This window comes from Chiloscyllium plagiosum, unplaced genomic scaffold, assembly GCF_037043375.1.
Source record: "Chiloscyllium plagiosum isolate Xiang-an unplaced genomic scaffold, Cpla_swu_hap1 HiC_scaffold_30, whole genome shotgun sequence".
Lineage (NCBI taxonomy): Eukaryota > Metazoa > Chordata > Chondrichthyes > Orectolobiformes > Hemiscylliidae > Chiloscyllium > Chiloscyllium plagiosum.
In genome coordinates this window covers 57,128,713-57,200,801 of record NW_028270168.1, presented here as the reverse complement: position 1 = coordinate 57,200,801, position 72,089 = coordinate 57,128,713, and the positions used below count along the sequence as shown (strand labels likewise).

Below are 72,089 nucleotides of genomic sequence, written 5' to 3'. Positions count from 1 at the left end.
TCGCACAAACTTTCTACATCATTGTTAAGATCGCTATTCAAAAGTCATGGGTTCGATTCCCACCAGACCCAGGCGCTATTTCAGATTTGGAATGAGCCAATGCTGTTCCAGCTAACTCAGCCACATTAGTGAGATTTAAACAGTCCTTGGAGAAGCACATGGGTCATATTGGGATAGTGCAGTGGTATGGGCTCAGATTAGTTCACAGGTCGGCGCAACATCGAGGGCTTAAGGCCCTTTTCTCTGCTGTACTGTTCTATGTTCTATGAGTGTAGGATCTCCCACTTCTCCCAATTTCTAACCTTCGCAGGATGAAATTCTTGCCGGAAGCTAAATTTTTGCCTTATGCACCGATGTATATTCATCTGTCATCTCTGCTGCTCTTCTCACTTCTTAAACTTTCTGTTCATCCACCGTGGGTGGCACGGTGGCACAGTGGTTAGCACTGCTGCCTCACAGCGCCAGAGACCCGGGTTCAATTCCCGCCTCAGGTGACTGACTCTGTGGAGTTTGCACGTTCTCCCTGTGTCTGTGTGGGTTTCCTCTGGGTGCTCCGGTTTCCTCCCACAGTCCAAAGATGTGCAGGTTAGGTGAATTGGCCATGCTAAATTGCCCGTAGTGTTAGGTAAGGGGTAAATGTAGGGGTATGGGTGGGTTGCGCTTCGGCGGGGCGGTGTGGACTTGTTGGGCCGAAGGGCCTGTTTCCACATGTAAGTAATCTAATCTAATCTAATTAATACTTAGCATCTCTGGAAGTGGTTTTTTTTTAAACTCCTCTAGCAGAATAATCTCTCTAAGAGTCTCGTCGGTCTTATCTATTTTTACGGTCCTTAGCCAACTATCAAAATGACTATGTTTAATTGGAGTCATAGAGTCATAGAGATGTACAGCATGGAAACAGACCCTTCATTCCAACCCGTCCATGCCGACCAGATATCCCAACCCAATCGAGTCCCACCTGCCAGCACCCGACCCATATCCCTCCAAACCCTTCCTATTCATATACCCATCCAAATGCCTCTTAAATGTTGCAATTGTACCAGCCTCCACCACATCCTCTGGCAGCTCATTCCATACACGTACTACCCTCTGTGTGAAAAAGTTGCCCCTTAGGTCTCTTTTATATCTTTCCCCTCTCACCCTAAACCTATGCCCTCTAGTTCTGGACTCCCCGACCCCAGGGAAAAGACTTTGCCTATTTACCCTATCCATGCCCCTCATAATTTTGTAAACCTCTATAAGGTCACCCCTCAGCCTCCGACGCTCCAGGGAAAACAGCCCCAGCCTGTTCAGCCTTTCCCTGTAGCTCAGATCCTCCAACACTGGCAACATCCTTGTAAATCTTTTCTGAATCCTTTCAAGTTTCACAACATCTTTTCGATAGGAAGGAAACCAGAATTGCACGCAGCATTCCAACAGTGGCCTAACCAATGTACTGTACAGCCCAACATGACCTCCCAACTCCTGTACTCAATACTCTGACCAATAAAGGAAAGCAGACCAAATGCCTTCTTCACTATCCTATCTACCTGCGACTCCACTTTCAAGGAGCTATGAACATGCACTCCAAGGTCTCTTTGTTCAGCAACACTTCCTAGGACCTTACCATTAAGTGTATCAGTCCTGCTAAGATTTGCTTTCCCAAAATGCAGCACCTCGCATTTATCTGAATTAAACTCCATCTGCCACTTCTCAGCCCATTGGCCCATCTGGTCAAGATCCTGTTGTAATCTGAGGTACCCCTCTTCGCTGTCCACCACACCTCCAATTTTGGTGTCATCTGCAAACTTACTAACTGTACCTCTTATTCTCGCATCCAAATCATTTATGTAAATGACAAAAAGTAGGGGACCCAGCACCGATCCTTGTGGCACTCCACTGGTCACAGGCATCCAGTCTGAAAAACAACTCTCCACCACCACCCTCTGTCTTCTACCTTTGAGCCAGTTCTGTATCCAAGTGGCTAGTTCTCCCTGTATTCCATGAGATTTAACCTTGCTAATCAGTTACCCATGGGGAACCTTGTCAAACACCTTACTGAAGTCCATATAGATCACATCTACCACTCTGCCCTCATCAATCCTCTTTATTACTTCTTCAAAAAACTCAATCAAATTTGTGAGACAAGACTTCCCACGCACAAAGCCATGTTGACTATCCCGAATCAGTCCTTGCCTTTCCAAATACATGTATAGCCTATCCCTCATGATTCCCTCCAACAACTTGTCCATCACCGAGGACAGGCTCACTGGTCTATAGTTCCCTGGCTTGTCCTTACCACCCTTCTTACACAGTGGCACCACGTTTGCCAACCTCCAGTCTTCTGGCACCTCACTTGTGACTATCGATGATACAAATATCTCAGCAAGAGGCCCAGCAATCACTTCTCTAGCTTCCCACAGAGTTCTAGGGTATACCTGATCAGGTCCTGGGGAGTTATCCACTTTTAACCATTTCAAGACATCCAGCACTTCCTCATCTGTAACCTGGACATTTTGCAAGATGTCACTATGTATTTCCCTATATCTTCCATATCCTTTTCCACAGTAAATACTGATGCAAAATATTCATTTAGTATCTCCCCCATTTTCTGTGGCTCCACACAAAGACCACCTTGCTGATCTTTTAGGGGCCCTATTCTCTCCCTAGTTACCCTTTTGTCCTTAATATATTTGTAAAAGCCCTTTGGATTCTCCTTAATTCTATTTGCCAAAGCTATCTCATGTCCCCGCTTTGCCCTCCTGATTTCTCTCTTAAGTATACTCCTACTTCCTTTATACTCTTCTAAGGATTCACTCGATCTCTCCTGTCTGTATCTGACATATGCTACCTTCTTTTTCTTAACCAAACCCTCAATTTCTTTAGTCATCCAGCATTCCCTATACCTACCAGCCTTTCCTTTCACCCTCGGAACTCGGATTTCTCCAGTTTCCTCATTTACCCTCCCCCCAGCCTGTCTCAGTCAAATCCATCAAATTCAGCACCGCCTTCCTAACCTGCAATCTTCTTCCCGACCTCTCCGCCCCCACCCCAGTCTGACCTATCACCCTCACCTTGACCTCTTTCCACCTATCACATTTCCGACGCCCCTCCCCCAAGTCCCTCCTCCCTATCTTTTATTTTAGCCTGCTGGACCAACTTTCCTCATTCCTGAAGAAGGGCTAATGCCCGAAACGTTGATTCTCCTGTTCCCTAGATGCTGCCTGACCTGCTGCGCTTTTCCAGCAACACATTTCCATTTCCTTTCACCCTGACAGGAATATACTTTTTCTGGATTCTTGTTATCTCATTTCTGAAGGCTTCCCATTTTCCAGCCGTCCCTTTACCTGCGAACATCTGCCTCCAATCAACTTTCAAAAGTTCATGCCTAATACCGTCAAAATTGGCCTTTCTCCAATTTAGAATTTCAACTTTTAGATCTGGTCTATCCTTTTCCATCACTATTTTAAATCTAATAGAACAATGGTCGCTGGCCCCAAAGTGCTTCCTCAGTCACTTGCCCTGCCTTATTTCCCAAGAGTAGGTCCAGTTTTGCATCTTCTCTAGTAGGTACATCTACATACTGAATCAGAAAATCTGAGGTAACCTTCTTTGCTGTTCACTACACCTCCAATTTGTCTTGTACACACTTAACAAATTCCTCTCCATCTCAACCTTTAATACTATGGCAGTCCCAGTCTGTTTGGAAAGTTAAAATCCCCTACCATAACCACCCTATTTTTCTTACAGACAGCTGAGAACTCCTTACAAGTTTGTTTCTCAATTTCCGTCTTATTATTAGGGGGTCTATAATACAATCCCAATAAGGTGATCATTCTTTTCTTATTTCTCAGTTCCACCCAAATAACTTCCCTGGATGTATTTCTGGAGTTATCTTCCCTCAGCACAGCTACAATGCTAATTCTTTTGGACTCGATGTAAGTCTGATTGGTTCCTTCTTTATGTTTCTGAACTGCTTTCTACATGCTGCAAGTACCAATTCATAAGCAGTCAAAATAGCCTGTTTGACCTCTGTAAAGTATTCTGCCTGGAGGACAGTGTTGAGTGGGGTCCTGCAGGGCTCTGTTCTTGGGACTCTACTCTTTGCAGTTTTTATAAATGACTTGGATGAAGAGATTGAGGGGTAGGTCAGTAAATTTGCCGATGACACAAAGGTTGGAGGTGTCTTGATAGTATCGAGGGCTATTGCAGGCTGCAGCGTGACATAGACAGGATGCAGAGCTGGGCTGAGAAATGGCAGATGGAGTTCAATCTGGATAAATGCGAAGTGACGCATTTTGGAAGGTCAAACTTGAATGCAGAATATAGGATTAAAGACAGGATTCTTGGCAGTGTGGAAGAACAGAGGGATCTGCTATGTAGCCTGGTTCCACACTATAGCGATTCTATCTCCTATCTCCAAAGAGTATAGATAAGAAAGTTGTAATGAAATTAGCACAAACCCTACATAATGATCAAATGACTGAGACAAAACAGGAGGAAATAGATGACAAAGCAGACATCTTTAGTTCAGAGAATTTAAATGAGTTACAGGAGAAAGATGAGAAACTAAGCTAAATGTATCAAAAAGCATACGCAGAAGTAGAAGCTAGATGTATCCCTGCTTGCTACTATCTTGAAAAAATATGTCTTAGTGAGGAATTGGAGACCATCACATATTCAGGGAGATCAGAAATTGGCAGAAGCTCATCAAGTCGTATTGCCAGTGGGTTATAGAAAGGAGATGTTGCAGGTAGCTCATTAATTACCAGTGGGATGTCATTTAGGGATAAGAAAACCTCAATCTAAAATACAAAAACATTTTTACTGGCCTAGACTGCACAAGGATGTAGTTGAATTTTGCCAGATGTGCTGTTAGATACAAAGGACAAAGAACAAAGAAAATTTACAGCCCAGGAACAGGCCCTTCGGCCCTCCAAGCCTGAGCTGATCTAAATCCACTGTCTAAACCTGTCGTCCAATTTGTGGTATCATTTATGTATATTACAAACAACAGTGGCCCCAATACTGACGCCTGTGGAGCACCACTGGTCACCTTTCTCCATTTCGAGAAACTCCCTTCAACTACTACTCTCTGTCTCCTGTTGCTCAACTAGTTCTTTATCCTCCTAGCTAGAATACCCTGCACATCATGTGACTTCACTTTCTCTATTAGTCTACAATGGGGAATGTTATCAAACGTCTTATTAAAGTCCATATATATGACATCAACAGCCCTTCCTTCATCTATCAACTTGGTCACTTCCTTAAAGAACTCTATTAAGTTGGTAAGGCACAATCTTCACCGCACAAAACCATGCTGCCCATCACCGATAAGCTCATTTCTTTCCAAATATAAATGGATTTTAACCCTCAGTACCTTCTCCAGCAACTTTCCCACCACTGACGTCAGGCTCACTGGTCTGTAGTTACCCGGAATATCCCTACTACCCTTCTTGTACAGGGGGACAACATGAGCAACCTTCCAGTCCTCCAGCACCTCACCAGTATTTAAGGATGTCAGGGCCCCAGCTATTTCCTCTCTCACCTTCCTCAGCAACCTGGGATAGATCCCATCCGGTCCTGGGGATTTGTCGACCTTAATAACCTATACTGAAAATGTGTTGCTGGAACAGCGCAGCAGGTCAGGAAGCATCCAGGGAACAGGAGAATTGATGTTTCGGGCATAAGCCCTTCTTCAGGATAAGGCTTATGCCTGAAGAAGGGCTTATGCCCGAAACGTCGATTCTCCTGTTCCCTGGATGCTGCCTGACCTGCTGCGCTGTTCCAGCAACACATTTTCAGCTCTGATCTCCAGCATCTGCAGACCTCACTTTCTCCTCCTTAATAACCTATAGCCTACCCAACACATCTTCCCTACTTATGCCAATGTGATCCAGACTAATCAAACTTCTATCTCTAATCTCAAGATTCATCATGTTCCTCTCCTCAGTGAACACTGATGCAAAGTAATCATTCAGAATCTCACCCATTCTCTCAGGTTTGACACACAGCCTTCCTTCATTATTGCAAGGTTTGTGAAGGTTCCTTCATTATCTTTTAGTGGACCAATCCTTTCTCTCGTGACCACTTGCTTCTTATATAAGAATAAAATGCTTTGGGATTTTCCTTAATTCTGCTCGGTAAAGCTATTTCATGACCCCTTTTAGCCCGCTTGATTCCTTGTTTAAGACTTGTCCTACTTTTCCGATATTCCTCCAGGGCCGTTCTGTTCTTAGCTGCCTAGACGCTTCCCTTTTCCCTTTGGCTAGTCGTACAATTTCTCCTATCATCCACGGTTCACGAATCTTGCCCTTCCTATCCTTTACCTTCAATGGGACATGCCTATCCTGCACTGCCGTTAACCTATCTTTGAAAGCTTCCCACATCTGAAATGTTGACTCCCCTTCAAATAGCTGAGTATAATCCACATTTCCGAGCTCCTGTGTAATTTTGATATAATTGGCCTCGGCCCAGTTTAGTACTCTTCCCTGAGGATCACTCTCTTCTTTATCTACGAATATTCTAAAACTTACAGAATTGTGGTCGCTGTTCCCAAAGAAATCCTCCACCGCAACTTCTACCATCTGTCCTGCTTGTTCCCCAGTACCAGGTCCAATGTGGCCCCTTCCCTTGTTGGACTATTGACATACTGCTCTAGAGGGCGGCACGGTGGCTCAGTGGTTAGCACTGCTGCCTCACAGCACCAGAGACCCGGCTTCAACTCCTGCCTCAGGCAACTCTCTGTGTGGAGTTTGCACATTCTCCCCGTGTCTGCGTGGGTTTCCTCTGGGTGTTCCGGTTTCCTCCCATAGTCCAAAGATGTGCAGGTTAGGTGAATTGGCCATGCTAAATTGCCTGTAGTGTTAGATGAAGGGGTAAATGTAGGGGAATGGGTCTGGGTGGGTTGTGCTTCGGAGGGTCGGTGTGGACTTGTTGGGCTAAAGGGCCTGTTTCCACACTGTAAGTAATCTAATCCAATCTAAAAACCTGGACGCTTCATACAAATTCTACTCCATCCAGACCTCTGACGCTACGTGTATTCCAGTCAATGTTGGGAAAATTAAAATCTCCCATCACCACTACCCTATTGCCTTTACATCTATTCATAATCTGTTTACTCATTTGTTCTTCTACCTCACCCTCACTGTTGGGAGGCCTGTAATACAGCCCCAACAATGTAACTGCACCCTTCTTATTTCTCAGCTCCAACCATAATGCCTCACTACCCAAGACCGCCATAGTGTCCTCCTTTAGCACAGCCGTGATATCGTCCCTGACCAGCAATGCAACTCCACCCTCTCTTTTACTTCCCTCCCTGTCCTGTCTGAAATGTCTATATCCTGGAACATTTAGTTGCCAATCATCATGCCCTTCCTTCAACCAAGTCTCTGTGATGGCAATAATGTCATACTCCCAGGCACCAATCCATGCCCTAAGTTCATCTGCCTTGGACACTATACTCCTTGCATTAAAGTAGATGCATTCCAATCCTCTTGAGATAAATGAAAAATTACATAGAACATAGAACATAGAACGTTACAGCGCAGTACAGGCCCTTCAGCCCTCGATGTTGCGCCAACCTGTCATACCAATCTGAAGCCAATCTAACCTACACTATTCCATGTACGCCCATATGCTTGTCCAATCACGACTTAAATGTACATTTGCTTTCTTAACCACAGAATCAACCTGCAAGACAACCTTTAGAGAATCCTGGACGAGCACTCCCAGAGCCCTTTGTACTTTGGCTTTATGTATTTTCTCACCGTTTAGAAAGTAGTCCATGCCTGCATTATTTTTTCCAAAGTGCTAGACCTTGCATTTGCTCACATTGAGTTTCATCAGCCATTTCCTGGACCACTCTCCTAAACTGTCTAAATCTTTCTACAGCCTCCCCACCTCCTCAGTGCTAGCTGCCTGTCCACCTAACTTTGTATTATCAGCAAACTTCACCAGACTGCCCCCAGTCTCTTCGTCCAGATCATTAATGTATAAAGTGAACAGCTGGGTCCCCAACACTGAACCCTGCGGGATGCCACTTGTCACCAGCTGCCATTCAGAAAAAGAACCTTTTATCCCAACTCTTTGCCTTCTGTCAGACAGCCAATCCTCAATCCATACCAGTAGCTCACCTCGAACACCATGGGCCCGAACCTTACTCAGCAGCATCCTGTGAGGCACTTTATCAAAGGCCTTTTGAAAGTATTGATAGATAACATCCACTGGGTTTCCCTGGTCTAACATACTTGTTGCCTCTTCAATGAATTTGACCATGTTTGTCAGGCACGATCTGCCCTTATTAAATTCATGTTGACTTGTTCTAATCCGACCCTGCGCTTCCAAGAATTTAGAAATCTCATCCTTAACAATGGATTCTAGAATTTTAGATTCTAGAATACAACGCATAGCCCTCCAATCCCTCTGCTCCAATCCCAACCACACCATCAAACCAGCAGTTAAAGGGGGCGCAGTGGTAGTCTGGCGCACTGACCTCTACACCGCTGAAGCCAAACGCCAACTCGAGGACACCTCTTCCTACCGCCCCCTCGACCATGACCCCACCCCCCATTACCAAACCATCATCTCCCAGACCAGACAGAACCTCATCACCTCAGGAGATCTCCCACCTACAGCTTCCAACCTCATAGTCCGGAAACCCCGCACTGCCCGGTTCTACCTCCTTCCTAAGATCCACAAGCCTGACCACCCTGACTGACCCATTGTCTCAGCATCTCCTGCCCCACTGAACTCATCTCTACCTACCTCGACACTGTCCTATCCCCCCTAGTCCAGGAACTCCCCACATATGTTTGAAAACCAACCACGCCCTCCACCTCCTCCAAAGCTTGCGTTTCCCCGGCCCCCATCGTCTCATCTTCACCATGGATATCCAATCCCTCTACACCTCCATCCGCCATGACCAGGGCCTCCAAGCCCTTCGTTTTTTTCCTCTCCAGACATCCCCAACAGTACCCTTCCACCGACACTCTCATTCGTTTGGCCCAACTGGTCCTCACCCTTAACAATTTCTCCTTTGAATCCTCCCACTTCCTCCAGACCAAAGGGGTAGCCATGGGCACGTGTATGGGCCCCAGCTATGCCTGTCTCTTTGTTGGCTACGTAGAGCAGTTGATCTTCCGTAATTACACCGGCACCACTCCCCACCTCTTCCTCCGCTACATTGATGACTGCATTGGCGCCACCTCATGCTGCCGCGAGGAGGTTGAGCAATTCATCAACTTCACCAACACATTCCACCCTGACCTTAAATTTACCTGGACCATCTCTGACACCTCCCTCCCCTTCCTGGATCTCTCCATCTCCATTAAAGACGACTGACTTGACACTGACATTTTTAAAAAACCCACCGACTCCCACAGCTACCTGGATTACACCTCTTCCCACCCTACCTCTTGCAAAAATGCCATCCCGTATTCCCAATTCCTCCACCTCCGCCATATCTGCTCCCAGGAGGAGCAGTTCCACCTTAGAACACACCAGATGGCCTCCTTCTTTAGAGACCGCAATTTCCCTTCCCACGTGGTTAAAGATGCCCTCCAATGCATCTCGTCCACATCCCACACCTCTGCCCTCAGACCCCATCCCTCCAACCGTAACAAGACAGAACACCCCCGGTGCTCACCTTCCACCCTACCAACCTTCGCATAAACCAAATCATCTGCCGGCATTTCCGCCACCTCCAAACAGATCCCACCACCAGGGATATATTTCCCTCCCCATCCCTCTCCACCTTCCGCAAAGACCGTTCCCTCCGTGACTGCCTGGTCAGGTCCACGCCCCCCTACAACCCACCCTCCCATCCTGGCACTTTCCCCTGCCACCGCAGGAACTGTAAAACCTGCGCCCACACCTCCTCCCTCACCTCTATCCAAGGCCCTAAAGGAGCCTTCCACATCCATCAAAGTTTTACTTGCACATCCACTAATATCATTTATTGCATCCGTTGCTCCCGATGCGGTCCCCTCTACATTGGGGAGACTGGACGCTTCCTAGCAGAGTGTTTTAGGGAACATCTCTGGGACACCCGCACCAATCAACCACACCGCCCCGTGGCCCAACATTTCAACTCCCCCTCCCACTCTGCCGAGGACATGGAGGTCCTGGGCCTCCTTCACCGCCACTCCCTCACCACCAGACGCCTGGAGGAAGAACGCCTCATCTTCCGCCTCGGAACACTTCAACCCCAGGGCATCAATGTGGACTTCAACAGTTTCTTCCTTTCCCCTTCCCCCTCCTCACCCCAGTTCCAAACTTCCAGCTCAGCCCTGTCCCCATGACTTGTCTGGACTTGTCCTACCTGCCTATCTCCTTTTCCACCTATCCACTCCACCCTCTCCTCCCTGACCTATCACCGTCATCCCCTCCCCCACTGACCCATTGTACTCTATGCTACTTTCTCCCCACCCCCACCCTCCTCTAGCTTATCTCTCCACGCTTCTGGCTCTCTGCCTTTATTCCTGATGAAGGGCTTTTGACCGAAACGTTGATTTTGCTGCTCCTTGGATGCTGCCTGAACTGCTGTGCTCTTCCAGCACCACTAATCCAAAATCTAGAATTTTACCTCCAACCGAGATTAGGCTAATCAGCCTATTATTTTCCATCTTTTGTCTTGATCCTTTCATGACATAGCACTAAGTCCAGAATAGCCTGACCCTTTGTGAGCTCCATCACAAGCTCTTCCAAAAATCCATCCTGTAAGCATTCCATGAATTCCCTTTCTTTGGATTGACCCGCAACATTATTCACCAAGTCTATTTGCATGTTGAAGTCCCCCATGATCACCATGACCTTATCTTTCAGAGACATGCCCTATCTATTTTTGGTATATCTTGCGCCCCTGGTCCTGACCACTGCTGGGAGGTCTGTACATAACTCCCATTATGTTTTTTTTTGCCTTTGTGGTTCCTCAGCTCCACCCACACAGACTCCACATCATTTGACCCTATCTCATTCAGTGCCATAAATTTAATCTCATTCTTAACGAACAAGGCAACCCCTGCCCCCTCGGCCCACCTCCCTGTCTTTTCGATAAGTTGTAAATCCTTGGATGTTTAACTGCGAGCTCTGAATCCCCTCCAACCATGTCTCTGTGATGCCGACCACATCATAATCATTCACGATGATTTGTGCCGTTAATTCATCTACTTTGTTACGAATACTATGAGCATTCAAGTAAAGTATCTTAATACTAATTTTCTTATCCTCATGATTTCCATTACCTCTAGTAGTATATCCTAAGTTATCCTTCCTTTTTGCTTCATTCCTAGCCCGCCTCGAACCTAAACCCTGTACACATGCTAACCTGCTGCTTATCATTCTGTTTGGCTCCATACTCCCTGTCACTTTCCCTTTCCCTTCCCCTTGACTCACGAGTTTAAAGTCCTAGTGACCACCCTATTTATCCTTTTCGCCAGAACACTGCTTCCAGATCGGTTCAGGTGGAGACCGTCCCCCGATTCCAAAACTGATGCAAATGTCCCATGAAATAGAATCCCTCTTTCCCACTCCAATCTCTTAGCCACGTGTTTACTTCCCTAATTTTCCTATCCCAATGCTAATTAGCATTTGGCTCGGGCAGTAATCCCGAGATTATGACCCTCGAGGACCTGTTCTTTGATTTTGTTCCTAGTGCTTGATAATCCCCAAACAGGTCCTCTGTCTTCCTTCCTAGCCTTGCCAATGTTGTTAGTCCCAACGTGGACCACAACAACTGGATCCTCCCCCTTTCGCTCCAATATCCTTTCAAGCCGGTCGGAGATGTCCTACACCCTAGCATTGGGCAGGCAACACATCATGTGGGACTCCCGATCCGGCTTGCATAGGATACTATCTGTCCCCCTAATTATAGAATCCCCTATAACAACTACTTGTCTTTTTGCTCCCCCCGCTTGAATGGCCTTCTGCACCATGGTGCCGTGGTCAGCTGGCTCATCCTGTCCAGAGCCCTTTTCCTCATCCGTACAGGGAGTAAAAATCTCATACCTGTTGGACAAGGTCAAGGGCTGAGGCTCCTGCACTCCTGAACTCAGGTTTCCCCGTACCTGCCTCATTTACAGTCACACCCTGATGTCCCTGATCGCTAACTGAATGTGAATTACTTAATCTCCCAGGTGTGACTGCCTCCTGAAACAAAGTGTCCCGGTAACTCTCCCCCTCCCGGACGCGCCACAGTGTTTGAAGCTCAGATTCCAGATCATCAACTCTGATCCGGAGTTCTTCCAGCAACCAACACTTGCTGCAGATGTGGTCACTGCCGTTTGCAATGGGATCAGCCAGCTCGTACATCACCTGACCAGCCATCTCTGCTTAGTTAATTACTTTATACAAATTCATGAGTTAAATAATTTCTCGTACTTCTCTATGGTATTATTCAGCTAACCAACTAACAGTAAGCTTTTAATCAATCCCCGGGTACAACAGAGTGTTACAAGGGGACATAAGTTTAAGGTGAAGGATGGAAGGTATAGGGGAGATGTCAGGGGTGGGTTCTTTCCCCAGAGAGTGGTGGGGGCATGGAATGCGCTGCCTATGGGAGTGGTAGAGTCAGAATCATTGTTGACCTTTAAGCGGCAATTGGATAGGTACATGGATGGGTGCTTAAGCTAGGACCAATGTTTGGCACAACATCGTGGGCCGAAGGGCCTGTTCTGTGCTGTATTGTTCTATGTTCTATGTTCTAAGATACACAAGAAATATCAATTGAAACACCTTACCTTAGCAACACACAAAAGTCTTTTTTTCTGGTTAGAGGAGGAGGGCGGGTGGGATACACTACACGCATCATGCCTTGGGATTCAGCCGCTGCCCAAATACATACCCGGTAGCCCTCTGAACTTCCTCTGTTGCTCTTTTAAAAGCCTGACTTACCCAGCAGTCCCGTGTCCATTCCTGCTCAGTGCTGGCTCTGTCAAGGTAAGTCTTTATATTTTAAAGTAACCTTCCCATCCGGCCTCTGGTCCTCGCTGTCATTCCTCCCACTCCACCTGCTGCTGAGTCACTTGGGTTTTTAGATAAGTTACGTTATTCCATTTTCGGTTCTATTTTGCTCGTGTGTAAACAAATACGTCTTCGTTTAAAACTGAGTGTTTAGGACAGTTGTAACTTTCCTGGAATATCCACTTTTCACCTGCTTACAACAACTGGAAAAGTTAGATTCCGGCTACCTTTTGAAAATATTTAGAGGGGATCTGTCCTGATCCATAACATCGCTATGTGCCCTTCACAGAACACACTTGTCTCCATAGTATCTGAAAGTGTTTAGTACATATCACAGGGACTGCACAGTGGATCAGTGGGGTCAGGGCAGCACCATGGTAGCTCAGTGGTTATTACTGCTATCTCACAACACCCAGAACCCGGGTTTGATTCCACTCTCAGGTGACTGTCTGTGTGGAGTTCGCATACTTCCAGTGTCCATGTGGTCCTTCCCAGTGCTCCATAGCCCAAAGCTGCTAAATTGCTCATAGTGCCAAGGAATGTAAGGGTTAGTTTGGTTAGCCATGGGAAATACTGTGATAAGGTGGTAAGTGGGTCTATTGGGATGCTGTTTGGAGTGTTGGTGTGGACTGACTGGGCCAAATAGTCTGAGGGATTAGTAATAACGATTACAACAAAAGTTATGGTCACTGAGTCCATCACCTCTGCACCAGCTCAGACAGAGCTGTGTTTCTACATTTGTTATCCTGTATCTCCATGCTGACCTGCACATTTTGTAACCATGTCTCTGTTGTTAGTTCTGAATATCCTCTGCAGATATGCACAATTTTATCAGCCTGTACACCAAATGATTAAACAGCATATATGTAAAGTATTATCCCTTCCAATTAAAATTATCCTGTCCAAACTGTCGATCGACATTCGATCTCCCGAAAGTAATCTCTTCCCTTGTTCTGCATTATATTTCATTCTGACTGACAGAAAGATTGATGATCGAATGCTAGTGACTGGGAAAATAATTGTACTCCCCTCAGTCTCCACAGGCATTGTCCCCTTTCTGCCTCCTTGCCATTCTGTCCCTGACATGTTGATTCTTGGGTTTTAATGAATAAGGTCATTGTACATGTTGTGTTTGGTTTTGTGCTGAAGTCAATAAGTGTAAACATTACTGGCTTCAAAGCAAATCAACTGCAATGAGATTTTTGTCAAATTATTAAAGAGAAACTGAAGTGCATTGTGTGTCAAAGTTACAAAGTCACCTTATTGGACCAGTGAGAGGACCATCCGACCAAATCCACGCTTACTCTATATGGTCATGGCAACTATACCCAATATTTCGGTTGGCAGTTGTTCTAGTGGAGGAGAGGTCAGAACAGTTACAACATCTTGACTAGGTTTTCTTCAGGTCAGATGGTGACTGCATTATACCCGGGCAACACAGCAGAATCATCTCGCCTGTGAAAAGAAAATATCCAACACTCCCCCTCACCACCGACCTCTCTAGAGCAATTGGTGATGGGAGATAAAGCCAATAGCCAGGGATGTCAGCATCCAATCCAGTCCAATGATTTTTGTGAATTGAAAATGCTGTATTCAAAGGGGTTAACTGGAGCTGTTTGTTCACTGACTGTGATTGATGTCAACAAATGGATTCTAATTATGTCACTTGAGGCTTTCTCTGCTCTATTAGTGAGGAGCTTGTTTCAGTGTGGAGCAGCAGATGCATCACCTCCAACGCTAACAGGAATCAGCAGCTGCAAATTCAGGGAGATGAGAGATCAGAGTCTGAGAACAATAGACTGGAATGTTACAGCAATGGACTGGGGTGTTACAGCGATGGACTGGGGTGTTACAGCGATGGACTGGGATGTTACAGCGATGGACAGGGGTGTTACAGTGATGGACAGGAGTTTATTCTGGGGTCTTTACTTGCTTTACTCGCATTACTCAACATTACCAGAACGGATAAGAGGTGTATTGATGATTATTCAAGAAGGTTACTATCCCATTCTCGTGATTGTTGGTGTTCCTGGTAAGCCTCTCTATCTCCGTCCATTTAATAATTCCATAAACCATGTTGAACTTAGTTGCCATTTCTGTTACCCATATTTGGCAAAGGCAATTGTCTAGTTTCAGTTACAAACTCAGTGCATCATCCACAAATTTCAGACCTCCAGCTCACAAACATCTGAGAGCAAGACTGTTCAAAACTTCGGGCCCCTTTTTTTGGCCTGAACTGATTTATGTCTCTGTGTTCTCCCCATTACCAAACCTATCCAATACTAGCTCCATAATATCTCCAGTCTCCTCCTCTGCATCAGTGCTGTTGCTGAATAAGCCATTACCTACACCTTGGTAAAATTCAGACTTTATGGTTCCACCTCTCCTCTGGTCATGCTTCCAATTACAAATATTTCGATCACAAATTTGTTCTTGTCTCTAAGGTTAGTTCATGATAGGGACACTGCATCATTGTAATAATGCTGCTGGACTGGCAATTCAGAGGCACAGGTTATTACACTGAAGACACTGTTTCAAATTCTACCACAGCTGATGGCAGAACTTAAATTTAAATAATACAAATTGGAATAAAAACAAATTTCACTAATAACTACCAGGGAAAGTGCAGGGGAAACTGAGGCAGAGTTATGTCGAGAGAAAAACATTTTGCAGTTGATTGACCATACATCAGAACTGAAAACAACTGGGAAATTGTGTGATTTATGCTAGCTGCAGAGATGTTTGCTTTGAAGGGGAGAAGGCATGAGTTGAATAGATGGAGAAAGAGAGAGACGGGGAAAAGAAAGAAGCAATCAAAGAGATTGCTAATGATCAGTCGGAATGGAAATAAAATGTGAGGTGAATCTCATTTATTTTTCACCTTTTCCATCTTCTTGAAGATCATGATCATTTAGGTATATATCCAAGTCCCTGTGTAAAGTGAATCACCCTCTCTTCCCTGAGTATGGTCTTCTTTAATTTATTCAAGGGCCAGCATTTATTTTCTTTTCCTAGTTGCTGTTGAGAAAGTGTTGGTGAGCTGCCTTCTTTAACCGCTGCAGTCCACATGTTGTGCATTGCCAGTGCCTAGATCCACACTGTTTCATTTCTTAAAGCCTTCATAGTGATTGGCATAACTCAGTGGCTGGCTTGGCCATTTCCAAGTGCAGTTCAGAGTCAACCACATGGCTGCAGGTTTGGAGTCACATATAGGCCAAGGCTAGGTGAAAATGATCAATTACTTTCTCTGAAGGAATTTAGTGAGCCAGATGGGCTTTTTGACAATCGATTATGGTTTCATTAGGTTCTTAATTCCAGGTATTTGATTGAATTCAATTTCCACAATCTACTTTGGGAGGATTTGAATCCATGGTCTGGGTCATTATCTGAGTTCCTTGATTAATCGTCTCGAGATAATACCACGAGGCCATCACCAAAACAGCATCTCCAATCAACTTCACAGGCAGTCGTGGTGTTGCTGTTATCGTGACTGAGGTACAGCACATTGTCAGCTGCTCGGATAGATACAAAAAGGTAAATGGGTTACAGTCAGGGGGCGGAAAGGGAACAGACAGACAGTGCGGGGATCCCCTGGAGCTGACAATGTAACTGCACCTCAGTCACAATAACAGCAACATGCATCTCCTGTAGAATGTGGGAGGTGATGGTCATCATGAGTGCCCTCAATGACTTCATCTGCAGGAAGTGCACTCAACTTGAGCTCCTCTGAAACTGCGTTAGGGAACTGGAGATGGAGCTGGATGAACTTTGGATCATTAGGGAGGCTGAAGGGGTAATTGAGAGGAGTTATAGGGAAGTAGTTATACCTCAGGTACAGGAAAAAGGTAGAGGGGTTACAGTCAGAGGATGGAAACGGATCAGTTAGACAGTGCAAGGATGCCCTGTGGCTATTCCTCTCAATAATAAGTACACTGAATTGGGTGGGTGGGGGTGGGGGTGGGGGGTGTGCTACCTTCCAGGGAAAGCCAGAGTGGCCGGGTCTCTGGCACTGAGCCTGGCCTTGCCGTTCAGAAGGGAAGGGGGTTGAATAGAAAGTGGTAGGAGACTCAACAGTTTGAAGAAATGACATGAGATTCTGCGGTTACGAATGGGACTCCCGGAAGGTACATTGCCTCCCAGGTGCTCGGATCTGGGATGTCTCTGATTGAGTTGACAAGATTCTGAAAGGGGGAGGATGAGCAGTCAGAGGTCATAGTGCAAATTGGCACCAATGACATACCCAGGGAAAGCGATGAGGATCTAAAATGTGATTTCAGGAAGTTAGGGTGGAAGCTAAAAAGCAGGATGACAGAGTCGTAATTTCAGAATTACTACCGGTGCCACGTGCTAGTGAGGTGAGGAACAGAGAGCGAGTGCAGCTGAACATGTGGCTACAGGGCTGGCACAGGATGGAGGGAGGGAGAGAGGGCTTCAGATACATTGTTCATTGGGGTACCTTCCGGGGAAGGTGGGATCTGCAGGTCTAACAGAATTGTTGTTATGGGTGATTTTATTTTCCCAAATACTGATTGGAATGTTCTTAGTGCCGATGGTCTGGATGGAGCCTATTTTGTCAGGTGTGTCCGGGAAGGATTCCTGATGCAATATGTAGATTGGCCGACAAGGGGACAGGCCATAGATGGATTTGGTGTTAGGCAGTGAGCCAGGCAAGGGGTCAGATCTCTTGGTGGGAGAGCATTTCAGTGACAGTGACCACAACTGCCTCACCTTTATCACAGCCATAGAGAGGGATAGGAACAGACAGGAGGGAAGGGTTTTAACTGGGGGAGGGGAATTTACACTGCTATTAGGTAGGAGCTGTGGACTACAAATTGGGAACAATTGCTCTGCGGGAAATGCCCAACAGAAATGCCCAACAGTTTTTTTTTTAAATAAAAGTTAGCTTTAGAGGGATGGCAGTGAAGGCAGTGCAATGTTCCTCCTGCAACATGTATGAGGTGAGGGATGCCATCGACGTCCCTGCCGATTACACTTGCAGGAAGTGCACCCATCTCCAGCTCCTCCAAGACCGTGTTAGGGAACTGGAGCTGGAGTTGGATGAACTTCGGATCATTCGGGAGGCAGAGGGGGTCATAGATCAGAGTTATAGGGAAGTAGTAACTCCAAAGATGGCAGATAGATGGGTGACAGTGAGGGGGACTGGGAGGAAGCAGCCAGTGCAGGGACCCCCTGCGGCCGTTCCCCTCAAGAACAAGTATACCGTTTTGGATACTTGTGGGGGGGACGGCTTACCAGGGGTAAGTAACGGGGCTCAGGTCTCTGGCACGGAGCCTGTCCCCGTTACTCAGAAGGGAAGGGTGAAGAAGAGCAGAGCAGTAGTAATTGGGGACTCGATAGTTCGGGGCACAGATAGGCGGTTTTGTGGGAACGAGAGAGACTCACGTTTGGTATGTTGCCTCCCAGGTGCAAGGGTACGTGATGTCTCTGATCGTGTTTTCCGGGTCCTGGAGGGGGAGGGGGAGCAGCCCGAAGTCGTGGTCCATATTGGCACCAACGACATAGGTTGGAGGAGTGCCGAGGATGTTAGACAGGCTTTCAGGGAGCTAGGTTGGAAGCTCAGAGTTAGAACGAACAGAGTTGTTGTCTCTGGTTTGTTACCCGTGCCACGTGATAGAGATTCGAGGAATAGGGAAAGAGAACACTTAAATGCGTGGCTACAGGGATGGTGCAGGAGGGAGGGATTCCGGTTTTTGGATAACTGGGGTTCTTTCTGGGGACGGTGGGACCTCTATAAACAGGATGGTCTACACCTGAACCTGAGGGGCACCAGTATCCTTGGGGGGAGGTTTGCTAGTGCTCTTGGGGGGGGTTTAAACTAACTCTGCAGGGGCATGGGAACCCAGATTGTAGCTTCAGGGTGCAGGGCCTGGAGTGTAGGGAGGTTAGGAACATGGCATCAATTTCCAAGGAGGGTGCCTGTAAACAGGAAAGTGGCTTGAAGTGTGTATACTTCAATGCAAGAAGTATACGAAATAAGGTAGGTGAACTTGCAGCGTGGGTTGGTACCTGGGACTTCGATGTTGTGGCTATTACGGAGACATGGCTAGAACAGGGACAGGATTGGCTGTTGCAGGTTCCAGGATTTAAATGTTTTAGTAGGGTCAGAGGTGGGGGTAAAAGAGGGGGAGGTGTGACATTGCTTGTCAAAGATAGTATTACAGTGGTGGAAAGGACGATGGATGAGGACTTGCCATCTGAGGTAGTTTGGGCTGAGGTTAGGAATAGGAAAGGTGAGGTCACCCTGTTAGGAGTCTTTTACAGGCCTCCTAACAGTCCTAGAATCATTGAAGAAAGGATAGGGAAGGTGATTCAGGAGATGAGTGACAGTAATAGGGTGGTTGTTATGGGGGACTTTAACTTTCCTGATATTGATTGGGAAAGCTATAGCTCAAGTTCGTTAGATGGGTCAGTGTTTGTTCAATGTGTGCAGGAGAGTTTCCTGACACAATATGTAGACAGGCCAACAAGAGGTGAGGCCACACTGGATTTGGTTCTGGGTAACGAACCAGGCCAGGTGTTAGAATTAGAGGTAGGTGAGCACTTTGGGGATAGTGACCATAATTCGGTGATTTTTACTCTAGTGATGGAGAGGGATAAGTGTGTACTACAGGGCAAGAGTTATAGCTGGGGTCAGGGAAATTATGATGCGGTGAGGCATGACTTAGGATGTGTGGCTTGGAAAAGTAGACTCCAAGGCAAGAGTGTAAATGATATGTGGAGCTTGTTCAAGGAGCAACTATTGAGTGTCCTTGATAATTATGTACCTGTCAGGCAGGGAGGAAAGGGTCGTGCGAGGGAGCCGTGGTTTAATAAGGAATTGGAATCCCTTGTTAAATGGAAGAGGGCGGCCTATCTCAAGATGAGACGTGAAGGTTCAATTGGGGCGATTGAGAGTTATAGGGTAGCCAGGAAGGACCTGAAGAGAGAGCTAAGAGCAGCAAGGAGGGGACATGAAAGGTCCTTAGTCGGTAGGATTAGGGAAAACCCTAAGGCTTTCTATAGGTATGTTAGGAATAAAAGAATGACTAGGGTAGGAATAGGTCCAGTCAAGGATAGTAGTGGGAAGTTGCGTGTGGAGGCGGAAGAGATTGGGGAGACACTGAATGAATACTTTTCTTCAGTATTTACTCAGGAACAGGGCATTGTCGTCGATGTGAATACTGAGTCACAAATAAGTAGAATGGATGGCTTTGAGGTATGTAGAGAAGAGGTATTGGAAATCCTGGAAAAGGTGAAAATAGATAAGTCCCCTGGGCCTGATGGCATTTATCCTAGGATTCTCTGGGAAGCAAGGGAGGAGATTGCAGAGCCATTGGCCTTGATTTTTATGTCCTCGTTGTCTACAGGAGTAGTGCCAGAAGACTGGAGGATAGCAAATGTGGTTCCCTTGTTCAAAAAGGGGAGTAGGGATAACCCTAGTAACTATAGGCCGGTGAGTCTCACTTCTGTTGTGGGCAAAGTCTTAGAGAGAATTGTAAGGGATAGGATTTATGCACATCTGGATAGGAATAATGTGATCAAGGATAGTCAGCATGGTTTTGTGAAGGGCAGGTCGTGCCTCACAAACCTTATTGAATTCTTTGAAAAGGTGACGAAGGAGGTTGATGAGGGGAAAGCGGTAGATGTGGTATATATGGATTTTAGTAAGGCGTTTGATAAGGTTCCCCATGGTAGGCTACTGCAGAAAATACGGAGATATGGCATTGAGGGTGAGTTGGAGGTTTGGATTAGGAATTGGCTGGATGGAAGAAGACAGAGGGTAGTAGTTGATGGCAAAGTTTCTTCATGGAGTGCCGTCACTAGCGGTGTTCCGCAAGGATCTGTTTTGGGACCATTGCTGTTTGTCATTTTTATAAATGACCTGGAAGAGGGGTTAGAAGGTTGGGTGAGCAAGTTTGCGGATGATATGAAAGTCGGAGGAGTTGTTGACAGTGAGGAAGGATGTGGCAGGTTACAGCAGGATATAGAGAAGCTGCAGAGCTGGGCAGAAAGGTGGCAAATGGAATTCAATGTAGCTAAGTGTGAGGTGATTCACTTTGGGAAGAATAACAAAAAGATGGGGTACTGGGCTAATGGTCGGATACTTGGTAGTGTGGATGAGCAGAGGGATCTTGGTGTCCATGTACACAGATCTCTGAAAGTTGCCACCCAGGTAAATAGTGCGGTGAGGAAGGCATATGGCGTACTGGCTTTTATTGGTAGAGGAATTGAGTTCCGGAGTCCTGAGGTCATGATGCAGTTGTATAAGACTCTGGTGCGGCCGCATCTGGAATATTGTGTGCAGTTTTGGTCGCCATACTATAGGAAGGACGTGGAGGCACTGGAACGGGTGCAGAGGAGGTTTACCAGGATGTTGCCTGGTATGGAAGGAAGATCGTATGAGGAAAGACTGAGACACTTGGGGCTGTTTTCATTAGAGAAAAGAAGGTTTCGGGGTGACTTGATTGAGGTGTACAAGATGATTAGGGGGTTAGATAGGGTTGACAGTGTGAACCTTTTCCCGCGTATGGAGTCGGGTATTACAAGGGGGCATAGCTTTAAATTAAGGGGGGGTAGATATAGGACTGAAGTTAGGGGTAGGTTCTTCACTCAGCGAGTCGTAAGTTCATGGAATGCCCTGCCAGTAGCAGTGGTGGACTCTCCCTCTTTATGGGCATTTAAGCGGGCATTGGATAGGTATATGGAGGATAGTGGGTTAGTATAGGTTAGGTGGGCTTGGATCGGCGCAACATCGAGGGCCAAAGGGCCTGTACTGCGCTGTATTCTTCTATGTTCTATGTTCTATGTTCTAAATGTGGAAGCTGTTTAAGGAGCATTTCTTGCGAGTGTTGAATAACGGTGTCCCACTGATTCAGGGAAGGAATGGTAAGGTGAACGAGTCTTGGATGACAAGATCAGAGGCACTTCTCATCATAAGGTAGAAGGAAGCTTACTTAAGGTTGAGGAAACAAAGGTCTGGCACAGCTTTAGAGGATTTCAGGGTAGTGAGGGAAGAACTCAAAAATGGACTGAGGAGAGATAGGAGGGAGGGGCCTTGGTGAGAAGGATTATGGAAAACCCAAAGGCAAGCTCCGCTTATGTGAGGAATAAGAGAATGATCAGAGAGAGGATAGAGCTTTTCAGGGATATTAGAGTGAACTTGTGCCCTGAGTCTGAAGAGGTAGGGGAGGCATAAATACGTTTTTTACTTCAGTATTCACAAGAGACAGGGACCTTGTTGATTGTGAGAACACCATGGACCAGGTTAAAATTTCTTGAACAAATTGATATTAAGGAAGTGGATGTGCTGGAAATTCTGGAAAGCATCAAGATAGGTCAGTCCCCAGGACCAGATCAGATGTATCGAAGGTTATTACAGGAAGCGAGGAATGAGATTGCTGCGCTTCTGGCGATGATCTTTGCATCCTCTCTCTCCACGGGAATAGTACCAACTGATTGGAGGGAGGCGAATGTCATTCCTCTGTTCAAGAAAGAGAATAGGGAAATCCCTGGGAATTACAGAGCAGTCAGTCTTTTGTCTGTGGTAAGCAAGGTATTGGCAATGATTTTGAGAGAGAGGATTTATGACTATTTGGAAAAACATGGTTTGATTAAAGATAGTCAGCATGGCTTTGTGAGGGGCATGGTCATGTCTCTCAAGCCTTACTGAGTTCTTTGAGGATGTGACAAGACAGGATTATGAAGGCCGAGCAGTGGATCGGGTCTATATGGATTTCAATACAGCATTTGATAAGCTCATTCAGAAAGTTATGAGTTGTGGGATACAGGGAAATTTGGCGATCTGCATAGAGAATTGGTTGGCTGAAAGAAGACAGCAAGTAGTAGTGGATAGAAAGTATTCTGCCTGGAGGTCAGTGATCAGTGGTGTCCTGCAGGGATCTGTTCTCGGGCCTCTGCTGTTTATAGTTTTGATAATTAACTTGGATGAAGATGTGGAAGGGTGAGTTAGCAAGTTTTCCAAAGACATAAAGGTGTTGTAGATAGTGTTGAGGGTTGTTGCAGGCTACAACGTGACATTGTCAGGATGCAGAACTGGGCTGAGAACTGGTAGATGGAACTCAATGCTGAATTTGAATGCTGAAATACACAATTCTTGGCAGCATGGGGCCCATGTACATAAATCCCTCAAAGTTACCAACCAAGTTGATGGGATCGTGAAGAACGCATATGGTGTTTTGGCTTTCATTAACAGGGGGATTGAGTTTAAGAGCTGTGAAGTTTTGCTGCAGCTCTATAAAACTCTGGTTTGACCACACTTGGAATAGAAGGACAGTATTACGGTTGCAGAAAGGACATTCGAGAAATCGTCTGCTGAGGCAGTATGGGCTGGGGTTGGGGGTTTTCTATAAGCCTCGGAGTAGTTCCAGAATGTAGACTATAAGATAGCAAAGATGATCCTCGATAGGAGTGAGAGTGACAGGGGAGTTGTTATAGGGGACTTTAACTTTCCAAATATTGACTAGGAATACTGTAGTTCAAGTAGTTTAGATGGGTCAGTTTTTGTCCAATGTGTACAGGAGAGTTTCCTGACACAGTATGTAGACAGACCAACAAGGGGCAAGGCCACATTAGATTTGGTACTGGGGAATGAACCAAGCCAGGTGTTAGATTTGGAGGTAGATGAGCACTTTGGTGATAGTGACCACAATTTGGTTATGTTTACTTTAGTTATGGAAAGGAATAGGTATATACTGCAGGGAAAGAGTTATAGATAGGCGAAAGGCAATTATGATGCAATTCAACTAGTTTTAGGATACATAGGATGGGGAAGGAAACTGCAGGAGATAAGCAGCATTGAAATGTGGAGCTTATTCAAGGGAAAGCTACTGCTTGTACTGGTCAGGCAGGTAGGAGGTTGTCGACTGTGGGAGCCATGGTTTACTAAGGAAGTTGAATCTCTTGTCAAGAGGAAGAAGAAGGCTTAAGTCACGATGCGACATGATGGCTCAGTCAGTGCATTGAGAGTTATAAGTTAATGAGGAACGACCTAAAGCAAGTGCCTAAGAAGAGCCAGAAGGGGATATGAGAAGTTGTGGGTGGATAGGATCAAGGAAATCCCTCAGGTTTTCTATAGGTATATCAGGAATAAAAGAATGACGCGAGTAAGATTAGGGCCAATCAAGGATAGTAGTAGGAAGTTGTGTGTGGAGTCTGAAGAGATAGGGGAAGTGCTAAATGAATATTTTTCATCAGTATTCACACCAGGAAACACAATGTTGTTGAGGAGAATACTGAGATACATGCTACTAGACCAGATGATGGGTTTTTGCCCAAAACGTCGACGCTCCTGCTCCTCGGATGCTGCCTGACCTGCTGTGCTTTTCCAGCAACACACTCTTGACTCTGGATGGGATTGAGGTTCACAAGGAGGAGGTGTTAGCAATTCTGGAAAGTGTAAAATAGGTAAGTCCCCTGGACAGGATGGGATTTATCCGAGGATTCTCTAGGAACATAGAACATAGAACGTTACAGCGCAGTACAGGCCCTTTGGCCCTTGATGTTGCACCAAACTGTGAAAGTAATCTGATGGCCATCGAACCAACACCATTCCATTATTATCCACATGAATGAAAAATGCCCATTTAAATGCCCTTAACATCGGCAAGTCTACTACTGTTGCAGGCAGGCCGTTTCACACCCCTACTACTCTCTGATTAAAGAAACTACCCCGATATCTGTCCGAAATCTATCACTCCTCAACTTAAAGATATGTCCCCTCATGTTAGAGTTCACCATCCAAGGAAAAAGGCTCTCACTGTCCACCTGATCTAACCCCTGATTATCTTGTATGTCTCAATTAAGTCATCTCTCAACCTTCCTCTCTCTAACGAAAACAGCCTCAGTTCCCTCAGCTTTCCCTTGTAAAACCTTCCTCCCATACCAGGCAACATCCTAGTAAATCTCCTCTGAATCCTTTCCGAAGCTTCCACATCCTTCCTATAATGTGGTGACCAGAACTGCAGGCAGTACTCCAGGTGTGGCCACACCAGTGTCTTGTATAGCTGAAGCATGACCTCATGGCTCTGGTAACTCAATCCCCCTACCAATAAACACCAACACACCATATGCCTCCTTAACAATCCTGTCAACCTGGGTGGCAACTTTCAGGGAGTTATGCACCTGGACTCCGAGACCTCTCTGTTCATCTGCACTGCCAAGAATTTGACCATTAGCCCAGTACTCTGTATTCCTATTACTTCTTCCAAAGTGAACCACCTCACACTGACTCCATTTGCCACTTCTCAGCCCAACTCTGCAGCTTATCTATGTCCTTCTGTAATCCACAACATCCACCAGCACTACCCACAACTCTGCTGGCCTTAGTGTAATCCGCAAATTTACAAACCCATCCTTCTACACACTCATTCAGGTCATTTATATAAATGACAAACAGCAGTGGCTCCAAAACAGATCCTTGCAGCACACCACTGGTAACTGAGCTCCAGGATGAACATTTCCCATCAGCCACCACCCTCTGTCTTCTTTCAGCTCACCAATTTCTGATCCAAACTGCTAAATCACCTTCAATCCTGAAACTCCATATTTTATGCAATAGCCTACTGTTGGAACCTTACCAAACACCTTACTGAAGTTCATATACACCACATCAACCACTTTACCTTCATCCAACTGTTTGGTCACCATCTCAAAGAACTCACTAAGGTTTGTGAGGGACGATTGACCCTTCACAAAACCGTGTTGACTATCCTTAATCAAATTATTTCTTTCCAGGTGATTACAAAATTCTATCTCTTATAACCTTTTCCAACACTTTACCCACAACAAAAGTGAGGCACACCGGCCTATAATTACCAGGGCTGTCACGACTCCCCTTTTTAAACAAGGAAACAGCATTTGCTATCCTCCAGTCTTTTGGCACTACACCTGTCGATAATGATGACATAAAGATCAACGCCATAGGCTCTGCAATCTCCTCCTTGAAATCTCAGAGAATCAGAGGATAAATTTATAGTCATCTGGCAAACAACAATTTGATTGGAAATCGTCAACATGGATTCATCAAGGGAAGATTGTGTCTGACAAACCGCATTGAGTTTTTTGAGAATGTGACCAAGCATGTGGATGAGGGTAGAGAAGTTGATGTCATGTACATGGACTTCAGTAAAGCCTTTGATAAAGTTCCACACGGTAGGCTACTGGAGAAACTAGGCAAAAGTGAAGACTGCAGATGCTGGTGATCAGAGTCAAGATTCGAGTGGTGCTGGAAAAGCGCAGCAGGTCAGGCAGCATCCGAGTAGTAGGAAAATTGATGTTTCGGGCAAAAACCTTTCATCAGGAAATGCGGAGGCATGGGATTGAAGGTGATTTAGCAGTTTGGATTAGAAATTGGCTTTCTGTAAGAATGCAATGAGTGATGGTTGGTGGAAAATATTCAGCCTGGAGTCCGGTTACTAGTGGTATGCCACATAGGATCTGTTTTGGGACCACTGCTGTTTGTCATTTTTATAAATGACTTGGACGCAGGCATAGGTGGATGGGTTCATAAGTTTCCAGATGACACTAAAGTCGGTGGAGTAGTGGACAGTGTGGAAGAATGTGACAGGTTGCAGGGGGACTTGGATAAACTGCAGAATTGGGCTGAGAGGTGGCAAATGGAGTTCAATGCAGCTAAATGTGAAGGGATGCACTTTGGGAAGAATAACAGGAAGGCAGAGTACTGGGTCAATGGAAAGATTCTTGGTCATGTGGATGTGCAGAGGGATCTTGGAGTCCATGTGCATAGATCCCTGAAAGTTGCCACCCAGGTGGATAGTGCTGTTAAGAAGGCATACGGTGTGTTAGGTTTCATTTGTAGAAGGATTGAGTTCCGGAACTGCAATATCATGCTGCAACTATACAAAACGCTGGTGCGGCCGCACTTGGAATATTGTGTGCAGGTCGCAGCATTACAGAAAGAATGTGGAAGCATTGGAAAAGGTGCAGAGGAGATTTACCAGGATGTTGCCTGGTCTGGAGGGAAGGTCTTTTGAGGAAAGGCTGAGGGACTTGGGTCTGTTCTCATTGGAGAGAAGAAGGCTAAGGGGAGGGGGGGGGGGGGATTTGATAGAGACATACAAGATGATCAGAGGATTAGGTAGGGTAGACAGTGAGAGACTTTCTCCTAGGATTATGACATCTGTGTGTATAAGGGGGAACAACTGCAAATTGAAGGGTGATAGATTTCAAATAGATGTAAGAGGCAGGTTCTTTACTCAGAGTGTGGTAAGAGTGTGGAATGTCTTGCCAATGTAGTCAACTCAGCCACATTAGGGAGATTTAATCAGTCCTTGGATAAGTGTATGGATGATGATGGGTTAATATAGGGGTATGGGCTTAGATTTGTTCACAGGTTAGCGCAATATCAAGAGCTTAAGGGCCTGTTCTGTGCTGTATTGTTCAATGTTCCACAAATCACATGCGGCATAAGGGTCTTATCTATTTTTGGATGTTCCAAAATTGCTAAAACCTCTTCTTTGCCACCTGCAATCCCATAGAGCATAGAAAAGTTCAGCACAGAACAGGCCCTTGGCCCACAATGTTGTGCCGAGATTTAATCCTAATGTAAAATATAGTAACTTAACCCATGCACCCCTCAACTCACTGCCATCATGTATATGTCCAGCAGTCACTTAAATGCCTCCAATGACTTCGCTTCCACCACCACCGCTGGCAATGCATTCCATGCATTCACAACTTTCTGCGTAAAGAACCTAACTCTGATGTCTCCTTTATACCTTCCTCCTATTATCTTCAAACTGTGACCCCTCGTGCCAGTCAATCCCACTCTGGAGAATTGTCTCTGGTTATTGACTCTATCTATTCCTCTAATAATTTTGTACACCTCGATCAGGTCTCCGCGCTTCCCCCTTCTCTCCAACGTGAAAAGTCTGAGCTTATTCAACCTTTCTTCATAAGGTAAGCCCTCCAATCCAGGCAGCATCCTGGTAAACCTTCTTTGCACCCTCTCCAAAACCTCGAAATCTTCCCTATAGTAAGGCGACCAGAACTGGACACAATATTCCAAATGTAGTCTCACCAGGGACTTGTAGAGCTACAGCAAGACCTCACGGCTCTTAAACTCGATCCCCCTGTTAATGAAAACCAAAACACCATATTCACTTGGGTGGCAACTTTGAGGGATTCATGTAATTGCACACCCAGATCCCTCTGTTCCTCCACACTGCCAAGAATCCTGTCTTTAATCCTATATTCAACATTTGAGTTTGACCTTCCAAACCTTCACTTCACATTTATCCAGGTTGAACTCCATCTGCCATTTCTCAGCCCAGCTCTGCATCCTGTCTATGTCATGCTGCAGCCTGCAATAGCCCTTGAAACTATCAACAGCACCTCCAACCTTTGTGTCATCGGCAAATTTACTGACCCACCCCTCAACCTCCTCATCCAAGTCATTTATAAAAACTACAAAGAGGAGAGGCCCAAGAACAGAGCCCTGCGGGACCCCACTCAACACTGACCTCCAGGCAGAATACTTTCCATCTACAACCACTCTCTGCCTTCTGTCAGCCAGCCAATTCTGAATCCAGACAGCCAAATCTCCCTGTATCCCATACTTCCTGACTCTATGAATGAGCCTACCATGGGGGAACCTTATCAAATGCCTTGCTGAGGTCCATATACATCACATCCACTGCTCAACCATCATCGATCTGTCTTGACACCTCCTCAAAGAACTCAAAGAACTCAATAAGGTTTGTGAGGCATGACCTGCCCCTCACAAAGCCATGCTGACTGCCTTTAATCACACTATGCTTTGCCAAATAGTCATAAATCCTATTCCTCAGAATTCTTTCCAAAACTTTGCTGACCACAGATGTAAGACTGACTGGTCTGTAATTGCCAGGGATTTCCCTATTCCCCTTCTTGAAAAGAGGAACAACATTCGCCTCCTTCCAATCCCCCGATACGACTCCCGTGGAGAGTGAGGTGACAAAGACCTTCGCCAGCAGCTTAGCTTCCTCGTTTCTCGCTTCACGGAGCAGCCTGGGATAAATCTGGTCTAGCCCTGGGAACTTATCAATCTTAATGTTTTCCAGAATTTCTAGCACATCATCTTCATCAATCTTGATCTGGTCAAGCCTGTATCCCAGCTCCTCAAAGTTTTCATTTACAACAAGTTCCCTTTCCTTGGTGAAAACTGAAGCAAAACATTCATTCAGGGCTGCCCCTATTTGCCGAGATTCTGGATTAGTGGTGCTGGAAGAGCACAGCAGTTCAGGCAGCATCCAAGGAGCTTCGAGGATCCACGCACAAGTTCCCTCCGCTATCCCTGATGGGCCCTACCTTCTCCCAGATCATTCTCTTATTCCTCACGTATGAGTAAAATGCCTTTGGGTTCTCCCTAATCCATCTTGCCAAGCCTTTCTCATGCCCCCTCCTGGCTCTCCTCAGTCCATTTCTGAGCTCGTCTCTAGTAAGCCTGTAATCCTCTAAAGCTGTGTTAGATCCCTGCTTCCTCCACCTTACGTAAGCTGCCTTCTTCCTTTTGACGAGAAGCTCCTCTGTTCTCATCATCCAAGGCTCCTTAATCTTACCCCTTCTTACCTGTCTCAGAGGAACAAATTTGTGCATTACTCTTGACAACTGCTCCTTAAATAGTCCCCACGTGTCTACTGTGCTCTTTCTGAGGAATAATTGCTCCCAGTCTGTACTTCCCAACTCCTATCTGATAGCGTCAGAATTTCCTTTTCCCAATTCACTATCTTCCCTCAGTAACTGCTCCTTACCCTCTCCAAGGCTATGGTAAATGTGAGGCAGTTGTGATCACTGTCACCAAAGTGCTCTCCCACCATGAGATCTGACACCTGTCCTGGCTCGTTGCCGAGCACCAAATCCAAACTGGCCTCTCCCCTCGTCGGTCTGACTACATACTGAGTAAGGAAACCCTCCTGAACACACCTGACAAAAACGGCTCCATTCAAACCATCTGCACTTAGGAGGTTCCAGTCGATATTGGGAAAGTTGAAATCACCAAAAACAACAACCCTGCTACTTCTGCATTTTTCCAGAAACTGCTCACCTATGAGATCTTCAATCTCCCCACGTGTTAAGCTACATTCCCTGCCTGTTCTTCATCTCACTATCTCGTGGCACCAGTAGCAAACCCGAGATCACTACTGTACTTGTCCTGCTCTTCAGCTTCCAACCTAACTCTCTATAGTCACTTTTCAAATCCTCAGTCCCTTTCCTGGCTGTATCATTGGTGCCAATATGTACCACGATTTCTGGCTGCTCACCCTCCCCCTTCAGAATCGGCGACATCCCGGACCCTGGCACTGGGGAAGTAACATACCTTCCGGGAATCCTGTTCCTGACCACAAAATCTCCTGTCAATCTGTCTAACTATTGAGTCCCCTACCACTAGCGCTTTTCTAATCTCCCCCTTCCCTTCTGAGCCACAGTGCTCACCCATTTAAAACCTTCCCAGAAATCTTCACTCCTCCTCACACCTCTCGGCAAATGGAGGCCCCGATGCCTGTGGTAAGTGTTTTAAACAGTAGGGCATTTAAATGGTTATTGGATAGGCATATGGTCAGGAACAGAATAGTGTAGGATAAATAGGCTTCAGATTGGTTACACAGGTCAGCACAACATCGAGGGCCTAAGGGCCTGTACTGCGCTATAACGTTTAATGTTCTACATTCTATGTTCTGTTTTCTATGTTCTATATCTCCTCTGAACCTTTTCAAGAGCTTCCACATCCTTCCCATAATGCAGTGACCAGAACTATACGCAGTTGTGAATGCATGGAATGCGTTGCCAGCGGTGGAGGTGGAGGCAGAGTCATTGGGGACATTTAAGTGACTGCTGGACATGCACATGAATAGCGGTGAATTGGGGGGTGCGTAAGTTATTAAATCTCGGGACAACATCGTGGGCCAAAGGGCTTGTTCTGTGCTGTACTCTTCTATATTCTATGTTCTATCACCATTCATGGAAAAAGGCTCTCACTGTCCAACCTATCTAATCCTCTGATTATCTTATATGTCTCAATTAAGTTACCTCTCAACTTTCTTCACTCTAACAAAAGCAGCCTCAAGTCTCTCAGCCTTTCCTTCTAAGACCTTCCCTCCATACCAGGCAATGCCTGAGTAAATGCTGAAAGTGTAAAAATAGATAAGTTTCCTGGGCCAGATGGGATTTATCCTAGGATTCTCTGGGAAGCCAGGGAGGAGATTGCCGAGTCTTTGTCTTTGATCTCTAAGTTGTCATTGTCCACAGGAATAGTGTCAGAAGACTGGAGGATAGCAAATGTTGGTCCCTTGATGTTCTATGTTCTGTTGTGTCCAGTTCTGGTCCCTTCACTATAGGAAGGATGTAGATGCTTTAGCGAAGGTACAAGGAGATTTACCAGCATGCTGTCTGAATTGTAGGGCTTGTCTTATGGAAAGAGGTTCAGTGAGTTCAGGCATTTCACTCGAGAGAGAAGAGGGAAGAGAGGTGACTTGATAGAGGTGCACAAGGCAATGAGAGGCATAGGTAGAGTAGATAGCCAGAGACTTTTCCCTAGGGGATAAATGGCTATCATGAGGGGTCATAATTTTAAGGTAATTAAAGGAAGGTATAGGGGAGATGTCAGAGGCAGGTTGTTTATACAGAGAGTGGTGGGTGCATGGAATGCACTGCCAGCGGTGGTAGTACAGTCAGAGATATTAGGGACATTTAAGCACATGTGCTGGACAAGCATCTAGATGGCAGTAATTTGAGGGGTGTGTAGGTTAGGTTGATCTTAGATTAAGGTAAATGCTTGGCACAGCATCATGGACCGAGGGGCCTGTACTGCGCTGTACTGTTCTATGTTCTATGTTCTCCTTCTGTGGAGAGTGGAACTGTTAATATTTCAGGACATTGAGACTGTGCAGAGATAGAACGGTTTATCAGTCAGGAAAAAAAAACCGAGGAGAGGAAGGCATTGCCAACACTGAATGGGTGTGCCATGTATACACAGATTTGACTTGCTCCTGTCATTGGGAAGTCAGTGGAGGTTCTGTGGATGGTTTTCTTGGGTTTGTATTCTCAGCTGCTGCACTCATTCAGGGAACTCTGAAAATCTGGTGACACCACTTTAGATGAAGTACAAAGTTAAAAATCACACAACACCAGGATATAGTCCAACAGGTTTAATTGGAAGCAGTAGCTTTCGGAGCGACGCTCCTTCATCAGGTGATTGTCAGATGAGGTACGTGGAGTGCATTTACAGTGTATCTGGGTGTGGAAAATGGCTAAAAAGCAGAGCAGACACTGCACAGAAGGGAAGCTGTGTATACAGGGAGGAGCAGGACAATTCACTATCCTCTCTTGATTTCCAATTTTGTACCTATTCCAGGTGCAACATGTGAAACTAATTCAGTTCAATAATGAGCAGATCACAGAGCTGTGTCATCTCCTTCAGCAAAAACTACAGGCTCACACCAGGGAGAGGGCTGTGCTGACATTGACCATGAAGTGAACTGGCTGGATTTTGGAACTTTCTAGCAGGAGTGGCTGACATATCCATCAGGTGCCAGAGTGTTGTTGTCTGATGTGTTCAGACAGGCCAGCTCTGTCTGGTGAAGTGAGTACGTTGATTCTGTCCCTGTAGAGAAAGGAACAGAAAATCCTTCCGAAATGTTTGGGAACAGGGTGACTGGTGAAAATGAGGAACTGCAGGAAATTAGAATTAATAAAGAGGAATTACTCGAATACCTGATTGGTAACTTGCTACACATGATGAGTGATGAATTAGAGAGTTACAGAGATACAGCTGGTGAAATGAACTTGCTCACTAACGCTTTTGGGAGCTGCTACAGACACGATAGGTCAGTGACTTCCTTTGGTACTATAAAGTTCATAAATCTATGAACCACATCCCTGATGAAAGTCCTTCAAAGCTCTTTTGATTCTGGAGATGATCCTGCAGACTAGAAAGTAGCAATTGTGATCATAAATATTTAAAACAGGACGGAGTGTGAAAACTGAAAACAAATGCAGGATAACGTGATGTCAGCTGTGAGCAAATATTAGTATTTCATTCAGAAATTTGGTAACTAGATACTTGGAGAAAAATGATATGATTTGTTAGAATCGGCTTAGATTCAGGAAAAAGATATTATCTCTGATAAAATTGTGTGAGATTGGTGGAGGATGTTGGTTGTGACCTCGACAAATGAAAACCAGTGGGAATAGTGCAACTAAATTTTCAGAAGACCTTTGGCGTGGTTGCACAGAGGTGAGCAAAGAAAGATTTAGATGTGGCCAACAAATATCATCCTTTGCATTTTGTACTTATTTGGAGGTGAGGGTTCCAAAAGTCTATTATCGAAAAGGATCTGGATGTGCTTGGTCAGGAGTCACTATGAGAATTCATTTGGGGCAGTAAGTCATCAGGACAAGAACAGTTATGTTGTCCTTCTTTGCAAAATGATTCAAGTATGGGAGTGAAGACACCTTCCTGCAGTTGTCGAGTGTTGTTGAGACAGTGGGGCATTGTGTACAGATTTTCTCTCCTTTAGAAGGAATGATCTCTTAGCCACAGAGAATATAAAGGAGTTTCACCAGACTGATCCCTGGGATGATGGTACGATGAGGAGAGTGTGAAGGAAATGAGTGTTTAATCTTTAGTACTGTGAGAGAAAAAGTGATGATTGCATTGAAAATGGTTATGGGCCAACACTCAGTGTCCAAAAGAATACATTGAAAGCATGAGGTACTCAAGATTTCTTCAACCCCCACCCAACCCCTGTGCATTCTTGGGTTAGCTGTTAACAATGGTGATAGCTAGACAATATGTTGAAGGTGTTAGCCCCCTGAGTTCTCTATCTACAACCTGATGTCTAGATTGATTCTGATCTAAAAAGTGAGATAAGAGTTTTACATAAATTCATGCAGTTTTTGAGCTCAGAGTTCTACATGAATGTATGCAGTTTTTGAGCAAAGTGCAATGTAACTCTGCAAGTACAAATTCACCCCACAAAATATGTGTGCATGTGGGTCTTTGTCTGTCTGTGTGTGTGTGTCTGTCTGGGTTGGGGGTTGTGAGTGTGAGAAAGTGTGTGTGTGTGTGTGGTGAGTGCAGAGTGTCTTAAGTCTGTGAGGGGGTACATGTGTGAGTGTGGGAGTGTGTGTGTCTATAAGGGTGTGTGTGGATGTCTGTGTGCGCTTCTGTGTGTACCTGTGTCCGTGTGTATATGAGTGTGTGTGTGTGTGTGTGTGTAGGACTATCTGTGTGTGTGTGTGTAGTGCAATGGTGATCACCTGTAATGTGACATGAACCCAAGGTCCCGGTTGAGGCCCTCCCTATGGGTACCGAACTTAGCTATAAGCGTCTGCTCAGCCACTTTACTCTGCTACCTGTCCCGAAGTCCACCTTGGAGGATGGTCACCTGAAGGTCCGAAGCTGAATGTCCTGGACCACTGAAGTGTTCCCCAACTGGGAGGGAACACTCCTGTCTGTTAATTGTTGTCACATTACAGGTGATCATCATTGCACTACACACACACACACAGGTATTCCTACACATACACACGGACACGCACACAGACACCCTCACACACCCTTATAGACACACACACTCCCACTCCCACACTCACACATGCACCCCCTCACAGACTTAAGACACTCTGCACTCACTGCACACACACACACACACTTTCTCATACTCACAACCCCCACCCCAGACAGACACACACACGCACACAGACAGACAAAAACCCACATGCACACATATATTTTGTGGGGTGAATTTGTACTTGCAGAGTTACATTGCACTTTGCTCAAATACTGCATACATTCATGTAGAACTCTGAGCTCAAAAACTGCATGAATTTATGTAAAACTCTTATCTCACTTTTTAGATTGATTCTAATCTAAACATCATGGCATAGGTAGAGAACACAGGGGGCTAACAGCTTCAACATGTTGGTTCAGGCTCCACACTTCAGGCTCTCTGCCTTTATTCCTGATGAAGGGCTTTTGCCCGAAACGTCGATTTCGAAGCTCCTCGGATGCTGCCTGAACTGCTGTGCTCTTCCAGCACCACTAATCCAGAACCTTCAACATATTGTCTAGCTATCACCATTGTTTACAGCTAACCCGAGAATGCAACTTTAATAAAAAGGTTTTGTGATTTACACATGAAAGAAGTGAAACTATCACTGTATTCTAACAGATGAAAGGCTTAACAGACAATCAATTTTTCAATGTATAATTTCAGTTCCATCACACTGCAAATTTTTGCATAAATTCTGTTACGATTGAGTCCTCCACTATCACCTGATGAAGGAGCATCACTCCAAAAGCTAGTGTGCTTCCAATTAAACCTGTTGGACTATAACCTGGTGTTGTGTGATTTTTAACTTTGTACACCCCAGTCCAACACCGGCATCTCCAAATTTAAGAGCATAAATACTGTCCAGGTCTTGCTGCACATGGACACAGACAGCTTCAGGAACAGAGGGATGACAAATTATTCTGAACATTGAAGGTTGCACAATGACCATTCCAAACCACATTAATGTAATGGAGCCAGGAGGAACAGCATGGAGCAGTCTATCTGTTCAATCTCTGCTTCATTGGTTTTTCATGTCGGAACATCAATGGCATCCTCCTATTGCTATAAAAGTGCCTTGAATGGCCTCTTCTTGGTCTCATGAAAAGGCCCATTGACCTTCTTGTGCGATCCCAGGTTCCTGTCTACCAACTCGATGTGCTGACTAGGCTTCTTGTCTTCCTATATAATAGACGGGAGGCACTGATTGGGTTAGAACACTTTTTACCCAATAGTTTTCATGACCTGAATGGCTTCCTCACATTCCTGTAACCAACCTGAAGTGCTGAATGTGTTCTTCTTGCCACTGTGGAGACGAGCAGTGTCTAGCAGCCATGTTGAATGGATGTCATGTACACTTTAAGAGCATAAATACTGTCCAGGTCTTGCTGCACATGGACACAGACAGCTTCAGGAACAGAGGGATGACAAATTATTCTGAACAATGAAGGTTGCACAATGACCACTCCCACTTCTGATTTTATTAATGCTGAAAGACATTGATGAAGGAGCTGAAGATGTTTGTTTTGAGGAAGCTACCCTGAGGATCTCCTGCACAGGTGTTCCAGGAAGAGATGATTGATGTCCATGAAGCACAAACTACTTCCTTTGTGCTCTGAATAACTCAAAACAGTGAGGAGTTTACAGTTCATTCCCATGAAGTCCAATTTTGTTTGGGTTCTTTGAGGTCATCCTCAGTCAAATACTGCCATAATATAAAGGCCAGTCACTCTTACCTTGCACTTGTATCATTTGTTGATGCCGATATGTCACAGGGTATGTGTGAGGGGTGAGGGTAATTACTGTCAGAACATCTCCATTCCTGACAGAACGGGGATCTAGATCACTAGAACGGGGGGAGGTGAGGGGAGGTGATTTGGATGATGGATCTTTGAAATATCAGAGAGTTGAGGGCTACAAGGAAGTGGATATGAAATAGGAGTTGATGCCAACAGCAGATCAGCCATGATCTTACTGAATGGAAAAGCAGACCCGAGGGGCTAAATTAACTGTTCCTGTTTCTTGTGTTCTCTCTATTATGGACTAGGTCAGACCCGCCTCAAAATATCTTTAGAAAGTAGCCTAGACCCTAACTTTTTCTTATTTTAAAGGTAGATGTGAAGTGGACATTCCAGGTGTGATGAAGCTGGTCAAACCACCAGCCTTTAAGCAAGACTGAATTTATTTAAGCACTACAGATGGAGTGCTAACAAAAGAAAATGGAATTTAGGAAAAACATAGCTGTTGGAAAACTTAACAGAACTGATAAAGCAATGTAACTAAGTAACTGTTCCAATCCTGTGATATCCCAAAGACACACCACTTGGAAAAAGGTAAATTGAAACACAGGTTCTCACAGGCAGGAGGGAACAACATCCAGAGAAATTTCAGATCGAAGGTCAGTCAGGAATCATCTGCTGAAGCTGAAATCTTTCCAGCCACAGCAAATTAGACAAAGCAAATTGAACTGGGAGAATTGGCTACTCCTCTGCCATTGTTAAAACTCTGCCTTTATCACCTCTTTAAAAAAAACTCAAGGACAAAGTAACGCTGTTAAAGTGAGAGCATCGACACGCCTATCCCTTTGGTAAGAAATTGAATCGTCAATGTACAAGATTGGTTCATTTTAAACCCCTTCATCTTACTCTGTTAGTTTAGTATGCTACAATACCTATACATTACTTTGACTATAACCATGCAAACATTCACTATGACATTCTATTTTTATTCCATTTTCTCTGAACCTGGTTCTCTGGCTCAGAAGGGAAATGGGGTGAATAGAGAGCGAAAGTGATTGGAGATTCAGTGGTTAGAGGAACAAACAGGAGATTCTGTGGTCATGAACAAAACTCCCAGATGGTATGTTGCCTCTCAGGTTTCAGTATCAGGGATGTCTCCGATCAAATCTACATGATTCTAAAGGGGGAGAATGAGCAACTGGAAGTTGTGGTACACATCAGTACCAATGACATAGCTAGGAAAACGGAGGAGGAATTGAAAAGTGAATAAAAGGATTGAGGTTGGAGGTAAGAGGCAGGACGAGCAGAGCAGTAATCTCAGGATTGCTAACAGTCCCACGGGCTACTGAAAACATGAACAGAGAGCGAGTGCAGCTGAACACGTGGCTGCAGAACTGGTGCTAGATAGGAGCATGAAGTAGGATAAAGGAAAACCCCAAGGTGTTCTACGCTTAAAGTGAGGAATAAGAGGATGGTCAATGTGGTGGTCGGGCCGAGCAGGGATAGTGGAGAGAACTTGTGCCTGGAATGAAAGGTGGTAGGGGTGGTCCTTAATGAATACTTTGCTTCGGTATTCAGCAGAGAGAGGGATCTTGTCGTTTGTGAGCACAGTGTGAAACAAGCTGATATGCTCGAACAGGTTGATGCTAAGGAGGAAGATGTGCTGGAAATTTTGGAAAACGTGAGGATAGATAAGTCCCCTGGGCCATGCAGATATACCCAAGGTTACTATGGGAAGCGAGGGAAGAGATTGTTGCGCCTTTGGTGATGATCTTTGCGTCCTCACTGTACACTGGAGTAATACCAGTTAATTGGAGGGTGGAAAATGTTACTCCCTTGTTCAAGGAAAGGAATGGGTATAACTCTGGGAATTACAGACCTTGGTCCTGGAGGAACGCTGTCTCGTTTTGTACTGTATCAGTTGGAAATGGTAGAAATGACAAATAAAAAAACTACTCTCCTCCACTCTCTCTCCGTGTCTGTCTCTCTCTCTCTCTCTCTCTCTCTCTCTACCAGCCAGCCTTACTTTGGTGGTGTGAAAATTATTGGAGAGGATCTGAGAGACAGGATTTATAATTATTTGGAAAAGCATAATGTGATTAGAGATAGTCAGCATGGCTTTGTGAGGAGAAAGTGAGGACTGCAGATGCTGGAGATCAGAGCTGAAAATGTGAAGAAGGGCTCATGCCTGAAACATTGATTCTCCTGCTCCTTGGATGCTGCCTGACCTGCTGCACTTTTCCAGCAACACATTTTCAGCTCACGGCTTTGTGAGGGGAAGGTCATCCCTCACAAACCTTATTGAGTTCTTTGGGGATGTGACAAAATACATTGATGAAGCTAGAGCAGTAGATTTGAGCATTTGATAAGGTTCCTCATGGTAGGCACATTCAGAAATTAAGGAGGTATGGGATACAGGGAAACCTGTCTGTCTGGATACAGAATTGACTGGCCCATAGAAGACAGAGGGTGGTTGTAGATGGAATGTATTCAGCCTGAAGCTTACTGACCAGTGGTGTTCCACAGGGACCTGTGTCCTCTTTGTGATTTTTATAAACGACTTGGATGAGGAAGGGGTCTTATTTATTTGTAACAGCCCTGTTTACTTCAATCAATATTAACCTGGCCAAGGAAACACTGACTACACTATTAGAAGACCCAAAGACACAAACACCAAACACCACTAACTTCATCAACAAGGAGAATATCACCAAGCTAGTGGACCTATGCTTTATCACCCACTTCACCTTCAACAACAAAACCTACAGACAAACCAACAGAACACCCATGGGATCTCCAATATCAGGGTTCCTAGCAGAGACAGTAATGCAGAGACTTGAACAAACAGCTCTGCCCACCATCCAACCCAAACTTTGGGTCTGCTTCGTGGATGACACCTTTGTCATCACAAAATGAAACAAATTAGAGGAAACATTCAAGACCATCAATAATACCCTTACTGGCATAAAATCCACTAAAGAGGAGGAAAACAACAACAAACTGCCATTTCTCAATGTCACAGTCGAGCAAACAGCCAATGGGGAACTTCAAACCAGCGTCTACAGGAAAACAACACATACGGACCAAACATTGAACGACAGAAGCAATCATCCCAACACCCACAAACGAATCTGTATTTGAACATTATTTCAATGAGCCAACACACACTGCAGCACAGAGGAACTACGCAGAGCAGAGGAAAATCACCTATACTGTGTATTCAAAAAGAATGTGTACCCAATGAACACAGTCCACAGATTTCTCAGCAACAAACCCAAACAATCAGACAAAACACATCCAGAAAACCTGCCACTCTCCCCTACATCAAAGACATCTCGGAAATGACTGCCAGACTACTCAGACCCCTTGGCATCATGGTAGCCCAGAAACCCACCAACCCACTAAAACAGCAGCTAAAGAACTTGAAAGACCCAATACAGACAATGAGCAAAACTAATGTCATTTACAAAATACCGTGCAAGGATTGTGACAAACAGACAGAAAACTAGCCACTAGGATACATGAACACCAACTAACCACAAAAAGGTATGACCCTCTTTCACTAGTATCCTCACATACGGATGAGGAAGGACACCACTTCGACTGGGACAACACATCCATCCTCGGACAAGGCAAACAGAGACACGCACGACAATTCTTAGAAGCATGGCATTGCAACCGGAACTCTATCAACAAACACATCGAGTTAGACCCCATCTACCACCCCCTGAGAAAAGGAACAGGAAGTGACTGCACCACAGGAAATAATGTCACCACAGGAATTGACATCACCAACCCAAAGTAACCCAAACATATAAATAGAAAGCAGGAATTTTCAGCATTGCTTCCCATGAGGTCCACTGAATGCGTGACCTAGTAAGGTAACGAAACGTCTGGAAATGAACCTTTGAGCTCAGCAAGCAAACATAAATCCATAATAACTTAACCGACATACCCCTGAATTCAGTGCTGTCCATGTGCATGCCCAGCAGTCGCTTAAATGTCCCTAATGACTCTGCTTCCACCACCACCGCTGGCAACGCAGTCCATGCATTCACAACTCTCTGTGTAAAGAACCTACAATAGACAATAGACAATAGGTGCAGGAGTAGGCCATTCTGCCCTTCGAGCCAGCACCGCCATTCATTATGACCATGGCTGATCATCTACAATCAATATCCTGTTCCTGCCTTATCCCCATAACCCTTAATTCCACTATCTTTAAGAGCTCTATCCAATTCTTTATTGAAAGTATCCAGAACTTGGCCTCCACTGCCCTCTGGGGCAGAGCATTCCACACACCCACCACTCTCTGGGTGAAGACGTTTCTCCTCATCTCTGTCCTAAATGGTCTACCCCGTATTTTTAAGCTGTGTCCTCTGGTTCGGCACTCACCCATCAGCGGAAACATGTTTCCTGCCTCCAGAGTGTCCAATCCTTTAATAATCTTATATGTCTCAATCAGATCCCCTCTCAGTCTTCTAAACTCAAGGGTATACAAGCCCAGTCACTCCAATCTTTCAGCTTAAGATAGTCCCACCATTCCAGGAATTGACCTCGTGAACCTACGCTGCACTCCCTCAATAGCCAGAATGTCTTTCCTCAAATTTGGAGACCAGAACTGCACACAATATTCCAGGTGTGGTCTCACCAGGGCCCTGTACAGCTGCAGAAGAACCTCTTTGCTTCTATACTCAATTCCTCTTGTTATGAAGGCCAGCATGCTATTAGCCTTCTTCACCACCTGCTGTACCTGCATGCTTACCTTCATTGACTGATGTACAAGAACACCCAGATCTCTTTGACTGCCCCTTTACCTAAATTGATTCCATTTAGGTAGTAATCTGCCTTCCTGTTCTTGCCACCAAAGTGGATAACCATACATTTATCCAATTAAACTGCATCTGCCATGCATCTGACCACTCACCTAACCTGTCCAGGTCACCCTGTAATCTCCTAATATCCTCCTCACATTTCACCCTGCCACCCAGCTTTGTGTTGTCAGCAAATTTGCCAATATTACTTTTAATACCTTCATCTATATCATTAATGTACATTGAAAAAGCTGCGGTCCCAGCACTGATCCCTGTGGTACCCCACTGGTCACCGCCTGCCATTCCAAAAGGGACCCGTTTATCACTACTCTTTGTTTCCTGTCAGCCAACCAATTTTCAATCCAAGTCAATATTTTGTCCCCAATACCGCGGCCTAATTTTGCTCACTAACCTCCTATGTGGGACTTTATCTAAAGCTTTCTGAAAGTCCAGGTACAGTACATTCACTATATCTCCCTTGTCCATCTTCAGAGTTACATCCTCAAAAAGCTTTTGGTCACTTGACGAATATCTTGTAGCTCAGTGCCAAATTTTGTTTGATAATGCTCTTCTCAATCATTTTGGGATGTTTTATTGCCTTAAAAGTAAAATATAAATAGGAGTTATTGTATATCTCAGTGTGTTTTTTCCCATTAATCTGTCTGAAAGAGATGTTTGGTCCTTATGTGTTTGAGAATTTTTCAAATAACCTAGAATTGCTAGCTATTTAAAGCAGTTTGTGCTGTTCTGCAAAGTGTTTCAACAGCAAATACTTGAATTTGAAGCTAATACAAAAGCAAAATACTGCAGATGCTGGACATCCAGAATGTAAAAAATGCTGGAAATGCTCAGCAGGTCTGGTAACATGCAATGTGTGGAGAATAAATTGGGCAGCACGGTGGCACAGTGGTTAGCAGCATCAGAGACCCAGGTAACTCTCTGTGTGGAGTTTGCACATTCTCCCCGTGTCTGCGTGGGTTTCCTCCAGGTGCTCCGGTTTCCTCCCACAATCCAAAAATGTGCTGGTTAGGTGAATTGGTCATGCTAAATTGCCCTTAGTGTTAGGTGAAGGGGTAAAATGTAGGGGAATGGGTCTGGGTGAGTTGCGGTTTGGTGTGGACTTGTTGGGCTGAAGGGCCTGTTTCTACACTGTAACCTAATCTAAAAACAAAATTCCAGAAGATTAGTCAAGCATGATTTCCCCTTCATAAATCTATGCTGACTCTAACCTATCCTGTTACTGCTATCCAGATGTGTCGTAATTTCATCCTTTATAATTAACTCCAGCATCTTTCCCACCATTGAGGTCAGACTAAATGGTCTATAATTTCCTGCTTTCTCTCTCCCTCCTTTCTTAAAAAGTGGGACAACATTAGCCACTCGCCAATCCGTAGGAACTGATCCTGAATCTATAGAACATTGGAAAATGATCACAAATGCATCCACGATTTCTCGAGCCACCTCCTTTAGTACCCTGGGATGTAGACCATCCGGTCCCGGGGACTTATCAGCCTTTAGACCTAACAGTCTCTCCAATGCCAATCCTGGCAAATATAAATTCCCTTCAGTTCAGGTCCTTCAACCACTATTACCTCAGGGAGATTGCTCGTGTCTTCCCCAGTGAACACAGATCTGAAGTACCAATTCAACTCTTCTGCCATTTCTTTGTTCCCCATAATATATTCACCTGTTTCTGTCTTCAAGGGCCCAACTTTAGTCTTAACCATTTTTTTCACTTTCACATACCTATGAAAGCTTTTAATATCCTCCTTTATATTTTTGTCCAATTTACCTTCGTACCTCAATTTTTCTCTGCGTATTTCCTTCTGAGTTATCCTATGTTCTTCTTTAAAAGCTTCCCAGTCTTCCATTTTCCCACTCATCTTTGCTATGTTATACTTTTTCTCTTTTAACTTTATATGTTTCTTAACTTCCCTCGTGAGCCACGGCCGCCCATGCCTCCTCCCAAGATCTTTCTTCCTTTTTGGAATGAACTGATCCTGCAACTTCTACATTATACACAGAAATATCCGCCATTGTTCCTCCAATGCCATCCCTGCTAAGGTATTGCACCATTGAACTTTGGCCAGCTCCTCCCTCATAGCTCCATAGTTCCCTTTATTCAACAGAAATATTGTCACTTCCGATTGTACCCTCTCCCTTTCAAACTGCAGATTAAAGCTTATTGTATTGTGGTCACTACCTCCTAATGGCTCCTTCACTTCGAGGTCCCTGATCAAATCCGGTTCATTGCACAACACCAGATCCAGAATTGCCTTCTCCCTGGTAGGCTCCAGCACCAGCTGTTCTAAGAATCCATCTTGGAGGCACTCCACAAACTCCCTTTCTTGAGGTCCAATACCATTGTGATTCTCCCAGTCTACCTGCATGCTGAAATCCCCCATAACAACTGTATAAATATCTTTGCGACAGGCCAATTTCAGCTCCTTATTCAACTTACATCTGACATCCAGACTACTATTTGGGGGCTTGTAGATAACTCCCATTAGGGTCATTGCTGCAGTGTGTTGGGTCAGATATGTGGATGACACCTTTGTAATCATTAACAACACAGAAATAGAAAAACACACACCAGATCATCAACGCCACACTCACAGGAATCCGATTCACGAGAGAGGAAGAAAAGGACAACCAACTCCCATTCCTAGACGTGATGTTACAGAGAACACCTAACGGAGAATTCACCACAAAGGTATACAGGAAAGCCACACACACAGACCAAGTCCTGAACTACGAAAGCAACCACCCCAACACACACAAAAGAAGTTGCATCAAGATACTGTTCAAAAGGGCCACAACACACTGCAGTACACCAGAACTGCAAAAAGAGGAAGGAAAACACCTCTACAATGTATTCGCCAAAAACGGATACCCCCGTAATTTCATCAAGGGAAATTGCCTAAGGAAAAGACAACGGAACGAGGACAAGCCACAACCCAAAGGACTAGCCACACTACCATACATTAAGAACATTTCTGAACTGACAGCCAGACTACTACGACCACTAGGACTCATAACAGCACACAAACCAACAGCCACTCTCAGACAACATCTCACCAGGACAAAGGACCCGATACCCAGCATGAGCAAAACCAATGTAGTGTACAAAGTCCCACGCAAGGACTGCATAAAACACTACATAGGACACACAGGAAGACAGCTAACCCATCCCTCTTGTATAATTTATCCTTACCGCTAAACATACCCCAGTGATCCAAGAATTTAAATTCTTGCTTCCTGTACCAGTTCCCCAGCCACACATTCAAGTCCATTATCTCCCTGTTCCTGTCCTCTCCAGCCTGAGGAACTGGAAGCATGCCGGCGATAACCACCCTGGATATACCTACTTAAATAACAGTCACTCACCTTCCCAACTGCCTCTGCGCTCCGACTTCACTTCCGCCCAGCTCCTGCAGCTCTCTTCCTCTGACATTCCCCTCTACCTCTTGCTCCAAGTATCTTAAAACTGTGACCCCTCATACCAATCAATCTGGGGAAATGTCTCTGGCTATTGACTCTATCTATGCCCCCCAATTACTTTGTACACCTCGATCAGGTCTCCTATTTTCCTCCTTCTCTCCAGAGAGAAAAGTCCGAGCTTTTTCTCTGTTCTGGCCACAACATCGTAGCCCCAAGTACTGATCCATGCTCTAAGTTCCTTACTCTTATTCCAGACACTCCTTGCATTAAAGCAGACACACTTTAACAGATCCCTTTGTTTCATCGCGTGAGAAACGGCACGGTGGCACAGTGGTTAGCACTGCTGCCTCACAGCGCCAGAGATCCGGGTTCAATTCCCGACTCAGGCGACTGACTGTGTGGAGTTTGCACGTTCTCCCCATGTCTGCGTGGGTTTCCTCCGGGTGCTCCGGTTTCCTCCCACAGTTCTAAAGATGTGCAGGGTCAGGTGAATTGGCCATGCTAAATTGCCCGTAGTGTTAGGTAAGGGGTAAATGTCGGGGTATGGGTGGGTTGCGCTTCGGCGGGTCGGTGTGGACTTGTTGGGCCGAAGGGCCTGTTTCCACACTGTAAGTGATCTAATCTAATCTAAAAAAAAACCTTCCTGATAGACTAACTACATCCTGTCACTGCCCCATCTACAACTGACCCCCTCTCAGACATGTAGCTCTGATTCCCATCCCCACTGCCAAACTAGTTTAAACCCTCCCGAATCACACGAGCAAATCTCCTTCCCAGGACATTTGTGCCCCTCCAGTTCAGGTGCAACCCGTCCTTCATGTACAGGTCCCACCTTCCCCAGAAGGTATCCCAATGGTCTAGGTATCTGAAGCCCTCCCTCCTGCACCAGCCTCGCAGCCACGTGTTAAGCTGCATTCACTGACTGTTCCTCACCTCACTATCTCGTGGCACCGGTAGCAAACCCGAGATCACTACTCTACTCGTTCTGCTCTTCAGCTTCCAACCTAACTCTCTGTAGTCACTTTTCAGATCCTCAATCCCTTTCCTGGCTGTATCATTGGTGCCAATATGTACCACGATTACTGGCTGCTCACCCTCCCCCTTCAGAATCCTGTAAACCCGATTAGCGACATCCCGGACCCTGGCACGAGGGAGGCAACGTACCTTCTGGGATGTTCCTGACCACAAAATCTCCTGTCAATCCGTCTAACTATTGAGTCCCTTATTACTAGCGCTTTTCTATTTCCCACCCTTCCCTTCTGAGCCACAGTGCCTGGCTCAGTGCCAGAGACCTGACAACTATGGCTTTCCCCTGGTAGGCTGTCTCCACCAGCCATATCCAACACGGTATACTTATTGCTGAGGGGAACAGCCACAGGGGATCCCTGCTCTGACCGTCGGTTCCCTTTCCTCCCCTGACTATAGTACGAGTATTTGACATTGATCTTTAAATCGTCATTGTCTACAGGAATAGTGCCAGAAGACTGAAGGATAGCAAATGTGGTTCCCCTGTTCAAGAAGGGGAGTAGAGACATCTCTGGTAATTATACACCAGTGAGCCTTACTTAAGTTGTTGGTAAAGTGTTGGAAAAGGTTATAAGAGATAGGATTTATAATTATCTAGAAAAGAATAATTTGATCAGGGACAGTCAGCGCGGTTTTGTGAAGGGTAGGTCATGCCTAACGAATCTTATTGAGTTTTTTGACAAAGTGACCAAACAGGTAGATGAGAGTAAACCGGTTGATGTGGTGTATATGGATTTCAGCAAGGCATTCGATAAGGTTCCCCACAGTAGGCTATTGTACAAAATGCGGAGGAATGGGATTGTGGGAGATATAGCAGTTTGGATCAGTAATTGGCTTGCTGAAAGAAAACAGAGGGTGGTGGTTGTTGACAAATGTTCATCCTGGAGTCCGGCTACCAGAGGTGTACTGCAAGGGTCGGTGTTGTGTCCACTGCTGTTCATCATTTTTATAAACGACTTGGATGAGGCTGAAGAAGGGTGAGTTAGTAAATTTGCAGACGACACTAAGGTCAGTGGAGTTGTGGATAGTGATGAAGGATGTTGTAGGTCATAGAGAGACATAGATAAGCTGCAGAGCTGGGCTGAGAGGTGGCAAATGGAGTTTAATGCGGACAAGTCTGAGGTGATTCACTTTGGTCAGAGTAACCGGAATGCAAAGAACTGGGCTAATGGTAAGATTCTTGGTAGTGTAGATGAGCAGAGATCTCGGTGTCCAGGTACACAGATCCTTGAAAGTTGCCACCCAGGTTGACGGGGTTGTTAAGAAGGTAGACAGTGTTTTAGCTTTTATTAATAGAGGCATCGAGTTCCGGAACCATGAAGGTTATGCTACAGCTGTACAAAACTCTAGTGCGGCTGCATTTGGAGTATTGTGTACAGTTCTGGTCACCGCATTATAAGAAGGATGTGGAAGCTTTGGAAAGGGTGCAGAGGAGATTTACTAGGATGGTATGGAAGGAATGTCTTACGAGGAAAGGCTGAGGGACTTGAGGCTGTTTTCGTTGGAGAGAAGAAGGTTGAGAGGTGAGTTAATAGAGACATATAAGATAATCAGAGGGTTAGATAAGGTGGACAGGGAGAGCCTTTTCCAAGTATGCATAGCTTTAAATTGAGGGGTGATAGATATAGAATAGATGTCAGAGGTAGTTTCTTTACTCAGAGAGTAGTGGGGTATGGAATGTTTTGCCTGCAAAGGTAGTAAATTCACCAACTTTAAGTACATTTGAGTCGTCATTGGACAAGCATATGGATGTACATGGAATAGTGTAGGCTAGATGGGCTTCAGATTGGTATGGCAGGGTGGCTCAACATCGAGGGCCGAAGGGCCTGTACTGCACTGTAATGTTCTATGTTCTATGACTGTAACCCAGCTGTCCTTATCCTGTATCTGGGGAGTGACCACCTCCCTGTACATCCTCTCAATTTCCCCTTCAGCCTCCTGGATGATCCATAGTTCATCCAGCTCCAGCTCCAGTTCCCCAACTTGGTTTCCGAGGAGCTGGAGTTGGGTGCACTTCCCGCAAATGTAGCCGGCAGAGACATGTGAAGTGTCTCTCATCTGCCACATTCTGCAGGAGGAACATGGAACTGCCCTGACATCCATATCCCGCTGCCCTGAAAGCCCACTCAGGGCTAAACAAAGGAAGAGAAGAAAAAAAATGAGAAACCTGAAAACTACAGCTGTACAAAACTCTGGTGCGGCCGCACTTGGAGTATTGTGTACAGTTCTGGTCACCGCATTATAAGAAGGATGTGGAAGCTTTGGAAAGGGTGCAGAGGAGATTTACTAGGATATTGCCTGGTATGGAGGGAAGGTCTTATGAGGAAAGGCTGAGGGACTTAAGGCTGTTTTCGTTGGAGAGAAGAAGTTTGAGAGGTGACTTAATAGAGACATATAAGATAATCAGAGGGTTCGATAGGGTGGACAGGGAGAGCCTTTTCCAAGTATGGTGGTGGCGAGCACGAGGGGGCATAGCTTTAAATTGAGGGGTGATAGATATAGGACAGATGTCAGAGGTAGTTTCTTTACTCAGAGAGTAGTAAGGGTATGAAATGCTTTGCCTGCACCGGTAGAGATTCACCAAGTTTAAGTACATTTTAGTCGTCATTGGACAAGTATATGGACGTACATGGAATAGTGTAGGTTAGATGGACTTCAGATTGGTATGGCAGGGTGGCTCAACATCGAGGGCCGAAGGGCCTGTACTGCACTGTAATATTCTATGTTCTATGACTGTAACCCAGCTGTCCTTATCCTGTGTCAGGGGAGTAACCACTTTCCTGTTTCTCTCCGCCCTCTGTCCTCGATCTGTTCAAAAAAATGGTTTTTCCTCACCTTCCCAACAGTCCTTCGCTCCTTCCTCACATCTTTCGGCAAAATGTTGTCATAAAATTTGACCCTTGATCTGATTGTATCTCTGTGGTAGTCTGTTTCCAGTGAAAACCTTGAGTATCTTTTCGACAATCTTTTTAGCAGTGATATTGCATAATTAAATGCCCTCTGCAAATCCAGAGGGCACATCCATTATTGTTCAGAAATACTAATTCCCACTTGTTTTTGCAAAAAAATCTTTACAAATAGGTGGCAGGTTTACACAGAGGATCTGGATCAGCACAGGCTTGGAGGGCCGAAGGGCCTGTTCCTATGCTGTAATTTTCTTTGTGCTTTGTTGCCTCCCAGGTGCCAGGTTTCATGATGTCTCAGATCATGTTTTCGGGATCCTTGAGGGGGAGGGGGAGCCCCAAGTCGTGGTCCACATAGACTCCAACGACATAGGTAGGAAGAAAGGTGGAGATCTGAGGCAGAAATTCAGGGAGCTAGGGAGGAGGCTTAGAGCTGGAACAAACAGAGTTGTTATCTTTAGGTTGTTGTCTGTACAATGTGCTAGAGAGGTGAGGAATAGGAAGAGAGAGGAGTTGAACACGTGGCTGCAGGAATGGTGCAAGAGGGAGGGTTTCAGATTCATGGATATTTGGGGTTAATTCTGGACTAGATGGGACCTCTACAAACAGGATGGTCTACACCTGAACCAGAGGGGTACCAATATCCTGGGGGGATGAAACTAATGCAGCAGAGGGCTGGGAACCTAAATTGTAGTTCCAGTGTCCAGGTGGTTGAGGGTATTTAGGTCTGAAATAAGGTTTCAAGGTCAAACGTGGTTTGAATTGTGTCTACTTCAACACCAGGAGCATCTGGAATAAGGTGGGTGAACTTGCAGCATGGGTTGGTACCTGGGATGTCGATGTTGTGGTCATTACAGAGACATGGATAGAGCAGCGACAGGAATGGTTTTTGCAGGTTCCGGGGTTTAGATGTTTCAATAAGAACGGAGAAGATGGTAAAAGAGAGGGAGGTGTGGCATTGTTAGTCAAGGACAGTATTACAGTGACAGACAGGGGATGTTTGAGGACTCGTCTACTGAGGTAGTATGGGCTGAGGTTAGAAACAGGAGAGGAGAGGTCACCCTGTTGGGAGTTTTCTATAGACCTCTGAATACTTCCTGAAATTTCGAGGAGAAGATAGCAAAGATAACTCTGGATGGGAGCGAGAGTAACAGGGGAGTTGTTATGGGGCATTTTAACTTTCCAAATATTGAGTGGAAATACTATAGTTTGAGTATGTTAGATGGGTCAATTTTTATTCAATGTGTGCAGGAAAGTTTCCTGACAGAGTATGTAGACAAAATGGGGTGAGGCCACATTGGATTTGTTATTGTGTAATGAATGTGGTCAAGTGTTAGACTTCGAGGTAGTGAGCACTTTGGTGATAGTGACCACCATTTGGTTATGTTTACTTTAGTGATGGAAATGGATAGTGATATACCGCAGGGCAAGAGTTATTGCTGGGGGAAAGGCAATTATGATGCGATTAGACAAGACTTAGGATGCATAGGATGGGCAAGGAAACTGCAGGGGATGGACACAATAGAAATGTGGAACTTATTCAAGGAAGAGCTACTGCGTGTCCTTGACAAGTATGTACCTGTCAGGCAGGGAGGAAGTGGTCAAACACGGGAGCTGTCGTTTAGAAAAGAAGTTGAATCTCTTGCCAAGAGGAAGAAGAAGGCTGACATCAGGATGAGACGTGAAGGCTCAGTTAGGGCGCTTGAGAGGTACAAGCTAGTCAGGAAAGACCGAAAGAGAGAGCTAAGAAGAGCCAGGAGGGGACATGAAAAGTTATTGGCAGATACAATCAAGGAAAACCCTAAAGCTTTCTCTGGGTATATCAGGAATAAAAGAATGACTAGAGTAAGATTAGGGCCAGCCAAGGATAGTGGTGGGAAGTTGTGCGTGAAGTCTAAGGAGATAGGGGAAGCACGAAATGAATATTTTTTGTCAGTATTCGCACTGGAAAAAGACAATGTTATCAAGGAGAATACTGGGATGCTGGCTACAAGACCAGACAGGATTGAGATTCACAAGGAGGAGGTGTTAGCAATTCTGGAAAGTGTAAAAATAGATAAGTCCCCTGGGCCAGATGGGATTTATCCTAGGATTCTCTGGGAAGCCAAGGAGAGATTGCAGAGCCTTTGGCTTTGATCTTTATACCATCATTGTCTACAGGAATAGTGCCAGAAGACTGGAGAATAGCAAATGTTGTCCCTTTGTTCAAGAACGAGAGTAAAGACAACCCTGGAAATTATAGAGCAGTGAGCCTGAGTTCAGTTGTGGGTAAAGTGTTGAAAAGGTTATAAAAGATAGAATTTATAATCTTCTAGAGAGGAATAAGTTGATTAGGGATGGTCAACATGGTTTTGTGAAGGATAGGTTGTGCCTCACAAACCTTATTGAGTTATTTGAGAAGGTGACCAAACAGGTAGATGAGGGTAGATGTGGTGTATATGGATTCCAGTAAGGTGTTTGATTAGGTTTGATTCCCTACAGTATGGAAACAGGCCCTTTAGTTCAACAAGTCCTCCAAAGATAACCCACCCAGACCCATTCCCCTACATTTACCCCTGCACCTAACACTATGGACAATTTAGCATGGCCGATTCACCTGACCTGCACATCTTTGGACTGTGAGAGGAAACTGGAGCACCCAGAGGAAACCCACACAGACACGGGGAGAACGTGCAAACTCCACACAGACAGTTGCTTGAGGCAGGAATTGAACCCGGGTCCCTGGCGCTGTGAGGCAGCAGTGATAACCGCTGTGCCATTGTGCTGCCCACATGGTGTTGATAAAGTTGATTGAGGGTGATTTAATGGGTTGGATCAGAAACTGTCTAGCTGAAAGAAGAGTGAGGATGGTCATTGATGGGAAGTGTTTATCCTGGAACTCAGTTATTGGTGTTATACTGCAAAGATCTGTTTTGGGTCCACTGCTGTTTGTCATTTTTATAAATGACCCGCTCGATGAAAGTGTAGAGGCATAGATTAGTAAATTTGTGGATGGCACTAAGGTCGGTGGAGTTGTGGGTAGTGCTGAAGGATGTTGCAGGTTACAGAGAGACATAGATAAGCTACAAAACTGGGCTGAGAGGTGGAAAGTAGAGTTTAATGTGGAAATGTGTGATGTGATTCACTTTGGAAGGAGGAACAGGAATGCTGAGTCCTGGGCTAATGGGAAGATTCTTGGTAGTGTTGATGAGCAGAGAGATATCAGAGTCCATGTATATGTATCCCTGAAAGTTGCCACCCAGATTGATTGGATTGTGAAGAAGGCATACAGTGTTTTAGCCTTTATTAATAGAGGGATTGAGTCTCAGATACATGAGGTCATGCTACAGTTGTGGCTACACTTGGAGTTCTGGTTACTGCATTATAGGAAGATGTGGAAGCTTTGGAAAGGGTTCAGAGGAAATTTACTGGGCTGTTGCCTGGTATGGAAGGAATGTCTTATGAGGAAAGGCTGAGGGACTTGAGGGTGTTTTCATTAGAGAGAAGAAGGTTGAGAGATGACTTAATTAAGACATATAAGATAATCAGAGGATTAGATAGGGTGGACAGTGAGAGTCTTTTTCCTCGGATGGTGATGGCTAGCACAAGGGGACATAGCTTTAAATTGAGGGATAATAGATATAGGACAGATGTCAGAGGTAGTTTCTTTACTCAGAGTAGTAGGGGTGTGGGACACACTGCCTGCAACAGTAGTAGACTCGCCAACTTTAGAGGTATTTAAATGGTCATTGGATAGACATATGGATGATAATGGACTGGTGTAGGTTTAATAGGGTTCAGATTGGTTCCACAGGTTGGTGCAACATCGAGGGCCGAAGGGCCTGTACGGAGCTGTAATGTTCTTTCTTCTATGTTCTATGTTCATTTGTTTCCTCAATTTCTCAACTGAGATGAAAAAGACTTCTACATTTATCTCATCAAATTTCGACAATGCTTGGATATAGTTAATTGAGTTGAATTGAATTTTTTGTCACGTGTACTGAGGCACAGTGAAAAGCTTTGTCTTGTGAGCAATACACGCAGCTCACAGAGTTAAGTAGCAGAGATAGTAAATAATAGGTAAACAGCGGCAAAAACAAAAACACAGGTACAGGTGAATGTTAAGAGTTTGTGAGTCCATTCAGTATTCTAACAATAGTAGGGTAGAAACTGTTACAAAACCGACTGGTGCGTGTGTTCAGGCTTCTGTACCTTCTCCCCGATCGTATGAGGAAAGGCTGAGGCACTTGGGGTTGTTTTCATTGGAGAAAAGAAGGTTTAGGGGTGACTTGATAGAGGTGTACAAGATGATTAGGGGTTTAGATAAGGTCGACAGTGAGAATCTTTTTCCAAGTATGGAGTCAGCTATTACAAGGGGGCATAGCTTTAAATTAAGGTGGGGGTAGGTATAGGACAGATGTTAGGGGTAGGTTCTTTACTCAGCGAGTCGTGAGTTCATGGAATGCCCTGCCAGTAGCAGTGGTGGACTCTCCCTCATTATGGGCATTTAAGCGGGCATTGGATAGGCATATGGAGGATAGTGGGCTAGTGTAGGTTAGGTGGGCTTGGATCGGCGCAACATCGAGGGCCGAAGGGCCTGTACTGCGCTGTATTCTTCTATGTTCTATGTTCTATTTCCAAAGGTTCCAGTGGTGTTTCCAGTAAATTTAAATGCCAAGCTATTGCTGTAATTAACTCTCCTTTTGTCACAGACATAGAGAATCCTAACCCCATCTTGTCTGGCAATTCCAACAGCTTTGCCTTGCTTACCTTTTGTAAACCCCCCAAAGTCATTTCTTTCTCACCCAGAAATCTCTGAGAGACTGAAAGTGCCATTACTGCACCAAGCACAGTCTCAACCAAACGAATCCAGCACCCAGTGCAGAAGACACGAAAACCTAACACTCACCGTCTGAGAGTCCAGCAGCTCTAAATGCAAACTGGAATTATGGAATCAATCCCGACTAGAGCCCCCAGGGTGTTATGGACCAGGCCAGACCCCCTGCTCATTGGGGAAACTGAGCAAAGGCTACGGCAATGGATGAATGGGCACCGCACAAAAATCAACAGACAGGAGGGTTCCCTCCCAGTTGGGGAACACTTCAGCAGTCCAGGACATTCGACCTCGGACCTTCGGGTGACCATCCTCCAAGGCGGACTTCGGGACAGGCAGCAGCAAAACGTGGCCGAGCAGAGGCTGATAGTTAAGTTCGGTACCCAGAGGGAGGGCCTCAGCCGGGACTTTGGGTTCATGTCACATTACAGGTGATCACCATTGCACTATACACACACACAGATACTCTTAAACACACACACTCACACACACACAGGCACTCTTATACACACAGACACACGGACACACATACACACAGATGCTACAAGTTGGTGAAGCATTGACTGGTGAGGATTACAGCGGGGCAGTGTGAGGTGTTACACTTGGATGGGAAGAGCATTGAAAGTCAATATAAAATACGTGGTGCAATTATAAAGGGGGTGCAGGGACAGAGCATCCTGGGAGATGATCGAGACAATTTGTACTGTGTCCACCCTCCTGCCCACCGAGACTGTGGAGATTCCATTTGTACTGGCTCAACACAATAGGGAGATGGCACCGGGACCATGGATTCTCAGATGTGCCAGGTAGAAACGGAACTAACGGTTGGTTTAAAGTGAGAATTGCCCTTCACTGAATATTGCTCCTTAATGAGTTGGTGCCAGGGTCCTCTCCACTTGGCGGAGGGAGTGGGGTGAGGGAACCGATGTTGGGCACCCCATAACCCAGCCTGGCCCTTTCTGTCCTGTAACAGGCTGTTTCTGCTGGAAAGAGAGAAAAGGAGGGACTGTGTATTGGTGGGAGTGGGAGGCCCTGCTGTTAGTGCTGGTGAAGTGGTGAGGTGCCTAGAGTGAGTCGTTGCACAGTGTTGAATTCATGCAATGTCATTAGTGCTCGTGTATAGTGGAGACAAGGGGGAGAGAGAGAGAGAGAGAGAGAGAGAGAGAGAGTGTGTGATGGACGGGGAGGGCTGCATACAGCAGTGAGAGTGGTGGAGCATGAGTCTTGTTCAGGGGAAGGTAATATAACAGATCTGCAGTGAGGGAGCGGAGAAAATACAGTGATGCTGATCCTGGCAGAGCGGGGAAGGTTATTGTTCCTTGTCTTGTATTGCTGGACATTCCTTCAGACCGCAGATGCTGCACTGAGCTGGGTGGTGAGCCCAGACCATGCTTGGTCAGTTTGGTAATGTGGCCTCCTCTGGAAAGAGAATAGTCCCCCTCTGTACTCACCCATTCACCAGGACCTCCGTGCCTCTGTCAATAAATCATGGTGAAATATCCCTTTATCTGCCATGCTCAGAGTAAACCATGCAGGGCTGCTTCACAATGAGAAAGCTCAACCATGTGCCATTGGCCTTTTTAAGGTGACATAAGTGGTAGAGATTATGGAATATCCGGGGGCATCCAGCAGGGGCATCCATGGTGGGTGGGGAGAATTGGGCTGGCATTGACTAAGAGCCAGGATGGGTGGGGTATGTAGCTAATGAGGCAAGTTGGATGAGAGAGCACCAGAAAACTAGCTTGGCCTCGTGCAGACTAATCCTCTGTCACACGAAATGAAAATGACACTGAGACAAAGTATTGTTCGATTCAGTCCAATGAGTCAAAGATTGTGCTGATCCCACTCCCAGTACAAAGGTGCAGAAGCAATAATCATCCAAAACTTTCCATCATCTGAACTCACACCAAAATCTCATTCACCCATCATTCCTAGAAACACTTGTGTGTGTTGTGAGATCCTATTGAAATGTCCTTATTTCAGCATTCAGAAACCCATGGGCACATCGTTCCCTGACATTGTCTCTCAATCTCCCCCTTTTTGTCTGTTTCCCAAACCCCTCCTAATTGTTGGTATTTAAACTGATTCCCCCAACATCTCTCCCTGGCAATGATTTTCAATCTACAGCACCCCTTTTCATGGCACAAGGCAGACATGGAGCTGTAGATGGATGGGAACCACAGGTCCTTTCACTTCCTATATGGGCTGCAAGTTTCCCCAAGCTGGGTCTCTAGGCTTGGAGGATAACTGCTCCAGATTTCCAGTTCAATTCACTGGTGTTCACTGCCCAGCTTCCCATTCTGGACAGATATCTAGTCCAGGTTTTAGATCAATGTAACTGTTGTCGGCACACCTCCCCGTCCTCGACAGATGACTCGTCCCAGTGTGAGATTGCTGCATTAGCCTGGTTCGTCCAACTCCCCATGCTGGACAAATATCTCATCCGGTTTTTCAGATCAATACACTGGTGAGGCCTGCACAATGTTCCACAGATTGCTGGTTGTATTGAACAGTACACTAACCTGGCCTACACAGTGCTCCCATGTGGGACACATATCTGCATCTGGGTTTATCTTGTTTGGGCTAATCTTGTGAAGTTGATGGTGAATGTGGTATAACTTAAAAATGTGCTGCTGGAAAAGCACAGCAGGTCAGGCAGCATCAAAGGAACAGGAGAATCGACGTTTTGGGCATAAGCCCTTCTTCAGGAATGTGATATAACTAACCATTTCAGCTGATCTGGCAATGCCTTGATTTTAAGTTCTCATTTTTGTGATGGGACCCTCCATCTCACCCCATTAATATTGGGTGTGTCCATGCACAGTATATCATGTTGGGGAATATCCAATATCCTGACAGCAGCCACAGCCTTTTCATTCAGAAGCAGTCAGCCAGTTCCATTGTCTGAGGACCTCCATGAAGAAAGAAATTATGGCAACTTGAATAAAGACCAACCCCTTGATATACGATTCGAAACACACTTGCCCTCACCAGCACGTCAAAATATCCTGTTTGTATCGAGGATGCTGGAGACACTGGGAACATCAGGGAGCAGACCATCAGGGAGATGGAGCAGTATTTCTGATGTCTGAACAGTTCAAGTGAACACTCCAAAACACAGTGCACCACTACATCATAGAGGCATAGAGATGTACAGCACAGAAACAGACCCTTCGGTCCAACCCGTCCATGCCGACCAGATATCCCAACCCAATTAGTCCCACCTGCCAGCACCCGGACCATATCCCTCCAAACCTTCCTATTCATATACCCAACCAAATGCCTCTTAAATGTTGTAGTTGTACCGGCCTCCACCACATCCTCTGGCAGCTCATTCCATACACGTACCACCCTCTGTGTGAAAAAGTTGCCCCTGAGGTCTCTTTTATATCTTTCCCCTCTCACCCTAAACCTATGCCCCTCTAGTTCTGGACTTCCCGACCCTAGGGAAAAGACTTTGCCTATTTATCCTATCCATGCTGCTCATAATTTTGTAAACCTCGAAAAGGTCACCCCTCAGCCTCCGACGCTCTAGGGAAAACAGCCAGGCAACTTTTTCAATGGACAATAGACAATAGGTGCAGGAGTAGGCCATTCTGCCCTTCGAGCATGCACCACCATTCATTATGATCATGGCTGATCATCCTCAATCAGTATCCTGTTCCTGCCTTATCCCCATAACCCTTGATTCCACTATCCTTGAGAGCTCTATCCAACTCTTTCATAAATGAATCCAGAGACTGGGCCTCCACTGCCTTCTGGGACAGAGCATTCCACACAACCACCTCTCTGTGGTGAAGAAGTTTCTCCTCATCTCTGTCCTAAATGGCCTACCCCTTATTTTTAAGCTGTGTCCTCTGGTTCGGCACTCACCCATCAGCGGAAACATGTTTCCTGCCTCCAGAGTGTCCAATCCTTTAATAATCTTATATGTCTCAATCAGAACCCCTCTCAGTCTTCTAAACTCAAGGGTATACAAGCCCAGTCGTTCCAATCTTTCAACGTAAGATAGTCTTGCCATTCCAGGAATTGACCTCGTGAACCTACGCTGCGCTCCCTCAATAGCCAGAATGTCTTTCCTCAAATTTGGAGATCAGAAATGCACACAGTCCTCCAGTTGTGGTCTCACCAGGGTTCTGTACAGCTGCAGAAGCACCTCTTTACTTCTATACTCAATCCCTCTTGTTATGAAGGCCAGCATGCTATTAGCTTTCTTCACTACCTGCTGAGCCTGCATGCTTACCTTCATTGACTGGTGTACAAGAACACCCAGATCTCTTTGTACTGCCCCTTTACATAAATTGATTCCATTTAGGTAGTAATCTGCCTTCCTGTTCTTGCCACCAAAGTGGATAACCATACATTTATCCACATTAAACTGCATCTGCCATGCATCTGACCACTCACCTAACCTGTCCAGGTCACCCTGTAATCTCCTAACATCCTCCTCACATTTCACCCTGCCACCCAGCTTAGTATCATCAGCAAATTTGCTAATGTTATTACTAATACTATCTTCTTTATTATTAACATAAATTGTAAAGAGCTGTGGTCCCAGCACTGATCCCTGCGGTACCCCACTGGTCACCGCCTGCCATTGCGAAAGGGAGCCATTTATCACTACTCTTTGTTTCCTATCACTGGATTAGTGGTGCTGGAAGAGCACAGCAGTTCAGGCTGCATCCAAGGAGCTTCGAAATCGATGTTTCAGGCAAAAGCCCTTCATCAGGAATAAAGGCAGAGAGCCTGAAGCGTGGAGGGATAAGCTAGAGGAGGGTGGGGGTGGGGAGAAAGTAGCATAGAGTACAATGGGTGAGTGGCGGATGGGATGAAGGTGATAGGTCAGGGAGGAGAGGGTGGAGTGGATAGGTGGAAAAGGAGATAGGCAGGTAGGACAAGTCCGGACAAGTCATGGGGACAGTGTTGAGCTGGAAGTTTGGAACTAGGGTGAGGAAGGGGAAGGGGAAATGAGGAAACTGTTGAAGTCCACATTGATGCCCTGGGGTTGAAGTGTTCCGAGGCGGAAGATGAGGCGTTCTTCCTCCAGGCGTCTGGTGGTGAAGGTGCGGCGGTGAAGGAGGCCCAGGACCTCCATGTCCTCGGTAGAGTGGGAGGGGGAGCTGAAATGTTGGTCCACGGAGCGGTTTGGTTGATTGGTGTGGGTGTCCCAGACATGTTCACTAAAGTGCTCTGGTAGGAAGTGCCCAGTCTCCCCAATGTAGAGGAGACCGCATCGGGAGCAACGGATACAATAAATGATATTAGTGGATGTGCAGGTAAAACTTTGATGGATGTGGAAGGTTCCTTTAGGGCCTTGGATAGAGGTGAGGGAGGAAGTGTGGGCGCAGGTTTTACAGTTCCTGCGGTGGCAGGGGAAAGTGCCAGGCTGGGAGGGTGGGTTTTAGGGGCGTGTGGACCTGACCAGTTAGTCACGGAGGGAACGGTCTTTGCGGAAGGTGGAGAGGGGTGGGAGGGAAATATATCCCTGGTGGTGGGGTCCGTTTGGAGGTGGCGGAAATGTCGGCGGATGATTTGGTTTATGCGAAGGTTGGTAGGGTGGAAGGTGAGCACCGGGGGCGTTCTGTCCTTGTTACAGTTGGAGGGGTTGGGTCTGAGGGCGGAGGTGCGGGATGTGGACGAGATGCGTTGGAGGGCATCTTTAACCACGTGGGAAGGGAAATTGCGGTCTCTAAAGAAAGAGGCCATCTGGTGTGTTCTATGGTGGAACTGGTCCTCCTGGGAGCAGATACGGCGGAGGCGGAGGAATTGGGAATACGGGATGGCATTTTTGCAGGAGGTAGGGTGGGAAGAGGTGTAATCCAGGTAGCTGTGGGAGTTGGTGGGTTTATAAAAAATGTCAGTGTCAAGTCGGCCGTCACTGATGGAGATGGAGAGGTCCAGGAAGGGGAGGGAGGTGTCAGAGATGGTCCAGGTAAATTTAAGGTCAGGGTGAAATGTGTTGGTGAAGTTAATGAATTGCTCAACCTCCTCGCGGGAGCACGAGATGGCGCCAATGCAGTCATCAATGTAGCGGAGGAAGAGGTGGGGAGTGGTGCCGGTGTAATTACGGAAGATCAACTGTTCTACGTAGCCAACAAAGAGACAGGCATAGCTGGGACCCATTCGTGTGCCCATGGCTACCCCTTTGGTCTGGAGGAACTGGGAGGATTCAAAGGAGAAATTGTTAAGGGTGAGGACCAGTTCGGCCAAACGAATGAGAGTGTCGGTGGAAAGGTACTGTTGGGGACGTCTGGAGAGGAAAAAACGGAGGGCTTGGAGGCCCTGGTCATGGCAGATGGAGGTGTAGAGGGATTGGATATCCATGGTGAAGATGAGGCGTTGGGGCCCCGGGAAACAGAAGGTTTGGAGGAGGTGGAGGGCGTGGGTGGTTTTCAAATGTATGTGGGGAGTTCCTGGACTAGGGGGGATAGGACAGTGTCCAGGTAGGTAGAGATGAGTTCAGTGGGGCAGGAGCATGCTGAGACAATGGGTCAGCCAGGGTGGTCAGCCTTGTGGATCTTGGGAAGGAGGTAGAACCGGGCAGTGCGGGGTTCCCGGACTATGAGGTTGGAAGCTGTGGGTGGGGGATCTCCTGAGGTGATGAGGTTCTGTATGGTCTGGGAGATGATGGTTTGGTGATGGGGGGTGGGGTCATGGTCGAGGGGGCAGTAGGAAGAGGTGTCCTCGAGTTGGCGTTTTCCTTCAGCGATGTAGAGGTCAGTGCGCCAGACTACCACTGCGCCCCCTTTGTCCGCTGGCTTGATGGTGAGGTCAGGATTGGAGCAGAGGGATTGGAGGGCTGCGCGTTGTGAGGGTGAGAGGTTGGAGTGGGGGAGGGGGGTCGACAGGTTGAGGCGGTTAATGTCCCAGCGGCAGTTGGAAATGAAGAGGTCGAGGGCAGGTAATAGGCCAGCGCGGGGTGTCCAGGTGGATGTAGTGTGTTGGAGGTGGGCGAAGGGGTCCTCGGAAGGTGGGCGGGAATCCTGATTGTGAAAGTAAGCTGGGAGGCGGAGGCGACGGAAGAATTGTTCGATGTCACGGCATGTATTAGATTCATTGATGCGTGGACGGAGGGGGACGAAGGTGAGTCCTTTGCTGAGGACTGATCATTCATCCTCAGTGAGGGGGAGGTCTGGAGGGATGGTGAAAACCCGGCAGGGCTGGGAGCTGGGATCTGGTGTGGGTGTGGAGCTGGGAGTGGGGTCGGAGCCAGTACCTGGAGTGGGCTCAGTGTCCATGCTATACATCTCTATGACGCTATGACTATGAGACTGTTCAGCCTCTCCCTGTAGCTCAAATCCTCCAACCCCTGCAACATCCTTGTAAATCTTTTCTGAACCCTTTCAAGTTTCACAACATCTTTCCAAAAGGAAGGAGACCAGAATTGCACGCAATATTTCAACAGTGGCCTAACCAATGTCCTGTACAGCCGCAACATGACCTCCCAACTCCTGTACACAATACTCTGACCAATAAAGGAAAGCATACCAAATGCATTCTTCATTATGGAAAAAATGAGGACTGCAGATGCTGGAGACCAGAGCTGAAAAATGTGGTGCTGAAAAAACACAGCAGGCCAGGCAGCATCCGAGGAGCAGGAGAATCGAATTTTCGGGCATAAGCCCTTCTTCAGGAATGAGGCTGGTGTGCTAAGCGGGCTGAGATAAAAGGTAGGGGGGAGGGAATTTGGGGGAGGTGCGTTGGGAATACGATAGGTGGAAGGAGGTGAGGGTGAGTGTGATAGGCCGGAGAGGGGATGCAGGCGGAGAGGTCAGGAAGAAGATTGCAGGTCAAGAAGGCGGTGCTGAGTCCGAGGGTTGGGACTGAGATACGGTGGGGGGAGGGGAAATGAGGAAGCTGGAGAAATCTACATTCATCCCATGTGGTTGGAGGGTTCCTAGGTGGAAGATGAGGCGCTCTTCCCCCAGGTGTCGTGTGGCCAGGGTCTGGCGATGGAGGAGGCCAAGGACCTGCATGTCCTTGTCGGAGTGGGAGGGGGAGTTAAAGTGTTCAGCCACAGGGCGGTTGGGTTGATTGGTGCGGGTGTCCCAGAGGTGTTCCCTGAAACGTTCCGCAAGTAGGTGGCCTGTCTCCCCAATGTAGAGGAGGCCACATCGGGTGCAGCGGATGCAGTAAATGATGTGTGTGGAGGTACAGGTGAATTTGTGATGGATATGGAAGGATCCCTTGGGGCCTTGGAGAGAAGAAAGTGGGGAGGTGTGGGCACATGTTTTACATTTCTTGCGGGGTTGCCAGGAAGGTGCCAGGAGTGGAGGCGGGGTTGATGGGGGTGTGGATCTGACGAGGGAATCGCAGAGGGAGTAGTCTCTCCGGAACGCTGATAGGGGAGGGGAGGGAAATATACCCCTGGTGGTGGGGTCTGTTTGGAGGTGGTGGAAATGATGACGGATGATACGATGTATATGGAGGTTGGTGGGGTGGTAGGTGATAACCTGTGGGGTTCTGTCCTGGAGGCGGTTGGAGGGGTGGGGCTCAAGGGCGGAGGAGCGGGAAGTGGAGGAGATGCGGTAGAGGGCATCGTCGACCACGTCGGGGGGGAAATTGTGGTCTTTGAAGAAGGAGGCCATCTGGGTTGTACGGTATTGGAACTGGTCCTCCTGGGAGCAGATGCTCCGGAGACGAAGGAATTGGGAATATGGGATGGCGTTTTTACAGGGGATAGGGTGGGAGGAGGTATAATCTAGGTAGCTGTGGGAGTCGGTCGGTTTATAGTAAATGTCCGTGTTGAGTCGGTCGCCGAGATAGAAAAGGAGAGGTCTAGGAAGGAGAGGGAGGAGTCTGAGATGGTCCAGGTAAATTTGAGGTCGGGGTGGAAGGTGTTAGTAAAGTGGATGAAGTGTTCATCTGGAATATTCCCTGGAATATCCTCCCTCAGCACAGCTGTAATGCTATCCCTTATCAAAAACGCCACTCCCCCTCCCCTCTTGCCTCCCTTTCTATCCTTCCTGTAGCATTTGTTTCCTGGAACATGAAGCTGCCAGTCCTGCCCATCCCTGAGCCATGTTTCTGTAATTGCTATGATATCCCAGTCCCATGTTTCTAACCATGTCCTGAGTTCATCTGCCTTCCCTGTTAGGCTCAGGCAGTATCCAAGGAGCAGGAGAATTGACGTTTCGGGCATAAGCCCTTCCGAAATGTCGATTCTCCTGCTCCTTGGATGCTGCCTGACCTGCTGCGCTTTTCCAGCAACACATTTTCAGCTCTGATCTCCAGCATCTGCAGTCCTCACTTTCTCCTTCCCTAGTAGGCCCCTTGCATTGAAATAAATGCAGTTTAATTTATTAGTCCTACCTTGTCCCTGCCTGCCCTGACTGTTTGACTCACTTTTGATCTCAACTGTACCAGTCTCAGATTGATCTCTTTCCCTGGGTCCCACCCCCCACCTTACTAGTTTAAATCCTCCCGAGCAGCTCCAACAAATTTCCCTGCCAGTATATTAGTCCCCTTCCAATTTAGGTGTAATCTGTCTTTCTTGTACAGGTCACTTCTACCCCAAAAGAGATTCCAATTATCCAAAAATGTGAATCCTTCTCCCACACACCAACTCCTCAGCCATGCATCCATCTGCTCTATCCTCCTATTCCTGCTTGTAGCACCGGGAGTAATCCAGATATTACTACCCTTGAGGACCTCCTTTTTAAATTTCTGCCTAACTCTCTGTAATCTCCCTTCAGAATCTCAACCTTTTCCCTTCCTATGTCATTGGTTCCAATGTGGACAATGACCTCCTGCTGGTCCCTCTCCCCCGTGAGAACATTCTGCACCCTCTCTGAGACATCCTTGATCCTGGCACCAGGGAAACGACACACCATTCTGCTTTTTCTCTGCCGGCCACAGAAACGTCTGTCTGTATCTCGGACTACAGAATCCCCTAACACAATTGGTCTCTTGGAAGCTGACGTGCACCTCGTTGCATTAGAGCCAGTCTCAATACCAGAAACTTGGCTGTTTGTGATATGTTCCCCTGAGAATCCATCACCCCCTACATTTTCCAAAACAGCATACCTGTTTGAAATGGGTATATCCACAAAAGACTCCTGCACTAGCTGCCTACTTCTCTTACCCTTCCTGGAGTTAACCCATCTATGTGACTGTATCTTAGACTTTTCCCACTTCCTAAAGCTGCCATCCATCACATTTGCTGTTGCAAATTCCTCATCGTTTTATCAGTCTCTCCAACCGATCCACTCGATTTGATAAGATTCGCATCCAACAGCATTTATGGCAGATATAATCCGCAGTAACCATTAAACTCTCTTTAAACTCCCACATCTGACAAGAAGTACATATCACTCTATGAAAGGCCATTTTTGCTCCTTCACAATCTACAGACCCAGAAAATAACACCGTCTTATTCCTTTAAAAACACTGCACCAGGTTAAATTAATAGTTATGGCTTGTATTTTAAGTTTAATCAATAGACTTATCTCCAAAAACTTATAATCAAGAAATAACCCACTGTACTCACTACTGCAGCCTTTCTCTTGGACAGACTTAAAACAACGATGAACTTATCTGATTCTGTGCTGTGAACTTCACCCAAACAGGTTCCTCCAAGATTAGTTGTGAAATTCACTGTTTGTTAATTTTTCCCAGATGCACTCCAATGTCCAGCGATACATGAATTCAAAACCAGCAAAGGCAGTAACTGTGCAGGTCCTCTCTCTCTCTCCTGTACTGTCCATGTGCTTCCTTTGTCTGCTCTATGTCTGTGCTTCCTTTGTCATGTCACCTCTCTCCGCTTCTGTGATACACAGCCTTTTATTCTTCCTGAACAATGCAGATTCACACTTACCAACTTATATTGTCCATTGCTTATCCATTTACAGTTTCTCTGCCTCCTCTTGATAACTTTCTTCCTTCCCTTCTTAGCGTCCTTGACAAATTTATTTGGAATACATGTGTTCCATTTGTCTAAACTATTGATATTGGTTTCTAATAGCTGAGGACCAAGCACTGGTTGCTGAGTCACTGTTGATGTTAGTTTCTATTAAACTGATGAAGATTAATTTATCCCAGTGGACAATATCTTCAATATGAGGATGAGTTTCCTTCCTCCAGGATTGCGTGTTGGGCTCTCCATTAGATATTGTTAGGAACAGGTACAGCTGTGACAAGTCGTTTAGTGAGAATACTTTCCTCTTGTTGGTTCACTCATCACATGCCACATTCTGGTTGCGGTGTAGTTTCGGCCTCATTCTGCTCAGTCAGTGGTGGGGTCTGAGGAGACTCTGTTGCTGATGAACATTGAAGTACCACACCCAGAGTACGTTCTGTCTCCTTGTCACCCTCAACACTTCCTCCGATTTGCTGTCACTATCGAGGAGAACTGATTTACCCAGGGATATACCCAGGGATAGTGATGGGGCTTCATGAACCATTACCCATCAGGCCTGATTCTGAGAGTATGACAATGTCAGATTGTTTCTTCACCAGTCAAAATGAGCAATAAAGGTGAAAATGGAGCAGGGAATAATGGCATCAAAAGCTGAATGAAAGGCACTCTCTGAATGTTCACTGTTTTATCACCAAATATTGTGAAATTCACTGCATCCATCGAGGTAATTGGAAATGATTTAATGACATTAGAGAGACTCCATGACAGGATGAACGATATTGAGAATGGAATGTCCAGAACATTTTATCGCTGATGGGGTTATATAAAAATGAAAAGGACGTGATGAATTTTCAAATAAGGGATGACATGTGTTTGATCATAAATGAGGATCTTACATCAAATGATAAAGGTTTTGGCTTAATCTTATTGATCTTTTGTGTGCAGTGCCAGTTAATACAAGTTTGGGGAGAGGCTTCCACCACGAGGCTGAGTGGATCTCTTCAAACTTGATGGACTGAAGGGTCTTTGTGATGTGGAATTTATAACAATAGCACATTCTACAACTGACATTCCCCTGCACATTATATACCTGACATTCTGCTCTTATGGAATTTTGGATGTAGGTTTGCTCATTGAGTTGAAAGGTTCATTTTCAGATGTTTCGTCACCATACTAGGTAATATCTTCAGTGAGCCTCCGGATGAAGCACTGGTGGTATGGCCCACTTTCCATTTATGTGTTTAGGTTTCCTTGGGTTGGTGATGTCATTTCATGTGGTGATGTAATTTTCTGTGGCAATATAATTTTGCTAGTTATCTATATAGAGGGTTTATCAGCTGCTGTTTTAGTGAGTTGGTGGGTTTGTGGGCTACCATGATGCCAAAGGGTCTGAGCAGTCTGGCAGTCATTTCCAAGATGTCTTTGATGTAGGGGAGAGTGGTTCGGGTTTCTGGACATATTTTGTCTGATTGTTGGGATTTGTTGCTGAGAAATCTGCGGACTGTGTTCATTGGGTAGCCGTTCATTTTGTATACACGGTATAGGTGATTTTTCTCTGCTCTGCGTAGTTCCTCTGTGCTGCAGTGTGTGTTGGCTCATTGAAATAATGTTCAAATAGAGATTTGTTTGTGGATGTTGGGATGATTGCTTCTATGGTTCAGTATTTGATCTGTTTGTGTTGTTTTCCTGTAGACACTGGTTTGAAGTTCCCCATTGGCTGTTCGTTCTACTGTGACATCTAGGAATAGCAGTTGGCTGTTGGTTTCCTCCTCTTTAGTGGATTTTATGGCAGTAAGGGTATTATTGATGGTCTTGAAGGGTTCCTCTAATTTGTTCCATTTTGCGATGAAGTAGCGGACCCAAAGTTTGGGTGGGATGGTTGGCAGAGCTGTTTGTTCGAGTCTCTGCATTACTGCTTCTAATGTAATCAGTGTTTCCTTGGCCAGGTTAACGTTGATGCATGTGACAGAGCTGTTATATCAAAAAAGACCATTATTTCATCCTCTTCTATTTTGGTGTCTTTGATGATCTTCAGGAATTCTTGGGTGGATTGGATGGAGTGGTGTGAGTTTTCTAGTAAGTGTTTTAGTCTTTGGTGTAACTCCTTGGTCAATCCGTAAGTTAGTGTTGCATGTAGCTATGGATCTGAGGGGTCTCCTGGTTTGTGAATTTTGGGTAATCTGTAAAAGCATGGTGTGTTAGATATGTCTGGTTTCATTTTTTGGAAGTTGGTCTTATTTATTTCTCCAGATTTCTGAAGATTTTTGAGTAGGGCTGTGATGCGGTTCTCTCGTTGTGGGGTCAGGTCTATTGCCAATTGTTGGTAAGTGTTGGTATCTGCAAGTAGTGTGCTCACTTTCTCCATGTAGTCTCTTTGATTTAAAATGAATGTCAAGCATTCTTTGTCTGCAGGTAGGATAACAATGTTTTTTTTTAAACTTTCTAGCATGTTCCTTTCTTGCGTATTGAGTGTGTTTCCTTCCTTTTTCCTGCTTCATGTTGGTGCGACTGTCTGTCTGATGGTTTGCTAGGTTTCCTCTGTGAATTGGTTGTCTTTCAGGGTTGTCTGAGGAGAAAGTGAGGTCTGCAGATGCTGGAGATCAGAGCTGAAAATGTGTTGCTGGAAAAGTGCAGCAGGTCAGGCAGCAACCAGGGAGCAGGAGAATCGACGTTTCGGGCATAAGCCCTTCTTCAGGAATCTTATAGGGTTGTCTCTAATGCTGCTAAAAAATCTTTCTTGTCTGAATCCTGGAAGTTGTAATTTACTCCTCTTACTAAGATGTCCTTCTCAGTGTCTGTTAAGAGTCGGTCAGATAAGTTTTTTATCTATGTTCTGTGTTGGCTGGGTTGTTATTTTATTGTGGATGTGTGTTTGGGGGCGAGAGTCTTTCTTGTGTTTTACCTCATTTTAAAAGAATACTTCACAACTTTATGATTGTCATTTAAGCTCCAATTATTTCAAAATATCTCTGAATACAGTGACACATTTGATAATCTCAATGGATCTTCAGTCAAAATGGTCATTTTGAATATATGGTCTCTCCAGGGGGGGCCCCTTGGTTCAAGATCGGTCAAAAGAATCACTCGGAGTGCAATCTGTTTAAAACAAGGTTACCAGTTTAAAAAATTATGGCAGCCTGGCACAGATTTGTCTAGCAACACGGAGAGTAAAAACTTCTGTGTTCCGTGGAGAAATGGCACAACTACATTAAAAAATTACACATTATTTATATGGTTTTTTTAAGAGACAGCGCAGCCTTAATCACAAGAAAAGATCAATCAAATGTAATGTGGTAACATGATTGACAACAGGCTAATCCAATGATATTCCCTGGGAAAGGGGACTTAATTATGTAAATCGTCATGTCATGGTAGCAGTTCAAGGTTAGTTCAAATGGTCAATTAATGAGTCAGTATTCATTTTATGAAAATTCCATTGTTTGCCTTATCTCGAAATAGAACCAACTCAGTAAAGTATTAGTTCAAATTCACAGTGTCTAAGAAAATTCTAAAGCCATTTTGTTATGTTATTTTAAATTGAAAAGCCATTTTAATCAAAAAAAATTCACTTGTTGCTTCTGATAACAACTTAAATTCAAATTTTAGATTCTTAACTTTGTCTCCAGGCTCATGTGTATTTATTTTTGTTTTCCTCCCTCACAGTTAACGTAGTGACGATCTACGTCCTGCTTTATAAAGATTGTGGATTGTCTCCATGTGTCAGACATTACCTGGGGGCCATGGCAGCAGCGGATCTCCTGGTCATTATCCTCGACCTGATACTGAGACACATTCCCATTATGTACCAGGAAGAGTTTTATTTCCTGACTTGGGTCCGCATTTGTAATATCCACGCCGCCCTGCTTTATGCAGTCACTGACTGCTCTGTCTGGTTCACCGTCACTTTCACCTTTGATCGGTTTGTGGCCATTTGTTGCCAGAAACTGAAAAGTAAATATTGCAGTGAGAAAACGGCGGCTGTGGTTCTGGGAGCAGTGACTGTGCTGAGCTGTTTGAAGAACATTTTCTGGTATTTTATGCTCACAGGTCAGTATTTGCTGGAGAACACTCCCTGGTTTTGTGATTTTGCATACGGTGTTCTTGACTCTCTTTTCTGGGTCACAATCGAGTTCCTCCATTACATTCTAAACCCTGTTCTTCCATTTCTGCTGATTCTGCTGCTCAACACTTTCACCGTCAGGCACATTTTAGTGACCAGCAGAGCCCGCAGGAGACTCCGCGCTCACACCAATGGAGACGCTCAGTCTGACACAGAAATGAGAAACCGAAAAAAATCCATCATTTTACTGTTTATGATCTCGTCCAATTTCATCCTGTTATGGTCAACGCTAACAGTGTTTACTCTATGGTACCGGATAGACTGGATTGTGTATTCCCCTGTACATCTACATCTCTTTGTGCAGGAATTGGGCTTCATGCTGCAGCTCCTCAGTTGCTGCACAAACACCGCGATTTATGCTGTGACCCAGACTAAGTTCAGGCAGCAGCTGAAGAATGTGCTGAAATATCCCTTTACCCAAATTCATCAGTCAATCAAACTCATTCATTAATCAATCTTTCCAAAATTTTCACATTTCAGTTCTCAGTTTCAGCAATGAAGCAGCCTGTCGCTATGGTAACAGACTGAGGGTTGTGCTGGTTTTAACTCAGGAGCCAGTAAGCAAAGGCACCATTCCAACGACGGAATCTATAACTTCAATTTGGAAAAAAAAATGTTCATTAAAAAGTGTCAAGGAGCAGAGCAATATATAGTTTTGTTTATTATTGTGTCGAAGAGGCTGAGCTGGAGAGAGACAGATTCAGCCCAAAGTCCGGGTCCTCAGAGCTTTCAATGATGTAGCCACTGCGAAGACATGGATAGAGCAGGGACAGGAATGGTTGTTGCAGGTTCCGGGATTTAGTTATTTCAGTAAGAACAGAGAAGATGGTAAAACAGGCATTGTTAGTCAAGGACAGTATTACGTTAGCAGAAAGGACGTTTGAGGACTCGTCTGCTGAGGTAGTATGGGCTGTGGTTAGGAACAGGAAAGGAGAGGTCACCTCTCCTTTGGGAGTTTTCTAGAGGCCTCTGAATAATTCCAGAACTGTAGAGGAAAAGATGGCAAAGATGATTCTGTATAGGAGCAAGAGTAACAGGGGACTTGTGATGGGGGCCTTTAACTTTCCAAATATTGATTGGAAACACTAAAGTTCATGTACTTTAGATGGGTCAGTTTTTGCTCAGTGTGTACAGGAGTTCGCAAGGTTTGTGAAGGTTTGTAGCTCAGGTTGAGGTTTAGGGATGTAGGCTTGCCTGCTGAGCTGTAGGTTTGATATCCAGACGTTTCATTACCTGGCTAGGTAACATCATCAGTGGTGACCTCCAAGTGAAGCGAAGCTGTTGTCTCCTGCTTTCTATTTATATCTTTCTCCTGGATGGGGTTCCTGGGGTTTGTGGTGATGTCATTTCCTGTTTGTTTTCTGAGGGGTTGATAGATGGTATCTCGATCTATGTGTTTGTTTATGGCATTGTGGTTGGAGTGCCAGGCCTCTAGGAATTCTCTGGCATGTCTTTGCTGTGCCTGTCCCAGGATAGATGTGTTGTCCCAGTCGAAATGTGTTGTCCCTGCGGTATACACCTATCCCTTTCCATCACTAAAATAAACATAACCGAATTGTGGTCACTATCACCAAAGTGCTCACTGACCTCCAAATCTAACACCTGGCCAGGTTCATTACTCATAACAAATCCAATATGGCATCGCCCCTTGTTGGCTTGTCTTTCCACTCTGTCAGGAAACCCTCCTGCACACATTGGACAAAAACTGGCCCAGCTAAAGTGCTTGAAGTCTCATATTCCCAGTCAATATTTAGAAAGTTAAAGTTCCCCACAACAACTACCCTGTAACTCTCAATCCTATTAAGGCTCATCTTTGCTACCCTTTCCTCTACATCTCTGGAACTATTCAGAGGCCTATAGAAAACTCCCAACAGGGTGACCTCTCCTCAGCAGTTTCTAACCTCAGCCCATACTACCTCAGTAGATGACTCCTCAAACATCCTTTCTGCCAATGTAATACTGTCCTTGACTAACAATACACACCTCCTCCTCTTTTACAACCTTCCCTGTTCTTACTGAAAAATCTAAATCCTGGAACCTGCAACAACCATTCCTGTCCCTGCTCTACCCATGTCTCCGAAATGGCCACAACATCGAAGTCCCAGGTACCAACCCATGCTGCAAGTTCCATTTCGTTGGGAATTTGTAATAGTGGGAATGGAGGTGAGGGCAGTTGAATGTTCCTCCTGCAGAATGTGGGAGGTAAGGTTCACTATTAGAGTCCCTGCTGACTGCATCTGCAAGAAGTGCACCCAACTCCAGCTCCTCAATAACCGCGTGAGGGAACTGGAGCTGGAGCTGGATGAACTTCAGATCATTCGGGAGGCAGAGGGAGTTATTGAGAGGAGTTACAGGGAGGTAGTCACTCCTCAGGTACAAGAAAAAGGCAAATGGGTTACAGTCAGGAGACGGAAAGGGAACCGGCAGGCAGTGGAGGGTGGAGGATGGGAGGAGGGTGGGGGATGGTAGCAAAGAATACAATGGGTGAATGGGGGTGGGGATGAAGGTGATAGGTCAGAGAGGAGGGTGGAGTGGATAGGTGGAAAGGAAGATAGGCAGGTAGGACAGGTCATGGGGACAGTGCTGAGCTGGAAGTTTGGAACAAGGGTGAGGTGGGGGAAGGGGAAATGAGGAAACTGGTGAAGTCCACATTGATGCCCTGGGGTTGAACTCTAATCTAGAATCTGAAATCAACAGACAAATTGGACGATCCTCAACATTCGCCAGGCAAAGAAAGTCTGCGAGAACAGAAAGCTAACGACGCACACCAAGGTTGTAGTCTACAGGGCCTGCATCCTCAGCACACTGCTTTACAGCAGCAAGACCAGGAGCAGCTACCCCAGACGAGAGTGGCATCTCAATGGCTTCCATCCTTGCCGCCTGAGACGCATCCTGGAAATCAAGTGGACTGACTGAGTCACCAACAATGAGGTCCTGGCCCGTACCCAGAAACCCAGCCTCTTCACCCTGCTCCAACAGTGCTGGCTGGGCCACGTACACCGCATGCCAGACAGGAGGATCCCGAAAGACCTGCTGAACAGGGAACTGACCTCCGACAAGAGAGTACAAGGACGGCCCCATCTTTGTGTCAAAGATGTCTGCAAGAGAGACATGAAGTCACTGAACATGAACGTTGAGAGATTGGAGGATGTTGCAAGTGATCGCTCTCACTGGAAGCTGGAATTATGCAGAGGTCTAAAAAGAGGAGAAGCTGAGGCCTGCTACTGAAAAAAAACAGCAGCAAGACAACACCAGAGGACAGCGGCTTCAAGTGCAGTTGCTGCAGCTGAGACTGCCACTCCCGTATGGGAATCTACTGCCACAACAGACACTGCTCTACTAACAAAAATTGAAGCAAGACTTCCCAGGCTCAGGTCCATGGTCTCGTGAGACTAACAGATGCCACCATCAGAGTATTGGAAACTTACTAATGTGACACCCTTATTCAAGAAAGGAGATAGACCTAAAGTTGGAAACTATAGACTAGTGAGTGTGATCTCTGAGTGGGGAAGTTCCTGGAATCAACGCTAAAAGAGGTGATAACTGAACACTTGGCAAAACAAAAATAAATTCATAGTTCTGTGATGGGAAGGTCATGTTTTACAAACCTACTCAAGTTCTCTGGGGATGTACCCAGCATGTGAATAATGAGAACCCAGCGGATGTGATATATTTCAACTTTCAGAAGACATTTGACAAGGTGTTGCATGGCAGACTGATCCAGAAGGTTAGATCCTAGAGGGCTAAGGATCCAGATCTATAGGGCATGGGTTTAGAGTGAGAGGGAAAAGATATAAAAGGGACATAAAGGGCAACATTTTTACACAGAAGATGGTGCGTGTGTGGAATCAGATGCCAGATTAAGTG

General features: G+C 45.7%; 1 protein-coding gene across 1 annotated transcript; it reads left to right on the top strand.

Annotated features, from left to right (window-relative positions):
- Nucleotides 1-14,838: 14,838 nt before the first annotated feature.
- LOC148142208 (putative G protein-coupled receptor 139) lies at nt 14,839-68,673 on the top strand. The gene is made up of 2 exons (XM_087977033.1): nt 14,839-14,971; nt 67,766-68,673. The coding sequence occupies exons 1-2, from the start codon at nt 14,839-14,841 to the stop codon at nt 68,671-68,673; spliced, it is 1,041 nt and encodes a 346-aa protein (XP_087833159.1).
- Nucleotides 68,674-72,089: the final 3,416 nt, after the last annotated feature.

Coding starts and splice junctions, on each gene's coding strand:
- LOC148142208 (XM_087977033.1), top strand. CDS start 14,839: ATGGACAGGAGTTTATTCTGGGGTCTTTACTTGCTTTACTCGCATTAC. Junction 14,972..67,765: donor CGTGATTGTTGGTGTTCCTG/GTAAGCCTCTCT, acceptor CCTCCCTCACAG/TTAACGTAGTGACGATCTAC.